The sequence below is a fragment of the Rutidosis leptorrhynchoides genome, chromosome 9 (genome assembly GCF_046630445.1).
Source record: "Rutidosis leptorrhynchoides isolate AG116_Rl617_1_P2 chromosome 9, CSIRO_AGI_Rlap_v1, whole genome shotgun sequence".
NCBI classification, from domain to species: domain Eukaryota; kingdom Viridiplantae; phylum Streptophyta; class Magnoliopsida; order Asterales; family Asteraceae; genus Rutidosis; species Rutidosis leptorrhynchoides.
This window is the reverse complement of record NC_092341.1, coordinates 224,682,134-224,754,222: the sequence shown is the minus strand read 5'-3', so window position 1 is coordinate 224,754,222 and position 72,089 is coordinate 224,682,134. Positions and strand designations below refer to the sequence as shown.

General features: G+C 34.3%; 1 protein-coding gene and 1 pseudogene across 1 annotated transcript; one reads left to right on the top strand and one right to left on the bottom strand.

The window, feature by feature from the left end:
* Positions 1–35,135: 35,135 nt before the first annotated feature.
* On the top strand, positions 35,136–36,860 carry LOC139868553 (uncharacterized). Its single transcript, XM_071856888.1, has 4 exons — positions 35,136–35,419; positions 35,657–35,859; positions 35,926–36,209; positions 36,417–36,860. The coding sequence occupies exons 1-4, from the start codon at positions 35,136–35,138 to the stop codon at positions 36,858–36,860; spliced, it is 1,215 nt and encodes a 404-aa protein (XP_071712989.1).
* A 7,380-nt stretch (positions 36,861–44,240) lies between these two features.
* LOC139868551 (ATP synthase subunit d, mitochondrial-like) lies at positions 44,241–45,884 on the bottom strand (annotated as a pseudogene).
* Positions 45,885–72,089: the final 26,205 nt, after the last annotated feature.

Below are 72,089 nucleotides of genomic sequence, written 5' to 3'. Positions count from 1 at the left end.
TTTATAAAAATTGTACTTTTTACAACTTTTTGTATATTTTTATATTTTGTACCTTTTTAATCGTTGTAGTGTAATATTTGTATTTTTTAGCTCATATTTAATTTTAAAATTAGTTTTTGCTATAATTATTTTTACTCCTAGATTTTTAGGCTTTGCCGTAGAATTCCTTAAGTGCTTTTTCTTTAGACTAAGATTTAGGTGCTTTAGAATTTTGCGACGCCTTTTTAAGTTTTAGTTTCTTTTTAAGTTATTTCCATTTGGGATTTAGTTTTTCCTTGTAAGCTTTAATATTTTTAGACCTTTTACTATGTACCAATTATCATTCCAATTAGTAATTTCAATTTGCGATTATAATTTTAAGTTAGTTGTAGTAATAAGGTTAAATTAGTTAAGTATTTTTAAGTTTTTATAAGTTTCTTTTATTTTTCCGTCACCTTTTATTTTTCAACCATTTTTTCTTTTTCAACCTTTATCGACAAACTCTTTTTCTCTCTTATTTCTCGCTATTCTAGTTTTTAGGACTTAGAATTTTTTCTACTTCTTATCTAAATTTCTTAAAATTACGAAAATTTATTTTGAGTGGTTAAATTAATAGACATCAAAATTTTCTGGTTCGTAGTAATAGTTGGATTTGTACGTGGACCGGGTTATTGGAGCCAAACAGTCCTCAATTATATTGAGACCAAACGAATCCTGCCCCTCTGCTGCATCTTTTGGCTATTCGAAACGTGGGCAAAATCAGAAAAGTCTATTGATTGGATAACTTATTATAATTTTTCTTTCCTTTTAAAAACTAATAGGATATTCAGTGAATGCACCGAGCAAGACGTTCATCACCTTTTGTACGTTCACCACCTGTAACTCGATCAAGACATCGTTTAACAAATATAACCGCCGTTGATTTTTCTTTAGAATCGTCATCCAGTCGACCAAGTACTTCAGTTCAAATTTCCGATAATCCATTTTTTGAACCCAACCTCACAATTGAGAATCCAGAGAATATTCAGGAACGGTTCATAGATCCTGAACCATTAAACTTTCCTCCGGAACCACCAATCATTCAAACAGAGATTGTTGAGGAACGAACTATTAAATCAGAATCATCTAGAGATACCGATTCAACAAATTCAATTATGGAGAATCTGGAACCTTTAAGTATGGAAGACCGAATGAGAGCTAAACGCACTGGCCAAGGTCACGCAATTACCCATCCAGACATTAATGCGCCAGATTATGAAATCAAAGGACAAATTTTACACATGGTGACTAATCAATGCCAATTTAGTGGTGCGCCGAAGGAAGATCCAAATGAACATCTACGTACCTTTAATAGGATCTGCACACTATTTAAAATCCGAGAAATGGAGGATGAACAGATATATCTCATGTTATTTCCCTGGACTTTAAAGGGAGAAGCCAAAGATTGGTTGGAATCGTTACCTGAAGGGGCGATCGATACATGGGATGTTTTAGTTGATAAATTTCTTAAACAATTCTTTCCTGCATCTAAAGCCGTAAGACTTCAAGCAGAAATTGTTACGTTCACACAGAAGCCAAATGAAACTCTATATGAGGCGTGGACAAGATATGGAAAGTTGTTAAGAGGATGTCCGCAACATGGTTTAGACACCTGTCAAATAGTACAAATATTCTACCGAGGATGCGACATCACTACAAGAAAAGACATAGATATAGCAGCTGGTGGTTCTATTATGAAGAAAACCGAAACTGATGCTTACAAAATTATTGATAATACTGCTTCCCACTCACATGAGTGGCACCAAGAAAAAGATATCATTAGATCATCTAAAGCAGCTAGAGCCGATTCTAGCCATGACTTAGATTCCATTTCCGCAAAGATAGATGCTTTCGAGAGACGAATGGAAAAGATGACTAAAGATATTCATGCTATACGAATTAGTTGTGAGCAGTGTGGAGGACCACATTTGACAAAAGATTGTCTCAGTATTGAATTAACAATGGAACAAAGAGAGAATATTTCATACATAAACCAAAGGCCTGGAAATAATTATCAGAATAATTATCAACCGCCAAGACCGATTTACAATCAAAACCAGAATTATAACCGAAATATTCCATACAACAACCAACAAGGTCCTAGCAATCAACAAGTATCCAATAATACTTACAATCAGCAAAGACCGAATTTTCAAAACAAACCACCACAACAAACCGATGATAAAAAGCCGAATTTAGAAGATATGATGACGAAGCTAGTTGAAACTCAAACGCAGTTTTTCACATCTCAAAAACAAACCAATGAACAAAATGCTCAAGCATTTAGAAATCAACAAGCTTCTATTCAAAATCTGGAACAAGAAGTGAGTAACCTAGCAAGGTTAATAGGTGAAAGAAAACCGGGAAGTTTACCAAGCGATACAAATGCTAACCCCCGGAATGAAACAGCTAAAGCTATTACCACAAGAAGTGGTACAACACTTAAACCACCTGAAATACCTGTAACTTCTGATGAAACTATTCCTACTCCACAAGAACCACAACCTAATCAAGATAAGGAAAAAGAACCGGTAGTTGAGAAGGTTAATGAAAATAACACAGTTAAGGATAAACCTTATGTTAAACCATACCAACCACCACTTCCTTACCCGAGTAAAATGAAGAAAGAAAAACTTGAAGCCGAGCAATCCAAATTCTTGGATATGTTTAAACAGATAAATGTAAATCTTCCTTTCATTGATGTGATTTCAGGAATGCCAAGGTATGCTAAATTCTTGAAAGATCTAATCACGAATAGAAAGAAAATGGAAGAACTCTCGGCTGTTACTATGAATGCTAATTGTTCAGCAGTGCTGTTGAATAAGATACCAGAAAAACTATCTGATCCAGGAAGTTTCACAATTCCATGTTTTCTGGGTAGTCTTAGTTCAATAGAAGCATTGGCAGACTTAGGTGCTAGTATAAATCTAATGCCGTATTCACTATACGCTAAACTAGACCTTGGAGAATTAAAACCAACCAGAATAAGCATACAACTAGCCGATAGATCAATAAAATATCCTAGAGGGATAATGGAGAACATGCTAGTTAAAGTTGGTACTTTAGTATTTCCAGTAGATTTTGTTGTTTTGGACATGGAAGAAGATTCTCAAGTTCCTCTCATATTAGGAAGACCATTCTTAAACACGGCTAAAGCAATGATAGACGTGTTCGGTAAGAAACTGACCCTAAGTATAGAGGATGAGAGTGTTACCTTTTCAGTGGATAGAGCAATGCAACAACCACAATCTGCAGATGATACATGTTATTATATTCAAACTATAGATGCACATGCAGAATTATTAGAAGAATTTCCAGAATTACAAGGAACAGGAGAATGTTCTTTAGGAGAAAGTAATGAACCAATTGATGAAGCTGAAATGTTAGCTACACTTATAGCTAATGGATATGAACCAACAACAGAAGAAATTCAAATGCTAAAAGAAGAAGACAGATATCGATATAAATCATCGATAGAAGAACCTCCGAAATTAGAGTTAAAGCCACTTCCAAACCATTTGGAATACGCTTATTTACATGGTGAATCTGAATTACCTGTAATAATATCGTCTTCTCTTACTGAAAATGAGAAATCACAACTCATTTCTGTGTTGAAAGCTCATAAACCAGCCATTGCATGGAAGATTCATGATATTAAAGGAATAAGTCCTTCGTATTGCACACATAAAATCCTTATGGAAGAAGGTCATAAAACGTATGTGCAACGCCAACGAAGACTAAATCCTAATATGCAAGATGTAGTTAAGAAAGAGATTATTAAACTGCTAGATGCAGGTTTGATATATCCAATTTCTGATAGTCCATGGGTAAGCCCAGTTCAATGCGTGCCTAAGAAGGGTGGCATGACTGTCATTACAAATGAGAAAAATGAGCTTATTCCTACTAGGACTGTAACAGGATGGCGTGTATGTATTGATTATAGAAAATTAAATGACGCCACCAGAAAAGATCACTTTCCCTTACCTTTCATAGATCAAATGTTGGAAAGATTAGCCGGAAATAGTTACTATTGTTTTCTAGATGGATTTTCCGGATATTTTCAAATTCCAATAGCACCCGAGGACCAAGAGAAAACCACATTCACGTGCCCTTATGGTACTTTTGCTTACAAACGCATGCCATTTGGACTTTGTAACGCCCCTGCAACCTTTCAAAGGTGTATGATGGCGATTTTTCACGACATGATAGAAGAATGCATGGAAGTATTCATGGATGACTTTTCAGTCTTCGGTGATACATTTAAATCATGTCTAGTTAATCTGGAACGAATGCTAATTAGATGCGAAAAATCAAATCTAGTACTTAATTGGGAAAAATGCCATTTTATGGTTAAAGAAGGCATCGTTCTTGGACATAAAATTTCAAAAGAAGGAATTGAAGTGGATAGAGCTAAAGTAGATGTAATTGCTAAACTTCCACATCCCACAAATGTTAGAGGAGTTAGGAGTTTTCTAGGGCATGCCGGTTTTTACCGACGTTTCATAAAAGATTTTTCTAAAATTGCCACTCCTATGAATAAACTCCTAGAAAAGGATGCGCCATTCATCTTTTCAGATGAATGTATCAAATCTTTTAATATTCTTAAAGAAAAACTCACTAATGCACCGATCATGATAACACCAAATTGGAATCTACCATTTGAACTAATGTGCGATGCAAGTGATTTTGCAATGGGAGCCGTTTTAGGACAAAGGATTGAAAAACGATTTCAACCTATATATTATGCTAGTAAGACATTACAAGGAGCACAAACGAACTATACAACTACTGAAAAAGAACTCCTTGCTATTGTCTTTGCTTTTGACAAATTTCGATCATATCTCGTTCTAGCAAAAACGGTGGTCTATACCGACCATTCTGCTCTTAGATACCTATTTTCAAAACAAGATGCTAAACCAAGATTAATCCGTTGGATCTTACTCTTACAAGAGTTTGATATTGAAATCCGAGATAAAAAAGGAGCAGAAAATCTCGCCGCTGATCATCTTTCTCGTCTTGAAAATCCCGAATTAGAAGTTCTGAATGAATCGGCCATACAAGACAACTTTCCTGATGAATATCTATTGAAGATAGATTATAAAGAAATCCCATGGTTTGCAGACTATGCAAACTACTTAGTTTGTGGATTCCTTGAAAAAGGATTATCGTACCAAAGACGAAAGAAATTCTTCAGTGATATAAAACACTATTTCTGGGAAGATCCACATCTGTTTAAAAGTTGTCCTGATGGAATAATACGCCGATGTGTATTTGGAGATGAAGCTAGTAAAATTTTAAACCATTGTCACACAGGACCAACAGGAGGGCATTATGGGCCTCAACTAACAGCAAGAAAAGTTTATGAAGCTGGATTCTATTGGCCTACAATTTACAAAGACGCACACCTTCTTTGCAAATCCTGTGATGCATGTCAAAGGGCCGGAAAAATAAGTCAACGTGATGAAATGCCACAAAATGTCATCCAAGTATGTGAAGTATTTGACATTTGGGGTATTGACTTTATGGGTCCATTTCCAAAATCTCATAATAATCTATATATACTCGTAGCCATTGATTATGTATCTAAATGGGCGGAAGCACAAGCTCTCCCAACTAACGATGCACGAGTTGTAGTCAACTTTTTAAAACGTCTTTTTGCAAGGTTTGGAACACCGAAAGCTTTAATAAGTGATCGGGGTACTCATTTCTGTAATAATCAACTTGAGAAAGTTCTTAAAAGATATGGAGTAACTCATAAAATCTCCACCGCATATCATCCACAAACAAGTGGACAAGTTGAAAATACCAACCGAGCTTTAAAACGTATTCTAGAGAAAACCGTAGGATCAAATCCGAAGGAATGGTCCATTAAATTGGAGGATGCACTCTGGGCTTTTAGAACAGCCTACAAAACTCCAATTGGAACCACACCTTTTAGACTTGTGTATGGAAAAGCATGTCATCTTCCAGTAGAAATTGAACACAAAGCATTTTGGGCTTTGAAGACATGTAATCTTGATTTACATGAAGCCGGACGTCTACGATTAAGTCAACTAAACGAATTAGAAGAATTAAGACATGAAGCATACGAAAATTCGTTAATCTATAAAGAAAGAACGAAGAAATGGCATGATAAAAGAATCAGAAGTTCAAAAGAATTTAAAGAAGGAGACAGAGTTCTTCTTTTCAATTCACGATTCAAGCTATTTCCTGGAAAATTGAAATCAAGATGGTCTGGACCATTCATAGTCAAAAGAGTTTTCCCATACGGAACGATAGAATTAATAAATTCAAATGGGATTGAATTTAAAGTTAATGGTCACAGAGTTAAACATTACATACATGGTCCGATGGAAGTCGACAACGAAGTTAATCACAATTTCGACACCACAGCTAACTAAGTGTGGGGAGAATCAAGTCTTTAAAGGATAATATGTATTTCTGTTAGAGTTAGATTGTCTGTTTTCGTGTAGTTCTCGAAAATAGAACACGTATGGTCTTTCCCTAGCAGACCCTAAAGAACTAGTCTTCTCCCCCCATTCTGAATTTTTATTTTTTTAGGTTTTTACAAAATGAAGACTGCCTGTGAACTAAACCATGGTCTAATGCTACACGCTTTGATCACTAAACGTAATAATGACATACTACCGAGTGAAATAGTATCAGTAATCAGAGAAAGAATGGACGGAGTTAGAAAAGGATCCAGATGCGAAGATAATAAGTTACAATTTGGTAAAGGAAAATCAAAATCCGCAGCGAAAAGAAGAGCACGACACCTAGAACGATGTCACAAATGCGGAAAATGGTCACATGGAGGTAAATGTTCAAATAATCAAACCTATTCAAATACCGAATTTGTTACTTTATGCAGAGACGGACCGTTCATATGTTTAGAAGAAAAGACAATGAATGCTCGAGGTTACGCCTATGCAGCCATGGAAAACCAATTAAACCGACTATCTTATGAATATAATAGATCATATAACTAAGAAATCTATTTCACAGGTATGTCTGTACAGTTTTTATTTTTATTTTTATTTTTAACCTTTTGATAATAAACGCTAATTTGTTCGCTAAAAAGTATTAAATTGGTATTAAATAAAATTAGGTTTGGCGACCGAAATTATTGATATCCTTCAAAAATTTATTACATCACTGCGAAATTTAACGTTTATTCTTAAGGTATAAATATCTTTAATCAATCAAACCAAAATATTTCAAAAATTCGTCATGAGTTAAATTAGGTCTTGGAACCGAAATTACTTTACCGAAAAGAGGGGCGCATATTTTTGATAATATTTGATTGATTAAAGTGGGATAAAAAGACAAAAAGATTTTTAATTTTATTTTTACCATGTTTTTAATCTTAATATTTAAATCTTAAATTAATATTGTAAACTTTGTAAAAACAATATATTTAAAATTGTAAATATTTGAAAAATTAATATAAGTTTGGTATGAATCTATAAATTTTTAAATTTTGAGTTTGGTGTGAATTTTTAATTTTGAATTTTATATTTAAGTTGTGTGAAATTAAAAACAAAAATTTACTTTATCTCATTAAGTTAAAAATATGATTTTTAAAATTCGTCGTAAGTTGAAGACTAGGTCTTTGAACCGAAATTGCTTTACCCGAGGGAGGGACGAGAACTTTTATTATCATTATTTTTAATCTTATTGATTTAAAGTATGCCAAAAACATTGAAAAAACCCAAAAATCTTAGCTTTTAAAACAATCGCTACAAAAAGACAAATTTTAAAATTTTGTCGAAGGACGGACTAGGACATCGATCCGAAACGACCTCGTCCTAAATAACAAGGGAAACAAAATTTTAAAATTAAATAATTAATTGATTTATAAGTTAAAGATTATATAAAAAAAAAAAAAAAAAAAATACCAAACTCCGCGAGTCGCGGAGTTTGGAGGGTAAATCTCCGCGAGTCGCGGAGAGACCGGATTACAGAAAAAAAAATAAGAGCTGCACACGAACTGATCAGCTCCCACACACAAACACACTGCATAAACACCCGAAAAATACTGCGAAAACCCACGAAAATCACCCCCAAAAATCTCAATTTTTAACCGTTAATCACCAAATTTTTTGCTAAAATCATGTTGAGAAGGATGATATCTAAGAACTACTCAAGAAAAACGGTAAATTTCTACACCTAAACACCATTTAATTCGAATTTTAGTGTTCTTGAGCTATTTTTTTCCCCAATTTGATTTTGATGCTTTTTAGTGTAATTAGACTTAAATTGTTTATGTATTATGCTTGTATAACCTAGATTGATGCTGTTTAACATGATTAGAAGCCTTAAACTTCAAATTTTGAATAATCTAGGGTTTGTGTTCTTGAGCAATTTGGGGCTTTTTGATATAAAAAGGTTATGGCCGATTTTTGTCATGAATTGTTGCTAAATTGAGTAGTGTAACATGTCTAGGTAGTTAAATGATCCAAACTTTGAGCCTAAACATGATTTTGAGAATTAAAGTGGACTTTTTCAAGTCCAAAATTCATGAACTTGATTTTTGAAAGATAATGCCATTTGAGACTTGTTTATTTGCTAGTAATGATTATTTTGACATGTTATTTGAGTTAAATGCTTACGAACTTGGCGAAAATTTTCGTATATGCTTATTTGAAAAAGTATAGATTTGATAAAAATGTGAAAATGAGCTTAAGTTTGATATAAATTGATAATGTCATTGTAATTATTTTGATTGATGATTTTGCTAACACTAATGCATATTTGGATGCACAAAATTTGTGTTTGATATGTTTTGCAGAATGAAAGGGGTGAATCTTCATCCCAAGCCCGCCATGCTCCTGCTGAGAACTTGGAACAACAGGAGGTAGATAACTACTACAAGCAGGATGTACCTCATCCAGTCATGACCTTTTCAGATATGCACTTGGAACAGTTGCACCCGAACCTGAGATTTGACAGACTTTGGATAGATTATCCAAAATATCAACGGGGTTTGCATACTCTTCATTCCAAGGTTGTTGAGGTACCGAGGGTCATAGAATGGGGACCCTTGGAAGCTGTAGAATTGGCCGGGCCAATTAGGGAATTACTGGTACAGAGGTATGGTAATTCTTCTTTTAATGACTGGATATGTTTATTCACCATACGCAGACCTGTATATAAAGTATGGTGTGAAGAGCTGTTATGTAGTATAGAGTTGAATGATCGGGTAGCTAGTTTAACCAATCGTTCTTTTATTAGATTTTTGTTAGGCGGTTCGATGCGCCACATGTCTTTACTAGACATGGCTCAGGCTTTACGTATATATACGCCTGAGGAGTTAGCGTCTGCCGATTGTAGAGGATTGATACTAAACGGTAGAAAGATAGATGAGAATTTTGATACACACGGTGTGTGGAGTCAAATGACAAGCCATCACCGTTTCAAAGGGGGAAACTACTCTTATTTGGATATAGATAGAGCCGAATTAAGAGTGATACATAGGTTTTTAGCTAATTCGATTACACAAAGGGGTAAAAACAAAGAAAAGGTAAATGAACAAGATTTGTTTTACCATATGTGTATTCGAGACCCACACAGCGCTGTAAGTATACCATATTGTGTGGGTTATTATTTATCAGCTATGGTTCGGGGGATGCGTCCACATAGCATAATAGGAGGTGGTATTTTTATTACTTTGATTGGTGAATATCTCGGTGTGGATATAAGTCGGGGGGGATTATTAGTAGAAGAGCCGGAACCCCGCGACACTATAGGTTTAAATGTATACCATGGTGCGAAAGTTTTGAAGCGGCGAAATAACGCCGCAGTACGATACAATGGTAGACATCCACAGGTAGAGAGAAACCAGGAACAAGGTAATGTAGGAGGGGGGAATGAGATGCAAGAAATGCATAGGTTTATAGCTTCTCAGGAATACGAAAATGCTAGACAGAGAGCATTTGAAGATTGGCAAGTTCATCAGAACCAGATCATAGCGCATTGCCAACATATAGGTAGAAACTATATTCCTACACCGAAACCCGTCTTCCCTCCTTGGTCGATAGAGATGCAGCCACCATATCCTACGTATGACCCTGCCGAAGCATTCTATAGCACTTATGGTTATGCGTGGAACCCCTATTGGTACCAATATCATCCTTAGTTTACTTTATATTTTTTTATTATTTTGTAATTTGTAATTATTGATGCATTTAATATTTTTGTTAATATTGTAATCATTTTTATAATTTCTAACTTTTATTCTTAGATTTTAATAATTTTTGAATGTGGGGTAATAAACCAAACTTCAAAAATATGTATATATGTTTGCAGTTTATCTTATGTACAAAACAGGGTAAAACAACGCATTTTCAAAGACTGGCATTAAGTTCAGCAAAAGCAACTAATTTTGACGACAAGATGCAAAATACATGTGAAATAACAACAAGACGGAATGAACAAATGATGTGCACCATTTATCATTCAGCAAACAAACGCCAATATATTTGGAAACTTTGGTAAAAATTTAATCATTTTCACACAAATCACCCTCAATAATTTAAATTGTTACTGATTTCTTGCAAATGAGGGCATTGCAAGATCTTAAGTGTGGGAAGGGGTTAAATTCTTTCGGATTTTAAAACTTTTACTTTATACACTTGGTTACCATTAAAAATACTAGTAAAGCAGTAGTTGTATTAGAATCTAGTGCTCTCTGATAAAAAAGAACAGCCCTAGTCTTATATACTGACTACCCAATTCTAGTAAAATTTTTAAATATTTTCAATTAAATGAATTAAAATCATGTTTATACATATTTATGAACGATAAAACTAGGGTTTAACACCGAAATTATTGTTACCTCAGAAAGGACATAAATTGAGAAACAAACTAAAATGTTAAAATTCATTTAAAATGGAATAGAGGACGATAAAAAGAAAAATAAAAAGCCAAGTGTGGGAAAATTTACCAAGTTATTTTAAACATATGTCACATATATCTGTAACAAATAACTGAAAATACTTTTGCTTTGAACTAAACTAAACTGTTTTACCCGATGAAAGAAAAGAAGAGATGGATCTACACGATGAATCAATTCCATCATTAAAAGGAAGTAAAGTCTTCTGAAAAAGACACGCGCTTCTTGATTTAGGTCATGAAGTTGTCGTCCAGACCAGCTGTAGGTTGACGAAAAATCTAGAAAAGTCATCACTAAAATCAGCAGGAAATCCACGGACCTCAGCATTAAACAGGGTCGCCAAGTGGTCAGATTTATCCTAACCATGAGAAGGATTTATCTCGTATAATGGGGGGGCACCATGCAAATTAGCTGGATAAGACTAATGAATCAGATCCCCAGAAAGGATAATCTCCTTAAAGATTAAAAATCAGCTTTTAAGACTGATATTACTCAATCCTAGAGATTGACCTTAAAGATTGAGAATTCAAACTCATGGAATTCAATGATATCTAAACTCGAGCTTAAACGAGAAAATACTTTGATCAAAAATTACAAACCGATTTGTTTTCTGAAAACCCTATTTTCAATGCGTTCATTACCATTGAACGTAAAATCCTAGGAATTCACCTGAAATTCATTAGGTCACCTGAACTAAATCGGGTGTCAACCGTAAGAACGGTGGTTGCATAGCATGGTCAAAGACAGGACCTTGTGCCAGACCGACAAATTATAAGGGTGAGCTTTACTATTGCTCCTACCAAGGATAGTAATTGCGTCCGACACGTTATAGACCATAATCAAAAGCATGTCACGGGACATTGCCTTAAACAGTTGCTTGTTCAACGCTTTCCTTTACAACCGGACGGTAGTTTGCCGAAAGGTAATATACGGAACAAGTAAACTGGACGTGTTGCTTTCCAAATACAAGGTTAGCAAGTGGGTGACACAAAACCGCAAGTTTTGAGCTAAAATTTTCAAATCTGAAACCCACCAAACCCACAAAAATATTTTGCAAACACCGGTAAAGGGTTATTCCGGAAAACTTATCTAGGGTAAAAACTAGATTTAATTTTCAAAAAAATCAAATGTTTTCATAAAGATCCAATTTCCTTAATGGATCTAAATTTTTATAGTCATGTGGGACTGTAAACCATATCGTTACTACCATTGTTTATACCGCCGTATAGAAATCACTGATGTACAAAGTGTGAAGAATAAAAAAGTGATTCTAGTATTTCAAGACAATATTGCTTGAGGACAAGCAACGCTCAAGTGTGGGAATATTTGATAATGCTAAAAACGAACATATATTTCATAGCATTATTCCTCAAGAAAGACAAGCTTTTAGTTGCAATTGTTCTATTTACAAGTGATATTCGTTTAAATAATAAAAGGTGAAGACAAAAGACAGATTCGACGATTTGAAGACGCAAACGACCAAAAAGCTCAAAAGTACAAAAGACAATCAAAAAGGTTCCAATTATTGATAAGAAACGTCTCGAAATCACAAGAGTACAAGATTCAAAACGCAAAGTACAAGATATTAAATTGTACGCGAGGACGTTCGAAAATCCGGAACCGGGACTAGAGTCAACTCTTAACGCTCGACGCAACGGACTAAAAATTACAAGTTAACTATGTATATAAATATAATATAATATATAATTAATTATATTAATTATATATATATTATATATATATAATAAAAACCATCGGCAGCAAGAAACTCCAAGGGTGTGAGCTGTAAATATCTCTCCGCGACTCGCGGAGTTTTAAGGCCATTTTTCCGCGAGTCGCGGAGCCCCAAAAATCAAGTCTGGCTATAAAGCCAACCGAATTCTGATCAAATAACATCATCTTTTTCTTTCTTCCTCTTCATACGTAAATATATTTATATTTATAATTTATATTTTAATTTTAATTATAATTCTAATAATAAGGGTATGTTAGCGAATGTTGTAAGGGTGTAAGTCGAAATTCTGTCCGTGTAACGCTACGCTATTTTTAATCATTGTAAGTTATGTTCAACCTTTTTATATTAATGTCTCGTAGCTAAGTTATTATTATGCTTGTTTAAAACGAAGTAATCATGATGTTGGGCTAATTACTAAAATTGGGTAATTGGGCTTTGTACCATAATTGGGGTTTGGACAAAAGAACGACACTTGTGGAAACTAGACTATGGGCTATTAATGGGCTTTATATTTGTTTAACTAAATGAAAGTTTGTTAATGTTAATATAAAGATTTACAATTGGGCGTCCCTATAAATTACCATATACACTCGATCGGACACGATGGGCGGGGTATTTATATGTACGAATAATCGTTCATTTAACCAGACACGGGAATGGATTAATAGCCACTAGAATAATTAAAACAGGGGTGAAATTACATTCAAGGGTAATTGGTGTAATTGTTAACAAAGTAGTAAAACCTTGGTTTACACGCAGTCGATAACCTGGTGTATTCATTAAACAAAGTATTAAAACCTTGTTACAAATTCGAATCCCCAATTAGTTGGAATATTTAACTTCGGGTATAATAATAATTTGTCAAGGACACTTGCAATTTATATTTATGACTGATGGACTGTTATGGACAAAAACCAGACGGACATATTGAATAATCCAGGACAAAGGACAATTAACCCAAGGGCATAAAACTAAAATCAACACGTCAAACATCATGATTACGGAAGTTTAAATAAGCATAATTCTTTTATTTCATATTTAATTTCCTTTATTTTATATTTAATTGCACTTCTAATTATCGCACTTTTATTTATTTTATTTTATCGCACTTTTAATTATCGTACTTTTATTTTATCGCAATTTTATTTTATCGCACTTTTATTATTCGCAATTTCATTATCGTTATTTACTTTACGCTTTAATTTAAGTCTTGTATTTATTTTTATATTTTACATTAGGTTTTAACTGCGACTAAAGTCTTAAAATCGACAAACCGGTCATTAAACGGTAAAAACCCCCCTTTATAATAATAATATTACCTATATATATATTTGTACTTTTATAAAAATAAACTAATATAGCGTTGAGCTTTGTTTAAAGATTTCCCTGTGGAACGAACCGGACTTACTAAAAACTACACTACTGTACGATTAGGTACACTGCCTATAAGTGTTGTAGCAAGGTTTAAGTATATCCATTCTATAAATAAATAAATATCTTGTGTAAAATTGTATCGTATTTAATAGTATTTTCTGCTAAAATTTAATAGTATTTTATACCCCTCTGCTTTGACATCAATTATCGAAATCGAATATGCCCCTTTTTATTAAGTCTGGTAATCTAAGAATTAGGGAACAGACACCCTAATTGACGCGAATCCTAAAGATAGATCTATTGGGCCTAACAAACCCCATCCAAAGTACCGGATGCTTTAGTACTTCGAAATTTATATCATGTCCGAAGGAGGATTCCGGAATGATAGGGGATATTCTTATATGTATCTAGTTAATGTCGGTTACCAGGTGTTCACCATATGAATGATTATTTTTGTCTCTATGCATGGGACGTATATTTATGAGAACTGAAAATGAAATTCTTGTGGTCTATTAAAATGATGGAAATAAATGATTATGATAAACTAATGAACTCACCAACCTTTTGGTTGACACTTTAAAGCATGTTTATTCTCAGGTGTTAAAGAAATCTTCCGCTGTGCATTTGCTCATTTTAAAGATATTACTTGGAGTCTTTCATAGCATATTTTGAAGAACGTTGCATTCGAGTCATTGAGTTCATCAAAGATTATTATTAAATCAATTTATAGTTGGATAGTGGATATTATGAAATGGTATGCATGCCTGTCAATTTTCGATGTAAAGAAAGTTTGTCTTTTAAAAACGAATGCAATGTTTGTAAAATGTATCATATAGAGGTCAAATACCTCGCAATGTAATCAACTATTGTGAATCGTTTATAATGTATATGAACGGGTCCTTTCACATGTTTATTCTCAGGTGAATACTAAGAGCTTCCGCTGTTGCATACTAAAATAAGGACAAGATTTGGAGTCCATGTTTGTATGATATTGTGTAAAAACTGCATTCAAGAAACTAATTTCGATGTAACATATTTGTATTGTAAACCATTATGTAATGGTCGTGTGTAAACAGGATATTTTAGATTATCATTATTTGATAATCTACGTAAAGCTTTTTAAACCTTTATTTATGAAATAAAGGTTATGGTTTGTTTTAAAAATGAATGCAGTCTTTGAAAAACGTCTCATATAGAGGTCAAAACCTCGCAACGAAATCAATTAATATGGAACGTTTTTAATCAATAAGAACGGGACATTTCAGAGGAACCGGAAGATGAGGAACCGGAAGAGGAGGAACCGGAAGAAGAGGAACCGGAAGAGGAGGAACCGGAAGAAGAAGAGGTTTCGGAGGAAGAAATATTGATACCTATTGTAAATCGATTAAATAAAAGAAAATCCTCAACCAACGGACCAAAGTTAATAATGGTCAATGGTGTTTCCGCCGAGGAAGCAAAATATTGGGAAGATTACCAATTTTCCGATGAATCGGATCCCGATGAGGATTCCGATGATGTTATAGAAATTACCTCGACCCAATTTAATAAAGCTAAAGAAAATAATAAGGGAAAAGGTATAAAAATAGAGAATCCCGATTCCAACCCCGATGAACTTTATATGTATCGGCAACATCCGTATTTCCTAAAATGTAACAATGACCCAGGAACCTCTAAATCACCAGGTTTTTCTAAACCATTGTGGAAAAACGACGGCTCGTATTAGAGGAACACCATATATTCCTAGAAAATTGGGAAAATGAACCAAGTCCGAAGAAGAAGAAACCAGTGATTCAGATTAGAGGGTTGTAATCATGTTGTGTATTATATGTAATGTAGTGTGCTTGTACTTTTATGTTCTATGTAAAAATTGTTTGTATTGTTTGTTAATTATCTTTTACGAATCTAATCCTTGTCTATTTTACAGTATAAAAACAAAATGGACGTTAAGGGTAGACAACCGAATATTTTAGAAGATCTACCAGAGGATATGATTGAGGAAATCTTGTCTAGAGTCGGTCAGAATTCATCAGCACAATTAATTATGGCAAAATTAACTTGTCAAACATTTGAAAGACTTTCCAGAAATGCCTTAGTTTATAAAAGGCTTTCCTTTGATAGGTGGGGTATATCACATTGGGAAGACCGTAAGTTACGCCGTGTTTTCTTTAAAGCATTAAATGCGGGGAACCCAAATGCAATTTTACACTACGGGTTAAGAACCTATTTTGACTCAACATATCCCAACATAGGATTTCGTGAATTAGAAAGAGCTTCTAACATGCAACATAAAGAAGCATGTTATGCTTACGGGTTAGTGATGCTCGCTTCTTACCAAAGTGAGAAAAAGAACATTGGATTGCAGCTTTTAAATAAAACCTTCCCACAAGTGACGAATTCAGTAGTTGGGGTGAGAAACAAGGTTTTTAGATTATTACGGGGCTGTTGGACATTACGAAACCCTCGTCCTTTTGACCACATTACAACATGCTGCCTAGCCAATGGTCATAACGGTTATTTTCCACAAGACTAAGGATGGGAAGTCATCTTAGCAAAACCAGAATGCATGACTTGTTTCTGGACTTATGAATTACGTGTCTTTATTTCCTTTGCTGAACAACTTGCGTATTAACTAGATTTATCTTCAAAACTGTCCTGTATCAAAGTGTACTATATTTCATGTTATATGTAATATAGCGATGTTGTAAGTTTGAAGAATATTTATATGTGATATATTATTATAATCAGTTTTTCATATGGAATTTTAGTAGTTGAATTGTATATTAGCTACTAAGTATGAACTTAACGGGTAGGTAGTACCCGAATTTAAACTTATAAAACGCTAATATGAAGAAAAAGCTTTTATAAATGAGTTCGTATTATGCTACGAAATACTATTGACTACTCTTAATATTCTGTATGATTAACTCGATTCAGTTGGCTATTTTGAAGGAAATGGCACCGACTACTCGACACACCATGAATATGAGCGAAGAGGAATTTCGTACCTTTCTTGCTGCAAACATAGCCACAGTACAGGCTGCGCTACATACCAACAATAACTCTGAATCTAGCAATGCAGCTAACGGCGCAAGAAATCGTGTAGGATGCTCCTACAAAGAATTCACTACCTGCAAACCTTTGGAATTTGATGGAACCGAAGGACCAATTGGATTGAAATGGTGGACCGAGAAAGTCGAATCGGTGTTTTCCATAAGTAAGTGTACTGAAGAGGACAAAGTTAAGTATGCTACGCATACCTTCACAGGTACTACGTTAACGTGGTGGAACACCTATCTTGAACAGGTAGGACAAAATGCTGCTTACGTACTACCGTGGTCGGAATTCAAGCAATTGATGAACGAGCAGTACCGTCCTAGAAATGAAGTCAATAAGCTCAAGGTAGAGCTTAGAGAGTTACAAACACAAGGGTTCGACATTACCACGTATGAACGACGATTCACAGAGTTGTGCCTATTGTGTCCGGGAGCGTTCGAAGATGAAGAAGGGAAGATCGACGCGTTTGTAAAAGGGTTACCAGTAAGGATTCAAGAAGATGTGAGTTCACACGAGCCCGCTTCCATACAAAAGGCAAGTCGAATGGCTCATAAACTCATAAATCAGATTGAGGGAAGAATTAAAGAGCAGGCGGCCGAAGAAGCCAACACGAAACAACTCAAGAGGAAGTGGGAGGAAAACGGTGACAAGAGTTACCAGTACAACAACAATAACAATTACAACCACAATCGCAACATCTGTCCCAATAACCGCAACAACAATCGCAACAATAACCGCAATCCTAACAATAACTACAACAAATATCCCAACAACAACAAAAACTACAATAACCGTTTCAACAACAATAACAATCCTAACAACAACCTCAATAACAACAACGGCAACAAAAACCAAAAACAGCCATGTCATAGGTGTGAAGAAAATCATCAGGGGTTTTGCACGACATTTTGCAACAGGTGTAAAAGAAATGGTCATAGCGCGACAAAATGTGAGGTCTACAGACCAAAGTTTAACAGAACTAAAGGAACAAATAGTGTCGGAACAAGTAATGCCAGAACGAATAGTGTCGGAGCAAGTAATACCAACGTAGTTTGTTATAAATGTGGAAAACCAGGCCACATTATTAGAAATTGCCCGAATCAGGAGAATACTAATGGGCAGGGCCGTGAAAGAGTTTTCAATATTAATGCAGCAGAAGCACAGGAAGACCCGGAGCTTGTTACGGGTACGTTTCTTATTGACGATAAATCTGCTTATGTTTTATTTGATTCGGGTGCGGATAGAAGCTATATGAGTAAAGAATTTTGTGCTAAATTAAGTTGCCCATTGACGCCTTTGGATAATAAATTTTTACTCGAATTAGCAAATGGTAAATTAATTTCAGCAGATAATAAATGTCGGGATAGAGAAATTAAACTGGGTGATGAAACGTTTAAGATTGATTTAAAACCAGTCGAGTTAGGGAGTTTTGATGTAATAATTGGCATGGACTGATGGAAGAAGGTAAGAGCAGAGGTCGTTTGTTACAAAAATGCGATTTGCATTATGCTTGAAAAAGGAAAACCTTTAATGGTGTACGGAGAAAAGAACAACGCGAAGTTAAATCTTATTAGTAGTTTGAAGGCGCAAAAACTAATAAGAAAAGGTTGTTACGTCATTCTAGCACACATCAAGGAAGTTAAACCTGAAGAAAAGAACATCAGTGATGTTCCCATCGCAAAAGAATTTTCTGATGTATTTCCGAAAGAATTACCAGGATTACCCTCACATCGATCCATTGAATTTCAAATAGACCTTGTACCAGGAGCTGCACCAATAGCTCGTGCTCCATACAGACTCGTACCCAGCGAAATGAAAGAATTACAAAGTAAGTTACTGGAACTTTTAGAGTGTGGTTTCATTTGACCAAGTACATCACCATGGGGAGCTCCTGTTCTGTTTGTTAAAAAGAAAGATGGTACATTCAGGTTGTGTATCGACTACCGAGAGTTGAACAAACTTACCATCAAGAACCGTTACCCATTACCGAGAATCGATGACTTATTTGATCAACTACAAGGCTCGTCGGTTTATTCGAAGATTGATTTACGTTCTGGATATCACCAAATGCGGGTGAAAGAGGATGACATTCCGAAGACTACTTTTAGGACTCGTTACGGTCATTACGAGTTTATGGTTATGCCGTTTGGATTGACTAACACACCAGCTATGTTCATGGACCTCAAGAACCGAGTGTGTGGGCCATATATTGACAAGTTTATCATTGTTTTCATCGATGACATACTTATTTACTCGAAGAATGATCAAGAGCACGAAGAACATTTGAGAAAAGTGCTAGAGTTGCTGAGAAAAGAAAAACTGTACGCTAAATTTTTAAAGTGTGCATTTTGGTTGAAAGAAGTTCAATTCCTCGGTCATATAGTAAACAAAGAAGGTATTTAGGTGGATCCAGCAAAGATTGAAACTGTTGAAAAGTGGGAAACACCGAAAACTCCGAAACACATACGCCAATTTTTAGGGCTAGCTGGTTATTACAGGAGATTCATCCAAGATTTTTTCAAAATAGCAAAACCCTTGACTACATTAATGCATAAAGGGAGGAAATTTGAATGGAAGGATGAACAAGAAAAAGCGCTTCAATTGTTGAAGAAAAAGTTAACTACGGCACCTATATTGTCATTACCTGAAGGGAATGATGATTTTGTGATATATTGTGACGCCTCAAAGCAAAGTCTCGGTTGTGTATTAATGCAACGAATGAAAGTAATTGCTTATGCGTCTAGACAATTGAAGATTCACGAGCAGAATTATACGACGCATGATTTGGAATTAGGCGCGGTTGTTTTTGCATTAAAGACTTGGAGGCACTACTTATATAGGGTCAAAAGTATTATATATACCGACCACAAAAGTCTTCAACACATATTTAATCAGAAATAACTGAACATGAGGCAGCGCAGATGAATTGAATTGTTGAATGATTACGACTTTGAGATTCGTTATCACCCGAGGAAGGCAAATGTGGTAGCCGACGCCTTGAGCAGAAAGGACAGAGAACCCATTCGAGTAAAAGCTATGAATATAATGATTCACACTAACCTTACTACTCAAATAAAGGAGGCGCAACAAGGAGTTTTAAAAGAGGGAAATTTAAAGGATGAAATACCCAAAGGATCGGAGAAGCATCTTAATATTCGGGAAGACGGAACCCGGTATAGGGCTGAAAGGATTTGGGTACCAAAATTTGGAGATATGAGAGAAATGGTACTTAGAGAAGCTCATAAAACCAGATACTCAATACATCCTGGAACGGGGAAGATGTTGTAACATCCCGCCTTTTTCCATTTACTTTTCCGTTATACTAATATAAAGTCCGTTATATGTTTATAACATCTCCCGTTGATACGCGTTTTAAATTATCTCGTTTAGGTAATTCCCGCACCCGAACGAAAGTTGAGGGACTAAACTTGACAAGGGATCAAACCCTTGACTAGGTCAAAGGGTCAAACCCCTTTCACCCATTCATTTCCACCTCCATCTCTCTCTCTTTCTCTCTAGCAAGAACACACACTCAAAACCAAATTCATTCAATCATCATCTAAATTCGATCTAGGAGGCTTACAACAAAATAAACTACATATTTGTGATCCTCTCTTCATCCTCTTCATTTTGGTACCAACTTCATCTCATTTGGGTAACTTTCTAAAATCACTAGATTTTGTGTTCTTGATGTTTTTAACTTATAAAAGTGTTAATTAGTGTCTATGGCTCAAGTCTAACATGAATATATGATTTATATGCTCGATCTCGTTGTTTTAGTGTAACTAGCATGAACTTGAATTTTGGTGTGTTGTTCTTGAATTTTGGATGATCATATGTTGTTAGATGTTAAAAGTTGATGTTTTAATTGTGTTACTAGCATCACTAGCTTCAATTTGATGTGTAGGTTGCCTTAGAAAACTTCATGAACTTGATTATTGATTTTGGTGAATTTGGGTTAGGGTTTGATGAACTTGAAATGGACTTTTGATGCATTGAATGCCATGGATTATTATTGGTAAGTGTTTAGTTGGATTGTATGCTTGATTACCTTCGAAACGGCATATCATTCATGTAAATTGGTTGCCCGAATCATTGAATTGCATTATGAACTTGTATGCGGTTAAGGTTAAGCATTAGATGCGGTTTTGGTAGTTGTAAGTGGAATTTTGATTAATGAAAAGTGCTTAGTTATGTTCCTTGTCAAATTACCTTTCCGATGATATAAGATACATATCTTGATTGTTTGCGGGTCATGAAATGTGTTGGTTTGTGTTTTGGTTCGTGCACTTAGGAAATACAGCAAACAGGGCCTGGAAAACGATCTGGACGCCGTCTAGCTTCTCGGGACGCCGTCCCAACCTTAAAACCGGGACGCCGTCTAGCTTCTCGGGACGCCGTCCCAACCTTAAAACCTGGACGCCGTCTAGCCAATTGGGGCGCCGTCCCATTGTACTAAAACGGGCTGTTTGGGTTGTCTTTTGACGTAAAAATGTTTGCTATGCTACGGACCTCCGATTAACATGAAACTTGGCCAACATGCTCATATATGATTTTATAACTTAGAAAAATTGTCGGATACCCGACCTGACCCCGTTGACTTTGACTTTGACCAAGTTTGACTTTTAATCAAACTTAACCAAATGGTTGTGCAATCGTTCTAACATGCTTTTATACTTGTATCTTGCATGAAACATGACAACTTGATTCACATGCTACATTATTGAGTCGTAACGAGCCATAGGACTAATTGAACATCTTTGACCTATCGTGTTTACCGTTATTGATACAAACCTATTGTTTAGGTCAAGACTAGCATTGTTCTTTGCACACGTTTACTTGTCGAAGTACTTTACTACTCGTGCACTCAAGGTGAGATCATAGTCCCACTTTTACTTTTTTTGAACTTACATTTGGGATGAGAAAACATAAACATTTCTTTACTAAGTGAACACAAGTACAGGAAAAACAAACATTCTACATACGAGTTTAGAACAAAATCCTCAATTCGATTATCATTAGTTACACTTGCCGGGTGTAAGCGAGAACTTATGTTGTATGGATCCATATGGGTTTGAAAAACCCTCATTCAAACGGTTCGCTACCGTTTACGAATGAAATATATTTTTGAGAAACAGTGTATGTTCTAGCACTAAGTGATGGGGTTCAATGGAAGGAAATGTTAAGCATTGATAATTGGGTGCTCGTGAAACAAACTTTTGGAATGTATTACTATTATTTCATTGATGCAAATCTTGTGGTTCACTTGTACTTACTTACTTAAACCTATGATTTCACCAACGTTTTCGTTGACAGATTTCTATGTTTTTCTCAGGTCCTTGAACGATACATGATACATGCTTCCGCTCATTATTTGATACTTGCATTGGATGTCGAGTATATGTGCGTTTCATGGAGCGTCTTTTGACTTTACTTTAAACCGTGTCGCCTAGATTTCATTCGTATTATAACGTTGTAACTTAACTATTGGTTGAACAATTCTTGTAAACTTTGGGAACAATCTTTATTTTGAAATGAAGGCGACATATTTTGGTCAAACTTTGTCTTAAAGACTTATGACCACGTAACGGGACCTAAGTAGACGGCGCCGTCAAACATGATTTGGTCGGGTCGCTACAGATGGTATCAGAGCGTTGGTTGTAGGGATTTAGAGTTCATTGGTGTCAACCTCGAGTCATAGGGTACATTGGTGAGTCTAGACTACAACCGGCATATAGACTTGAAGTAGGAATTACTTGACTACTTGTGCATTTATACTCGAACGCTTCTACTCATATCTACTCTTAGTTCATCTTAATCTCACGTTGTTTAATTTGATTGACACGCCACCTTGACTATATGAAATGATGTCGAATGCACATATGAATCAGGGTAATATAATTTCCGGGATTATATTACGGTGACTCATATGAACGTTCCGACATTATGACATAAAGAATTTAAGGCGAGTCGAGGAAAAACTTCTCTTTATCTTTATTCTATATCACGGTTAGTATTATTGAGAATACTAATCAATGATATTCTTGTGTCTTGAAGGAACAATGGCTCCTCGTCGTGTGCGCCGCAATGAAACTCCCGAACAAGCTCTCGAACGGATGATAGCTACCGCCGTAGATGCGGCCATGGCCGGTCACTCATCCAACAACAATAATAATAACAACCACAACAACAACAACAACAACAACAATGGAGCCGGAAACTCAAACGAGGGATGCTCCTATAAAGCTTTCATGGGGTGCAAACCTCACACTTTTGATGGAACCGGGGGACCGGTCGTGCTCACCCGATGGTTTGAGCAAACGGAAGCCGTCTTTAGCATAAGCGATTGTCGGGACCAAGACAAGGTCAAATACTCCACTCACACTTTCTCCGGAATTGCTCTAACATGGTGGAACACCTATGTTCAATCGGTGGGTACCGATGAAGCTCATGCCCTCTCGTGGGCAGATCTAAAGGAAAAGATGATTGTTGAATATTTTCCGCGCGAAGAAACCCGAAAGCTTGAGGAAGAACTAAGAGCTTTGAAAGCGGTCGGAAACGATCTTAAAGCTTATAATCAACGCTTCGCCGAACTATCCTTGATGTGTCCTAATCTTGTTAACCCCGAATCTCAAAGGATTGAGCTCTACATGCTCGGTCTTCCAAAAAGCATCAAACAAGGGGTGATGTCATCCAAACCCACTACTCATCAAGCCGCTATGAACATGGCTCGCCAACTAATTGAAACGGTTGACGAAATCGTAGTTCCGGCACCTAAGGCCGAGGATAAATCGGGCGGCAACAAAAGAAAGTGGGAACCCTCCCAATCAAGCAACAACAACTTTGCCAAGAAATCTTTCACCTCTGACGGCAAGAAGGGTTATGCCGGGAATCTACCTTTTTGCAACAAATGCAACAAACATCACTTTGGCGAATGTAGTAAGCTAATTTGCCATCGGTGCCAAGGAATTGGTCATAAGGCCAACGATTGTAAAAGTGCCACTCCCGTCACTCGAAAGTGGCCCAATGCACCAAAGACGGGCACTTGTTACGAATGTGGCCAAACGGGTCATTATAGAAATGCATGCCCGAAGAGGAAAGATAACACCAATACGCGCTGCCGAGCTTTCAACATCAACACCGAGGAAGCCCGGGGTGACACTGAACTAGTCACGGGTACGTTTCTTCTCAACAATTCTTATGTCTCTTGCTTATTCGATTCGGGTGCCGATAAATGCTTTGTATCCAAGACTTTGACTCATTATTTTAGCACTCTACCTCTTCCATTAGATACCACTTATACCATTGAAGTGGCTAACGGGAAACTATTAAGTGCCGACACATATTACCGGGGGTGTACGATAAACATTTTGGGTAAGGAATTTGAAATTGATTTGATACCCATGGAACTAGGAAGCTTTGATGTAATAATCGGTATGAATTGGTTAGTCAAAACGAAATCTCACATTCTTTGTGATCTTAACGCAATCCGAATTCCTATCGAGAATGGTGAACCTTTGATCGTCTATGGCGATAAGAGTTGCACCGGACTCAACCTCGTTTCGTGTCTTAAAGTTAGAAAACTGCTCCGTAAGGGTTGTTTTGCGATCCTTGCCCACGTTAAGAAAGTCGAGTCCGATGATAAGCATGTCGATGATGTGCCAATTGTTAGTGACTATTCCGATGTATTTCCCGATGAATTGCCGGGTCTTCCACCTCATCGACCGGTTGAATTCCAAATCGATCTTATTCCGGGAGCCGCACCCGTAGCACGTGCACCATATAGACTCGCTCCATCTGAAATGCAAGAATTGCAAAGTCAAATCCAAGAACTACTTGATCGTGGTTTTATCCAACCTAGCCATTCACCTTGGGGCGCTCCGATTTTGTTTGTTAAAAAGAAAGACGGATCCCTACGAATGTGCATTGATTATCGTGAACTAAATAAATTGACGGTTAAGAACCGATATCCTCTTCCTCGCATCGATGACCTCTTTGATCAACTACAAGGGTCTTGTGTATATTCGAAAATCGATCTCCGCTCGGGTTATCATCAATTAAGGGTTAAGGGGGAAGATGTCTCCAAAACCGCTTTCCGAACTCGTTATGGTAGTTATGAATTCCTTGTCATGCCATTTGGTCTCACTAACGCACCGGCGGTGTTCATGGATCTTATGAACCGCGTGTGCAAACCGTATCTCGATAAATTCGTTATTGTGTTCATCGATGACATATTGATCTATTCTAAAAATGAAGAAGAGCACGAACAACATCTCCGACTTGTGCTTGAACTTTTAAGACAAGAACAACTCTATGCCAAATTCTCCAAGTGTGAATTTTGGTTAAAGGAAGTTCAATTTCTTGGTCATGTTGTAAGTGACCAAGGTATTAAAGTCGATCCAACGAAAATCGAAGCCATTAGCAAATGGGAGACTCCTACTACTCCTACTCACATTCGTCAATTTTTGGGTCTCGCCGGGTACTATCGTAGATTCATCGAAAATTTCTCTTTGGTTGCACGTCCTCTAACCGCATTGACTCACAAGGGAAAGAAATTCATTTGGGCGACCGAACATGAATCCGCATTCCAAATCTTGAAAACGAAGCTAACCACCGCTCCTATCTTGTCACTTCCCGAAGGCAATGATGACTTTGTTGTATATTGCGATGCCTTAAAACATGGTTTTGGGTGTGTATTGATGCAACGAACGAAAGTCATTGCTTATGCTTCTCGACAACTCAAAATTCATGAACGAAACTATACGACACATGATCTCGAACTCGGAGCCGTTGTCTTTGCACTTAAAATGTGGAGACACTATCTTTATGGAACCAAGAGTACTATCTTCACCGATCACAAAAGCCTTCAACACATTTTCGATCAAAAGCAACTAAACATGAGACAACGAAGGTGGATTGAAACCTTAAACGATTACGATTGCGAGCTTCGTTACCATCCCGGGAAGGCAAATGTAGTAGCCGATGCCTTAAGTCGAAAAGAAAGAGCGGTGCCTCTCCGTGTCCGAGCTTTAAACATCACCATTCACACCAACCTTAATAGCCAAATTCGGGTAGCCCAAGATGAGGCTCTCAAGGATGAAAACATCTCTCTCGAACACTTGAACGTCCTCACCTCTCGATTCGAAGTTAAAGAAACCGGACTTCGATATTTCGCTGGAAGAATTTGGGTGCCTAGTTATGGGGATCTACGAAGCCTTATTTTAGATGAAGCCCATAAGTCACGATACTCGATTCACCCCGGTGCCAATAAGATGTACCACGACCTTAAACAACTATATTGGTGGCCGAACATCAAAAGGGACGTAGCTACTTATGTTTCCAAGTGTTTGACATGTTCCAAAGTCAAAGCCGAACACCAAAGACCGTCCGGACTACTTCAACAACCCGAGATCCCGCAATGGAAGTGGGAAAGGATAACGATGGATTTTATCACCAAGCTACCAAAAACGACGGGCGGTTATGATACCATTTGGGTTATTGTTGACCGTCTCACCAAATCCGCACACTTCCTTGCCATGAAAGAAACGGACAAAATGGAGAAACTTGCACAACTTTACATTAAGGAGATCGTAGCCCGACACGGTGTACCTTTATCGATTATCTCCGACCGAGATGGCCGTTTCGTTTCTAGATTTTGGCGTACATTGCAAGAAGCGTTGGGAACGCGTTTAGACATGAGCACCGCATATCATCCTCAAACCGATGGACAAAGCGAACGTACAATTCAAACCTTAGAGGACATGTTACGAGCTTGCGTGGTTGATTTCGGAAAAGCTTAGGACAAGCACTTACCTCTCGCCGAGTTCTCTTACAACAATAGTTATCACGCGAGTATTAAAGCCGCACCTTTTGAAGCGCTATATGGCCGCAAATGTCGTTCACCTCTTTGTTGGGCCGAGGTAGGCGACGTGCAAATCACCGGACCCGAACTCATTCACGAAACCACCGAGAAAATCGTTCAAATCCGAGATAGGCTTAGGACGGCCCGAAGTCGTCAAAAGAGCTATACCGACAAACGACGCAACGATCTTGAATTTCAAGTCGGTGACCGAGTAATGTTAAAAGTCGCACCTTGGAAGGGTGTAATCCGTTTTGGGAAACGCGGGAAGCTAAATCCGCGGTATATTGGTCCTTTCAAAATCTTGGAGCGTATTGGAACCGTTGCTTATCGTTTAGATCTTCCGCCTCAATTGAACTCCGTTCATCCTACCTTCCATGTATCTAACTTGAAAAAGTGTCTTGCCGAACCCGATATCGTCATCCCTCTCGAAGAACTTACTATTGATGACAAACTTCATTTTGTGGAGGAACCGGTTGAAATTGTGGACACCTCCGTCAAGACATTGAAACAAAGCCGAATCCCGATTGTCAAGGTTCGATGGAATGCCAAAAGAGGACCCGAGTTTACTTGGGAAAGACAAGATCAAATGCAAAGGAAGTATCCTCATCTATTCGTGAATTCGGAAACGCAAGATCTCGAGGAAGAAACAACGACTACTACGCCTACTTAAATTTCGGGACGAAATTTCTTTTAAGGAGTAGGTAATGTAACATCCAGCCTTTTTCCATTTACTTTTTCGTTATACTAATATAAAGTCCGTTATATGTTTATAACATCTCCCATTGATACGCGTTTTAAATTATCTCGTTTAGGTAATTCCCGCACCCGAACGAAAGTTGAGGGACTAAACTTGACAAGGGATCAAACCCTTGACTAGGTCAAAGGGTTAAACCCCTTTCACCCATTCATTTCCACCTCCATCTCTCTCTCTTTCTCTCTAGCAAGAACACACACTCAAAACCAAATTCATTCAATCATCATCTAAATTCGATCTAGGAGGCTTACAACAAAATAAACTACATATTTGTGATCCTCTCTTCATCCTCTTCATTTTGGTACCAACTTCATCTCATTTGGGTAACTTTCTAAAATCACTAGATTTTGTGTTCTTGATGTTTTTAACTTATAAAAGTGTTAATTAGTGTCTATGGCTCAAGTCTAACATGAATATATGATTTATATGCTCGATCTCGTTGTTTTAGTGTAACTAGCATGAACTTGAATTTTGGTGTGTTGTTCTTGAATTTTGGATGATCATATGTTGTTAGATGTTAAAAGTTGATGTTGTAATTGTGTTACTAGCATCACTAGCTTCAATTTGATGTGTAGGTTGCCTTAGAAAACTTCATGAACTTGATTATTGATTTTGGTGAATTTGGGTTAGGGTTTGATGAACTTAAAATGGACTTTTGATGCATTGAATGCCATGGATTATTATTGGTAAGTGTTTAGTTGGATTGTATGCTTGATTACCTTCGAAACGGCATATCATTCATGTAAATTGGTTGCCCGAATCATTGAATTGCATTATGAACTTGTATGCGGTTAAGGTTAAGCATTAGATGCGGTTTTGGTAGTTGTAAGTGGAATTTTGATTAATGAAAAGTGCTTAGTTATGTTCCTTGTCAAATTACCTTTCCGATGATATAAGATACATATCTTGATTGTTTGCGGGTCATGAAATGTGTTGGTTTGTGTTTTGGTTCGTGCACTTAGGAAATACAGCAAACAGGGCCTGGAAAACGATCTGGACGCCGTCTAGCTTCTCGGGACGCCGTCCCAACCTTAAAACCGGGACGCCGTCTAGCTTCTCGGGACGCCGTCCCAACCTTAAAACCTGGACGCCGTCTAGCCAATTGGGGCGCCGTCCCATTGTACTAAAACGGGCTGTTTGGGTTGTCTTTTGACGTAAAAATGTTTGCTATGCTACGGACCTCCGATTAACATGAAACTTGGCCAACATGCTCATATATGATTTTATATAACTTAGAAAAATTGTCGGATACCCGACCCGACCCCGTTGACTTTGACTTTGACCAAGTTTGACTTTTAATCAAACTTAACCAAATGGTTGTGCAATCGTTCTAACATGCTTTTATACTTGTATCTTGCATGAAACATGACAACTTGATTCACATGCTACATTATTGAGTCGTAACGAGCCATAGGACTAATTGAACATCTTTGACCTATCGTGTTTACCGTTATTGATACAAACCTATTGTTTAGGTCAAGACTAGCATTGTTCTTTGCACACGTTTACTTGTCGAAGTACTTTACTACTCGTGCACTCAAGGTGAGATCATAGTCCCACTTTTACTTTTTTTGAACTTACATTTGGGATGAGAAAACATAAACATTTCTTTACTAAGTGAACACAAGTACAGGAAAAACAAACATTCTACATACGAGTTTAGAACAAAATCCTCAATTCGATTATCATTAGTTACACTTGCCGGGTGTAAGCGAGAACTTATGTTGTATGGATCCATATGGGTTTGACAAACCCTCATTCAAACGGTTCGCTACCGTTTACGAATGAAATATATTTTCGAGAAACATTGTATGTTCTAGCACTAAGTGATGGGGTTCAATGGAAGGAAATGTTAAGCATTGATAATTGGGTGCTCGTGAAACAAACTTTTGGAATGTATTACTATTATTTCATTGATGCAAATCTTGTGGTTCACTTGTACTTACTTACTTAAACCTATGATTTCACCAACGTTTTCGTTGACAGATTTCTATGTTTTTCTCAGGTCCTTGAACGATACATGATACATGCTTCCGCTCATTATTTGATACTTGCATTGGATGTCGAGTATATGTGCGTTTCATGGAGCGTCTTTTGACTTTACTTTAAACCGTGTCGCCTAGATTTCATTCGTATTATAACGTTGTAACTTAACTATTGGTTGAACAATTCTTGTAAACTTTAGGAACAATCTTTATTTTGAAATGAAGGCGACATATTTTGGTCAAACTTTGTCTTAAAGACTTATGACCACGTAACGGGACCTAAGTAGACGGCGCCGTCAAACATGATTTGGTCGGGTCGCTACAGATGTACAAGGATCTCAAGAAATATTTTTGGTGGACGGGTATGAAAGTCGATGTTGCTAAATACGTAAGAGAATGTTTAACGTGTTCTAAGGTCAAAGCTGAGCATCAGAAACCATCAGGTCTACTTCAACAACCCAAAATCCCGGAATGGAAATGGGAAAACATTACCATGGATTTCATCACTAAATTGCCAAGGACTGCAAGTGGTTTTGATACTATTTGGGTAATAGTTGATCGTCTCACCAAATCAGCACACTTCCTGCCAATAAGAGAAGATGACAAGATGGAGAAGTTAGCACGACTTTATTTGAAGGAAGTCGTCTCCAGACATGGAATACCAATCTCTATTATCTCTGATAGGGATGGCAGATTTATTTCAAGATTCTGGCAGACATTATAGCAAGCATTAGGAACTCGTCTAGACATGAGTACTTCCTATCATCCACAAACTGATGAGCAGAGCAAAAGGATGATACAAACGCTTGAAGACCTGCTACGAGCATGTGGAACGCTTGAAGACCTGCTACGAGCATGTGATATTGATTTCGGAAACAGTTGGGATCGACATCTACCGTTAGCAGAATTTTTCTACAACAACAGCTACCATTCAAGCATTGAGATGGCGCTGTTTGAAGCACTTTATGTTAGAAAGTGCAGGTCTCCGATTTGTTGGAGTGAAGTGGGGGATAGACAGATTACGGGTCCGGAGATAATACAAGAAACTACCGAGAAGATCATCCAAATTCAACAACGGTTGAAAACCGCCCAAAGTCGACAAAAGAGCTACGCCTACATTAAAAGAAAAGATATAGAATTTGAAATTGGAGAGATGGTCATGCTTAAGGTTGCACCTTGGAAAGGCGTTGTTCGATTTGGTAAAAGAGGGAAATTAAATTCAAGGTATATAGGACCATTCAAGATTATTGATCGTGTCGGACCAGTAGCTTACCGACTTGAATTACCACAATAACTCGCGGCTGTACATAACACTTTCCACGTCTCAAATTTGAAGAAATTTTTTGCTAAAGAAGATCTCACTATTCCGTTAGACGAAATCCAAATCAACGAAAAACTTCAATTCGTCGAAGAACCCGTCGAAATAATGGATCGTGAGGTTAAAAGACTTAAGCAAAACAAGATACCAATTGTTAAAGTTTGATGAAATGCTCATAGAGGACCCGAGTTCACCTAGGAATGAGAAGAGCAGATGAAGAAGAAATACCCGCACTTATTTCCAGAAGATACGTCAACACCTCCAACTCCTTAAAATTTCGGGATGAAATTAATTTAACGGGTAGGTACTGTAGTGACCCAAACTTTTCCATGTTTATATATATTAATTGAAATTGTTATTTACATGATTAATTATTTCCAACATGTTAAGCAATCAAACTTGTTAAGACTTGATTAATTGAAATAGGTTTCATATAGACAATTGACCACCCAAGTTGACCGGTGATTCACGAACGTTAAAACTTGTAAAAACTATATGATGACATATATATGATTATATATATATTTAACATGATATTATGATAAGTAAATATCTCATTAGGTATTTTAACAATGAGTTTTATACATAAAATTGAGTTTATTGAATTAAGAAACTCGAAACGATATATATATAACGATTATCGTTATAACAACGTCTTACTAAATGCATATGAATCATATTAAGATATTGATACACTATGTTTAATCATGATAAATGATAAGTAAACATGTCATTAAGTGTATTAACAATGAACTACATATGTAAAAACAAGACTACTAACTTAATGATTTCGAAACGAGACATATATGTAACGATTATCGTTGTAACAACATTTAACTGTATATATATCATACTAAGATATATTAATATATCATAATATCATGATAATGTAATAATTTAAAATATCTTTAGATATAATAAACAATGGGTTAACAACATTTAACAAGATCGTTAACCTAAAGGTTTCAAAACAACATTTACATGTAACGACTAACGATGACTTAACGACTCAGTTAAAATGTTTATACATGTAGTGTTTTAATATGTATTCATACACTTTTGAAAGACTTCAAGACACTTATCAAAATACTTCTACTTAACAAAAATGCTTACAATTACATCCTCGTTCAGTTTCATCAACAATTCTACTCGTATGCACCCGTATTCGTACTCGTACAATACACAGCTTTTAGATGTATGTACTATTGGTATATAAACTCTAATGATCAGCTCTTAGCAGCCCATGTGAGTCACCTAACACATGTGGGAACCATCATTTGGCAACTAGCATGAAATATCTCATAAAATTACAAAAATATTAGTAATCATTCATGACTTATTTACATGTAAACAAAATTACACATCCTTTATATCTAATCCATATACCAACGACCAAAAACACCAACAAACACTTTCATTCTTCAGTTTTCTTCATCTAATTGATCTCTCTCAAGTTCTAAGTGTTCTTCATAAATTCTATAAGTTCTAGTTTCATAAAATCAAGAATACTTTCAAGTTTGCTAGCTTACTTCCAATCTTGTAAAGTGATCATCCAACCTCAAAAAATCTTTATTATTTACAGTAAGATATCTTTCTAATATAAGGTAATACTCATATTCAAACTTTGATTCAATTTCTATAACTATAACAATCTTATTTCAAGTGGAAATCTTACTTGAACTTGTTTTCGTGTCATGATTCTGCTTCAAGAACTTTCAAGCCATCCAAGGATTCTTTGAAGCTAGATCTATTTTTCTCATTTCCAATAGGTTTATCCACAAAACCTAAGGTAGTAATGATGTTCATAACATCATTCGATTCATATATATATATATATATATATATATATATATATATATATATATATATATATATATATATATATATATATATATATATATATATATATATATAACTAACTTATTCGAAGGTTTAAACTTGAAATCACTAGAACATAGTTTAGTTAATTCTAAACTTGTTCGCAAACAAAAGTTAATCCTTCTAACTTGACTTTTAAAATCAACTAAACACATGTTCTATATCTATATGATATGCTAACTTAATGATTTAAAACCTGGAAACACAAAAAACACCGTAAAACCGGACATACGCCGTCGTAGTAACACCGCGGGCTGTTTTGGGTTTGATAATTAAAAACTATGATAAACTTTGATTTAAAAGTTGTTCTTCTGAGAAAATGATTTTTCTTATGAACATGAAACTATATCCAAAAATCATGGTTAAACTCAAAGTGGAAGTATGTTTTACAAAATGGTCATCAAGACGTCGTTCTTTCGACTGAAATGACTACCTCTTACAAAAACGATTTGTAACTTATATTTCTGACTATAAACCTATACTTTTTCTGTTTAGATTCATAAAATAGAGTTCAATATGAAACCATAGCAATTTGAATCACTCAAAACGGATTTAAAACGAAGAAGTTATGGGTAAAACAAGATTGGACATTTTTTTTATTGTTGTACCTACGGGAAATATTGTAACAATACTATACATATCATATCCTAGCTAACTTATATTGTATTATACATGTATTCTAATATATTATGTAATCTTGGGATACCATAGACACGTATGCAAATGTTTTGACATATCATATCGACCCATGTATATATATTATTTGGAACAACCATAGACACTCTATACGCAGTAATGTTTGAGTTAGCTATACAGGGTTGAGGTTGATTCCAAAAATATATATACTTTGAGTTGTGATCTAGCCTGAGACGTGTATACACTGGGTCGTGGATTGATTCAAGATAATATATATCAATTTATCTCTGTACATCTAACTATGAAAAACTAGTTGTAGGTTACTAACGAGGACAGCTGACTTAATAAACTTAAAACATCAAAATGTATTAAAAATGTTGTAAATATATTTTGAACATACTCTGATATATATATGTATATATTTGTTATAGGTTCGTGAATCGACCAGTGGCCAAGTCTTACTCCCGATGAAGTAAAAATCTGTGAAACTGAGTTATAGTCCCACTTTTAAAATCTAATATTTTGGGATGAGAATACATGCAGTTTTATAAATGTTTTACAAAATAGACACAAGTAAATGAAACTACATTATATGGGTGAATGATCAAAGCCAAAAATGCCCCTTTTGCTTGGTAGCCTAAGAATTAGTAAACCGATCTACTAATTGATGCGAATCCTAAAGATAGATCTATTGGGCCTAACGAACCCCATCCAAAGTACCGGATGCTTTAGTACTTCGAATTCATTTTTATCATGTCCGAAGGATTTCCCGGAATGATAGGGGATATTCTTATATGCATCTTGTTAATGTCGGTTACCAGGTGTTCACCATATGAATGATTTTTATCTCTATGTATGGGATGTATATTGAAATATGAAATCTTGTGGTCTATTATTATGATTTGACAATATATAGGTTAAACCTATAAATCACCAACATTTTTGTTGACGTTTTAAGCATGTTTATTCTCAGGTGATTATAAAGAGCTTCCGCCGTTGCATACTAAAATAAGGACAAGATTTGGAGTCCATGCTTGTATGATATTATATAAAAACTGCATTCAAGAAACTTATTTTTGATGTAATATATTCTTATTGTAAACCATTATGTAATGGTCATGCGTAAACGGTATATTTTATATTATCATTATTTGATAATCTACGTAATGCTTTTTAAACCTTTATAGATAAAATAAAGGTTATGGTTGTTTTAAAAATGAATGCAGTCTTTGAAAAACGTCTTATATAGAGGTCAAAACCTCGCAACGAAATCAATTAATATGGAACGTTTATAATCAATATGAACGGGACATTTCACATATATTTTGTTAGCAAAGTATTGCAGCTCAGTGAAATGAATTATCCACCACTTCATCGCATGGTTTATGCCCTTGTGCATACTGCACGACGTTTACGAAGGTATTTTCAAGGTCATCCAATCTTGGTGTTAACAGATCAACCGTTGAAGCAAATACTCCGTCGTCCAGAATCATCTGGCCGTATAGCGAAATGGGCCATCGAGTTGGGGGAATATGAAATCTATTTCGCTCCCCGAAATGCAATTAAAGGACAAATATTGGTAGATTTTCTTCTGGAAACAAATGAAAAAGTGGAGCATGAAAATAAAATGGTACCACAACAGCATGTTTGGGAATTGCACACTGATGGGGCTTCCAGTGAAGAAGGAACAGGTGCGGGACTGGTTCTGACAAGTCCAGATGGAGAAGAGCATACTTATGCATTGAAATTTTGTTTCTATGCGTCCAACAATGAAGCAGAATACGAGGCATTAGTCTCCGACTTACGCATAGCATTGGAAATGGGCATCACAAACCTAAAGGCATATGTTGATTCTCAAATTGTGGCCCAGCAAGTTAATGGAACATTTGATGCAAGAGATACATCAATGAGGCAATATGTAAAGTTGGTAGAAGCAATCTCAAAGAAATTTGATAACCTTGAGGTCGTGCAAATCCCTCGAAATAAGAATAAGAAGGCTGACGTATTAAGCGAGTTAGCTACTTTAACCTTTGATCATTTGCACAAACGAGTGTTGGTTGAAGAACTTAAAGAAAAATCAATACATGAAAAACCAATTATGACGATAGTTGAAGGTGTCAAGGAAACTTGGATGACTCCATATTTAAGGTATTTGTACGACGGAGGGTTACCCATTGACAAGGCGGAAGCCAGAAGGATAAGAGTAACGGCACCAATGTATGAAGTGATTAATGGCGCTCTTTATGGAAAGTCTTACAATGGTCCTCTGTTAAGGTGTTTAACCAATGATGAATCATTAAAGGTAGTCAAGGAGATGCATGAAGGAGTTTGTCCTCAACATTCCGGCTTCCGTACTGTGGCATCACGGATTATGAGGCAAGGGTATTTTTGGCCCACCCTTTATCGAGATGTTGCAGAAATCATAAAAACATGTGAGAAGTGTCAGAGACATGGGATAGTTAAGCGTCTCCCAAAGTATTATTTGATACCAGTGTCATCCGCTTGGCCATTCTGCAAATGGGCGATTGATATTGTGGAACCATTCAACAGAAGCACTGGTAATGCTAAGTTCATGGTGGTAGCAATTGATTTTTTCACAAAGTGGGTTGAGGCGAAGGCTTTAGCAAAGATTACAGGAGAAAATGTCAAAAAGTTTGTTTGGCATGATATTGTGTGCCGGTATGGGGCCCCAAATGAAATAGTCAGTGATAATGGCAAGCAATTTGCAGAAAATCCATTTCGAAGTTGGTGTGAAGAGCTGGGAATAAAGCAAAACTTTACATCTGTTGCTCATCCTCAAGCAAATGGGCAAGTGGAGGTTACCAACAAAGAAATTGTTGTTGGCATTAAGGCACAGTTAGGATTAAGTCAAACTAGTTGGGTGGACGAACTGCCAAATGTGCTATAGGCACACCGGACAACTCCAAAGTGGAGCACGGGGGAAACACCCTTCAGTCTAGTGTATGGTACAGAAGCAGTGATACCTGCCGAAATATGTGTTCCAACACAACGCATAATGGCATTTGATATTGAAGCTAATTCTGATGCATTAAGGGAAAATCTCAACTTATTGGAGGAAAGAAGATTGATGGCCGCCATCCGGCAAGCAGATCACAAGCATAAGATGGCAAAATATTACAACAAGAAAGTGAAGCATACACAATTTGAAGTTGGTGATCTGGTGCTACGAGATAATGAAGCAAGCAGGCAAATTAAATTTAGAAAGTTAGCACCAAAATGGGAAGGACCTTATAAGGTCACCAGTGGCGGAGCCAGAATTTTAGCGGGTTGGTGTCATAAAATAACATCGAAATGTCTTAATTCCCAAAAAGTATTGACAAACTTTGATTGAGTACAAAAAATAAAAATCAAGTTATTTTCTACTAAGAAGACAATCGTTCAATAATTCATCATTCATTTGGTTACGCAAATTTCACAAGCTTAATTGCTGAAAACAAATTTACAAATTTACCTAGCGTCTTGCATCTCTAGATAATGAATTTTAAATAGAATATATATAAATAAGTAAAATTATAGTCAATATTAAATAGAATAGAATGTATAAATAAGTATAATAAACAATTCGTGATACTATGATATAGACTAGGATTATCAAATTAAATTATGCATCATACCTCATACCTATATATTAAAAAAGCCTTAAATTTTAGCAAGTATTCGATAAATACCTTAAACGAAATTTAAACTTCAATGAATTTGTGGTTGTTAGCGCCTCTGCTTCACTTAACATATGACGACCAAGTTCAACAAAGTGATATTATTTTATGAATATGAATAAAACTTCAATATGCTTTCGTAACAGCAAGCCATAAACGATTTGTACGATTCAAATGATAATGGGCCGTATGTAGTAAAAATAATCATTTGGGCTGTTCTTTTGATGTAGTCGTTAAACCAATATAACATCCAAACGTAAAAAGACACTGTATTAGCTCACAACAAAATTTGATGAGGTCAATATTAAGAACTCAAAACTTTCTACCCAAAATATAATATACTACTAGCTCACAAATTCTTTTTGATGGTGTCATATGACCCCAACCAAAGCCATGTGGATCCGCCACTGAAGGTCACAAAAGTAAATCAGAACGGATCATACATGCTTGCTGCGCCTTCCAGCGAGCAATACGAAAGAGCTTAGAATGCAATAAATTTAAAGAAATTTTATGCGTAGTACTATATGCATGGACAGCTTGATCACCTGTCAAATGCATGAGATATAGTCATAAATGTAAAAATTTCTTTTTTAAATATGAATAACAGCAATTATTCTTATGGCAATATTGTTCATAAATTTTATCCGGCCAAGGATTTATTAGCCCAGGTGTCACATCGCTGTGTGTCATCCCTACCTGCAGAAAGAAAGATAACCTTTCGGTGGTAGAAGTACAATCATACTCAAAATGATGGTATCGATAGTGAGACATGTAGAACTCACTAAAGCATCGAAGCGTTAAAGCGAATCTACAAATGTCATGACATAAAACCTATACACGAAATGAATAGCAAAACAAATAACGGACGATGGCGTCCTGCAAACTAGTCGAAGGCAAAGATAATACATAATTTTTCCTCATAAATTTCATGACGGAAAGCATATAACGGACAACGTTATTTCAATATTTCAAGGCATGATGTCTGCAAAGTAAAATATCAATATTATATACCCTATTAAAAGTTATGAAAGGCATATATAATTGAAAGCATGCTATTTCATTCATTTTAGGGGGTATAATTTAATACATCATCAATAGTTACATCCGGATTTTTACAGAGATTTTCAAGATCAGAAAACCTCATATTTTCTATTGAAGCACCGGCTGCATCAGCTTCTGAGATAGCATTTTCATTGATCTTTGATGTAATTACCTCAGGCAGAGGATTTGGAAGTTCTGGTAGTTTTCTCTTCATAAAATTGCAAAAACTTAACCGTTCAGCAGATTTCGCAAGGCGGACAAACTCACGGATCCTGTGAGATAATGCCTGGCAGTTAAAAATACGTTTAATAAGAGTAGGAATCCCAGCAATTATACGTCTTTCATTATCCTCTTTGGCTTTAAGCTGTTCTTTCAGAGCATTATTCTCCTTTACTAATTCTTCAATCCTGCTCAAGTGTTGATTTTCTCTGAAAGATAGTTCTTTCACTTGTTTACTATATTCTGCCCTCTGACTGTTGCAGTTTACATAATGCCTCTTCATTATATCAAAATTCCTTTTTAAGGATGTAGCTACGTGTTCCAGCTTGGTTATTTTCTCTTTTTCAGCTGATAGTTCCTTACTCGTGGTAATTTCATTGCTCTGCAATTCGGATAGGCGTTGCAGGTCATTTAGCCAAGAAGCAATGTTAAGAATGATACTTTGTGCTTTAACCTTCTTAGCATCTGCATCAGATAGGTTGCTGAAAAATTGGGCTAGTGATGGACATACCATGGCGTTCAAGAAATTCATGAAACCCTCGTGAGAGTGTGGTGGTCCTTTTAGAAAGGAAGAAAGTATATTTGTATCAAGATTGGGAAGCATAATTTGTTTTTAAGAAGAACTAGTGCCAGCTTCTTGTTGAGCGGATGGCGAGCATTTTGACCAGTTCTTCTTCTCTTGGCGTTAGGTGGAAGAGTTGCTAGCCTATTATCTTGGTGTGGTGCAGTAGCTGTTGGAGATAAAGGGAAATTATTACTTATAAACGAGTTCCAATAAGACTCACAAGACTTCAAAGGTGGCATAATGTATAAAGAAGGGTTTGGATTATAAAATCCACCAGTACTGGGCCTAAAAGAAAACAAATTCAGGTTTTGGTCTAGTATTCTACATAATTTAGTGTTATCATTCTCATTACCCGAGGCACGACGTTCTCTAGAAGCAATTCGGTTCATACCTATGTCCATTTCTTCTTCTTCTTCTTCTTCTTCCTCCTCCCTTGCAGCATCCTTTTCAGGAAGGGGAGTGTCGTCAATAATTTTCTGTGTGGTGAAATTAAGTTGTGAATAAGACGATGACCGCATGGCGGTAAGCGGACTAATTTCTGCAAAGTTCAAAAAATCACAATGGTTAGTTGGACAAACAAAAAGAAGCATTTTATTCGAATACATGGCAAGAGTAAGCACTTACTTTTTCTCCCAAGAAGAACACAAGCATAGCCTTGCGAGATATCCCAATCTTAGCTTACAGATGTCAATGAAAGCATATGCTCCCCGTATTTTACATCGTTGATTTGTTCAGCTTTAACTTTTTTAAATAAAGTGTTCTCTTTACTATTTAACCTTGGAAATGTAACTGATACGGGATGAATATATTGACGCCAAACTCGAACAGATGAGTATTTATCAGCAATCACATCCTCGTTTATGAAAATAAAAGAATCGTGCCAATCATGACAGGGATGATCAAGTGCATGTCTTAAAAATCCATCAACTTTGCTAAATGTGAACATACCTTTTTCATAGGATGCTATACGCACCAGTGAACAAAATATCCGCACAGATGGCACTATTTTGCTCGCATGACAATACATCTCAAATATGAGAATTTTTCGCATAGCTGCTGGTTCGAATTGACCAACGACAACTCCGTAAAACTGGCAAACTTCTAAGAAGAATGGCGTAAACTGCAATCGCAAACAAAAATTGAAGAACGAATGGCCATAGACAGCAACCTTGCCAGGTGGGGGTGAGCAGGCTCTAGCATTAGTTGCAGGAATTATTGGCTCAGCACCAGCTAATCTTGGAAAATGTCGCAACAATACTGCTAAGTACTTGTCATTTACTCTGCTGTGAATCTTTGTGACATCCTTTGTTGTCGTCATTTAAGGTTTTAATAAAACAGGAAAGGAAGAAGGTATTGATGGTAAAAGATGAAGATTGGTAAGAAAAAAGTTGTAAAAGTGAAATATCGATTAGGGTTGCTTGGTAGTTAAAAAGGAAGGAAGATGTGACAGCTGTGACCGATGGTAATTTTGGGGGTTTTATTTTCAACCATACACGTGTATGGTCAGTATTCATTCGATAAATGTGCCTATTGCTTCCGGGAAACCCAAGAGTCGGCCTATTTCGAAATTCAAATTTCAAGTTTAATAACTTAATCCTTTTTCAAATGCTTAAGTCATTAAACTGGGGGGGGGGACTTAATGGTGTATCCTATCGTATACGCGCATAAAGACATAATGATTGCATGAAATTAGCATCAAGAACACTGAGAATAACAGTTTTGTGAAATTATCCGTCCAGCGTTCTCCGCTGTGCAGGCTGCTTCCGTCATGCATAAGCCCTGAAGGCCGCCTAGCGCTTAAGCCCTGACCGGAGAACGTCACATCCAGCGCATATTTCGGATCACGAATAACAGAACGTATCATCATCTAACACGTGTCCCCTTGGGTCATCATTTTCCACATTCAGACATTCTGACAACTTGTGAGCAGAGATTTCACCTTTCTCTCTCACATAGTACTTTCTCTCACTAGAAGTCATCCGGCTAGTAGCTCAGCGCTCAACGGACAAAAGATTGATTAAGCCACCCCACAAGTTTATATACTTGTGAACCGGGTCTGCAGGGATTATTTTCCGAGGGTAAACATCAATCAGCAACACTCTCCCATTCTTAGCTAGATACTTCTAGTATTGTGCTGATACACTAAGACTTACCTCATAAGGAAATAGGTATCAACAATAAGCATAATAATAACAATCAGCACCAGAAAATGTATCCTAATGATCATCTTGTTTAATCGACGACTTCTTCAAACCTTGATTCTCTGAGAATAACCTGACAACCAAAATAATTCCAATTCAAAAGACCTAATCCCCCCCCCCACCCCCCACCACATAAAATCAACAAAAAAACCCTAAAACAACTTGAAGCTATTGAACGATAAATAATAACAAAAACATATCCAAAAACATGAATAAGATTACCTACGTTATCAGAATTATTATGTAATTCACATACAGACTTAAGATTTCAACATATTGCAATTGAAGAACAGAGCGAACACTACAATAATACCCAAACAATCAGGAAAATAATAGCAATAAACTTACAACCAAAAATAGCAAAAGAAACACTAAAAGAAAATCGGTGATTGTTACCTGTGAAGAACAAAAGACGAGAGCAAATATCGAGCAGAGCTTTTTTCGGTAACAAAAAAGGAAAAGAATATAGAGAAGTTAAGCACATGCTTTGATGAGGGAAGCTAAGATTACATGACATGCAAGACATCCTTCGATGTCCGATGATGCTGACTTTCTGCTCTTCTTCGTACGATGGTGATGGCATGTTGTTAAGTGATGCACGCTTTTCACTCCGTAACAATAATAAAATCTGGAAGGCCCAATTAATCTGTTTAATTTGAAGCCCAATTAATAAAAATTAAAGGAGTAATGGGTCTAGAATTGGTCCAAAATTAAAGGCTGGTCCAAATTTAGCACAATATTAATGATATAATAATTACAATAAAATAAACATGAATGAAAAAACATTAATAAAAAAAATAGTTAAACATCATATTTTTAATAGATAGGGTAATATATATAAATGTCGATAAGGTATGAGATAAGGTAGTAATAGATATACATGTATAGTTTAAGTGATCAGAAAGAGAAAGAAAAAAAAAAAATCAAAACCAAAAACATGAACAGTGTAACTAACCAATCAAAAAAGAGCAAATAGGTTGGTAAATAGATATAGGTTTATTTACCTTATTAACATTTATATTGAATGATAACTAGAATATACTAGTTGTTTAATAAGTATTTTTGATATGGGGATGATTCTCACACACACTTTTTTGATACTCACACACCAATTGAGTATTATTAGAAGTGTAAAAGGTTAAAATAGGTGTGTGAGGATCAAAAAAGTGTGTGAGAGAATCATCCCCCTTTTGATATGATTTAAAGAGGATATTACATAAATTTTTGTGTTTAATATTTAAGAGACTATATCAGCTATGAATGTTCAACACTGAATATCTGAATCATTCAGCATCATCTGTCATTCAGGTGTCAAAAACAAACGTACTAAATGCTGAAAGATTCAATTTTCAGCGAGGTAAACAAACACACCCTTATGGTTGCATTGCTTGGTTTGATGCCATCTAAAAGAATAAGTTGACAAAGCTAGGTGTATTCTTCCTTGCGGGGTTTTTTATTTTTTTTTTTTTTTTTGTAAATCCATGAACATTGTATTTTGATTTTAACTAGTTGTGGAGCCCTCGCTTCGCGTCGGGGACTCCGTTTTGAATGCGAGTTAAAAAAAAAGTCTTGATCTATTTTGTAAAAAAGAATTTTTTTCGACATCTAACATTGAAGGGTTGTTCCTTTTGTGAAAGTTGCTTCTTTTTTTATCTATTTTGTAAAAAAGAATGTTTTTCGACATCTTTTGATAGCACTGAAGGGTTGTTCCTTTTATGAAAGTTGCCACTTTTATCGTTGAGGAAGAAAAGAAAAAAAAAAGTAGTTTTTTTTTGTAAAAAGAATTTTTTTCGTTGAGGAAAAAAAAAAGTTAGTTGTTTTTTTTTTTGTAAAAAAGAATTTTTTTCGACATTTTTGGTAACATTGAAGGGTTCGTTCTTTTACGAAAGTTGCTTCTTTTATAGTTGGAAACAAAAAAAAAATTGAAATAACGAAAATACCCCTAGATACTATTGATTAATAATGCTACAATGTTTTGTGTATCAGACATATAGACAGTTTCTAGTTTAATCTCAATTACTCATTCATTTGGTTTTAAGCCAACTTTCAAAACCCATTTCAATTTCAAAACTCATAAAACAAACACCTTAATGATTATTTCACGATAATCATTTCTACTTTAGCAATCAATGATGTTGACCCCCTCATGTGGTAATCGACATGATATCTCACCTCTACGACATTAATTAACTAATCAATTTCTAAAGTTGATAAATTAACTCATAAATTTAAATGCATTAAAAAATTACTGTAATTAGACCGGACCCAACCCTCGTCTTTTTCCTCCTGTCATATTTTAGTATCAAAAGACACCATAGTAATTGAAATATTTTTAAAGTATTTTACCTTTTTTTTTTTAAATGGAATTAAATTAATATCAAATTTTTAGAAAATATTGAAAAATTGAAAGATACAACAAAGACCAAGCTGAGCTTACATCCTACTAACATAGAGATGCAAAAAAGAAACCGGTTTAAAAAACCGAAAAATAAAGCGAAATCGATTAAAGATAATTGAATATAAAAAAACCGAACTGGTTAAGTTTAAACCGGTCCGGTTTTGTCCGGGTTTTTATATAGAAAAATCCGTGTTTCTGATTTAAATCAATTTTTAATAGACTTTTTTTAAAAAGATTTAAATCAATTTTAGGGGCTGACCGTTTTTTTGAACCATTTTACGCCCATAAAATTGTTAGTATATATACACGTTATCGGATTAGTTTCAAAACACAGAAAACACTCAGTTCTCTCTAATATTTTATCTATAGATTATATTATAATGGTAAAATAAAATGATGACATCATAAATAAGCATTTTTTTATTAAAAAATAAAAAATAATAAAAAGAAAAAAATTTAAGACATATTGCTGATGTCATTATAATATTTAATTAAAAAAACATTAACTATCAAATAAACACTGAATACTTCACACGCCTCTTCTTTTATTTTCAAACTAGTTTATAACCCGCGCATTCGCGGGTATTTTATCAGATTCTAAAAATATATACTTAATAAATTATAAGTTAGAACGATGGCAGGATGGAACTGACAGCAACATATGGCACTATGTATTTTGATTGTCTTCCTTCTTGGACGATTCATAAAGTACACTGAGCTATCCGATCGAGCTCGGCCTTGTGTAAAGTAGTTGTGTACAACAATTAGAGCGCAAATTTAGAGTTCAAAAAGTAAACAGCAATTGTATTCAACATGACAACATATGCAATCATACTCAAATGTTGAGTAGATGTCGTTATCATAATGGAGTCCAAAACTCCGAGATAATTTACTCAAACAAACTAAAAACCGACTATCGTTGTTACTCTTGCTATATTAGTATATGCTAAAACAAAAAGGAATTGATTCAAATGTTTCAACTTAAAAAGCCACCATGAAAATTAGTAGCCCGACTTCGTCATCAAATTTCTTTTTTAACTCTGGATGCTTCTCGAAGTACTCATCCGCAGTCATAATGCTAAGATTTTTCTGTTATCATAGAAAGAAATTTATGATATTATAAAAATGAAAACATTACAAGTCATTATAAGTAGAATTGAAGTGGAGAACAATGATTAAAATTAGATAAGTGGCTCGTTCAGCGAAAGGTTGAAAGGGTACTGAATGGTGAAACACTTGATTAATCAAGCAGGTCATAATGGCTAGACACTTGAAAGTTTGATCACAATGGGTATATATATTTATATTGTCGTTACACATATTAGATACGTATAAAATAAAATTGATTGTTACAAAACAATGTTCACAGGATCATCTAGATAATTTTTATAAATGTAAAATAAATATCACAAAAGCCATTTTGATCCCTTACCCAATCCAACCCGACCCACCTATTTCGACACATCTAGACTTACCTTTAGCTCTTGAACATCAGCATATTCTTTCTCTAGTCATTCCGATTCCTTAAGAGATTTCTGTTCAGCCTCTCTCAGTTCAACCAACTGTCATTTCAATATCAAAAGATAATAAATAAAATGGCCTCTTTAAATCAACGTTTAAAAATCCATCACAAACATTTTAGTACTACGTGTGAAGTATAATTTCATACCAGCGCATCAAAATTGGGTTTATATTCTGGAGTTTTCTTATCAACAAACTTAGGAATTTCAACACCTGTAAAAAGAAGATGATGTCATCACAAATTTCATAGAGGATCATCAAATGCACACATTAGGTACCTGATCAACTTAGAATAAGAAAAGCATTATCTTAAGCGATGAACTCTTGATTATTAAATACCAAGTGCATTACTCTATTATTCACAGATCAGTGCCTAAACAGATAAAGATCTGATCTTTTCGGACATATACTTAAGTTTTCATTTGCTCATTAATGTTTGCAGGATTGCATATAGACTAAAATGACATTGCACATTCCACTATACAACGCTCAATATCCATGTTTCATATTAAATATAAAGTCAAAGGGATCCAACACGAATATGAGATATTGGTCAAGAAAAAGCGCAGTATAGAACTCATTTTGTTATTTATGAGTTAAACTGTTGCCTAAACATGGTCTAGGCAAAGGGAGAATAAACATTAAAGGTAGGAAAAAGAAGACATACTGTCGTAATATTCTTTGTAAGAATCAACTATGCGAGATCCAAGCCATTTCTATAGTACTCCCAATCAATAGGTTCTGGTTCCTGCATTCAGTTTTATGTTTTAAGGTTTTAGCTTTGTTTGTTAAATGATATTGTTAAAAGATATTCCGTATATCAGGATTGTTTCCTTATTTCATGTTTGTTCAGATTTGAAATGGTATCTCTGGAATTAAAAAGCTTAACGTCATCACGTGTAAGCTGTCAATATAATTTTAAACTCTTAATTAATTTAGTTCAATAAGTACTCTCAATTCATGGATCCCCATCAGGTATGACTTCGTTCTTTTTCTCAATTCTCATAATCATATATTCATATCTATATATCTATACATATAACATATATACGTTGTCGAATTAAGCAGATTTGATATAATGTATAATTTGCTTTATTTTTGTTGTGGACTTGTGGTAACTATCATATAAATATACCACCATCATACTATGTGTAAAGTTACTTGAATTTCTTTTATAAAGTTATGTTTGTGGTGCTTAATATTCGATTTTTTTTTTTTTTTTTTTGAGTTAACATCAATTTTGTTGGACGTCATTGATTAAGGATCTTTTATACATAAAAAGAAATCATGGATTTTTAAAAGCATCATTCTTAATTTTGGTTTTAGAGTTTTAAGTATATTTATTAGTTTTTGTTGATCTATACGTGAAGATAACGTGTTCGATGAATTACTTAAGTAATAGATGACCTTGCTGATTGAGTAGGAATGCTTGCCATTTACTACGTACTATTTATTTCATTATTCCAAGTTTTTTGATGGAATGTGTATGAAGATAATGTGATATTGTCTCAACCATAAATTTTTTTAGTAGGAATGCTATATAAATGTTAAGCATGAATGCTCACAACTTGGTACACAATTTTTCTCTCACTTTTAAAATAGGTTTGTTCCACACTATCAGCGTTGCTCAAAATTCTTTTATGTTTGACTAATAGAATACTACTTGGTTTTGAATTTATGTACTGAGTTTAGCTATCTCTTTGGATTCTATGTTAACTTTGTTGGAAGACTTTGAGTGGAAAGCCTGCAAGTTTGCTTCACAAATTCGCTGTGCAGTAAGGTGGTGCGCAACTTGAACTTACAAGTCAGGTAATTATTTTATGAAGATATTCTTTGGTGTGATTTGTTAGTAAATAAATGTGCCAACATTATCTCATGAAATGTTTGTGTTGAATATTCATTATAAGAAACTCTTACACTACTTGATTTGGGTAGTATATACACATCTTTCAAGTTTGGGCAGCTATCAATTTTAGTTGGGATTTAGGATAGTTTAGATTTTTCAATTATCTATTTATTTGCATTTAAAAGTGGTGACTACTTATTCGACATACTCAAGTGGTTTTATGAACATAGTTATAGTTTCTTTCACTTTAATGTATTTTCTTAGTTTATTCTATTTTACCACTTGCATTTTCATTCTATGTATACTTGATTGTCAACGTAATCTAAACTAAATGACTTTAGCATTTACATTCACTTAATACTTAAAATATATTATTAAACTGTTTTTTTAAACGAACCCGTGGTTTCATGGGTCCTTTCACTAGTTATACACTATAATCTTTCTAATTTCATGATTATGAACTCACGGTCACAACACGCATTCGCTTCGAGTTCAATCTCCAATTACAAAGCAAAAGTTACTCAAATAGCGATACTTGGAAAATTAGAAAACTTCCGGAAATCGAGATTTTTGGGATAATTACGAGTTGTGTTTTATGAATGATGGGGCGAAAAAGGCTCGTTGTAAGAATTGTGGGATTTTTATGCAACAACGGCTAGTAGTACGTTGATAACATCATACTACTACTTTTTGTAAGGCGGCGAGTCAAGATTCGTCACAATCTAATATTGGTTCGGATGGTCGGGTTTTCATATATGATCAAGCGCTTTTTATAAGATTTTACAAGGTTCGTCATTCAAAGAGCACTTCCATTCAACCAATTCGACAACGCTCAACTTACTGAAATCATAAAGAATTGACTACAACCACGTTATCAAGTTGTAAGTCGTACTGCTCTTAGAAATGACGCTTTAGAATTATGGTCACGAGCAAAAAATGAAATTAATGACAGTTTTCATAATTAAAAATATGGTGTTTCTATAACTAGTGACGTTTGGACCGCACCACATGGTACGTCAAATTCGTAACTCGCCCTTACGGCACATTGGTTTCATCCCGACTATATATAGTACGAGCAACGAACGGCGAATGAATTATAGATTTTTTCATATACAAAGTAATGAAGTGCCGTTAGGACCTTGTTATGATAATAATACTAAGTGGAATTCAACTTGTATAATGTTTGAAAATATATTACGACAACGTCAATTGTTACACACTTTTATTGAAGGTCTTGTACATCAAAATAAGTCCGTTTCTATTTACGAACATGAGAGGGAGCAACTAGTTATATTAAGCGATTTTTACAAGTTTTTAAAGTTGCAACTACCAAATTATTGGGTGTGTATTACCCAACTAGTTCATTAGTTTTAAACCAACTTTATTTAGTGACGTATAAATTAAACGAATTTGAAAACACCAGAGTCTAATGTTTAAAAAAATGGTTCGAAACATGAGAAATAAATTTATAAAATATTATCATATATTGATATTGCTCCAAACGAACATATATTTAGTCGCAATATCATTCCAAAATGTAATGTTTTTAATTGTAATTTCCTTATTTTTAGTTGTAATTGTTTAAATAAATAAGTGCGAAGACGAAAGACGAAGATCGCTCGAAACTGAAGATTTAAAGATTAAAACGAAGATTTAAAAGGCGAAAACGTCCAAAATGCTCAATCGTACAAGTTACACTCCAAGTGGTTTAAATTATCGAAGAAAAACGTCTAAAGATTGACAAGAATGCAAGTCGCGGAACGCAAATTACACTATATTAAATTGTACGAAAAGACGTTCGAGAAACCGAAACCGAGACATAAACCGGGCGTAAACGTACGAAACATCGGAGCCAAAATTATGAGTCAACTATGCACATAAATATGATATAATATATATATAATTATATAAATTATATATATTATATTTATATTTAAAAAATATGTCGACAAAGAAGCAAACAAAAAATCCTGAGCTGGAAAAGGGGGTCATGCGATCGCATGGCCTGGAAGGCTATTTTCCATGCGATCGCATGGTGTCCTGTAGCAGGCCACATCTCTATAAAAAGCCAGTTTGCTCGAGTTTTATGTACACTTTCTTTTCATTTTCATTTCTGTAAACATAATATATATATTTATAATTTTAATTTTAATTTAAGTTTATTTTAATAATAAGGTTATTGTAACGTTTAATTTACGGGCTTTAAGTCGGAGTTCTGTCCGGGTACCGCTACGCTAATTATATTACTTTTTACCGTTCCAACTCGCTGTAAGTCTCCACGTCCCAACTTTATTTTCGCGTATCGTTATTATCGTTGTTATTACTATCGTTATTTATTATTTATTATTGTTATCGTTTATTATTATTATTACTACCATGTCCATTTTTTATAATTTATATTTTTACGTCGTTATAATGTCCAACTAAATATCCATAGTGGTAACTAAAATGTAGAACCTCTGGACAAATGGATTGAACCATATTATAATATTATGATGTAACTTTGACTATTTTTAATATTAAGTTTAATCACCGACCCATTGTTATATAATTTAATATTTTCACCCCTATCACATAATTTATTAAAATTGATAAACGAAAGTGCATTAAATTGACATAAATTATGCTTCAACACCTCGGTGATCTAGACGGACATATGGACAAATTATTGACAACAATTTAGAAGTGTGATTCGGTGGTTTGGGTAATATTACAGTTTATATAATCGTGTAATTATAAAAAGGGTAGGACCGTTATAATTTTGGTTTTAACGAAAGTAAAAACTGGATTAAATCTTAATTTAAATAGTCGGGGTATAATTTAATTCGCTAAAACGAGATCTAAACGAAAGTGAGATTTAGTTTTAGTTAATTAAATCTATATAAATTGAAAGATAAAATATAAGGATATATATTAAAACATCGTAATCAGACTTAAAAACAATCCATAAATCCAGAGGGGACATATTTTAGTAGCCACTACTTTACCTTATTTTAAATCTCTTCAATTTCACTTATTGCCATATCGTAAACTTTCATTACTTTTTACTATTTTGCTATATTTCCATGAAAAACCTTATTTCTTCTACTTTGTTAAATTAGTTTAAATTGTATTTTTATTGTCGTTAATTTAGTTATTTCGTTTTATTTAAATTTAATTTCCGTTCAATTAAGTAGTAAACCCTAATCCAAAATCCCCCTTTTAAATAGATTAACTTTTAGCAATTAAAAAATCTTGAAAACTCCATCTCCCTGTGGAACGAACCGGATTTACCAAATAAACTATTACTATACGGATAGGACAAAGTTGCCTATATGTGTGAAATCAATCCGAAATCATAAGAACACCATATAATCACAACCAATTCGTGTAATAAATTCAATCTAAATCCGATCAAAATAAAAGGACACGATCGAGCACATTAACTTTTTGGCGCCGCTGCCGGGGAAGTTGGCAGTTAAATAAATAGATAATTTTTCTGATTCGTAGTAATAGTTGGATTTGTACGTGGACTGGGTTATTGGAGCCAAACAGTACTCAATTATATTGAGACCAAACGAATCCTGCCCCTCTGCTGCATCTTTTGGCTATTCAAAACGTGAGCAAAATCAGAAGGAAAATCTGTTTGTTTAAAGGTTTTTATCATTGTTTTTAGTTATTCGATCCTTTCGTGAAAATTCATTTTCAAGAAAGTTCAATGTTCATACACTTAGTGAATAAATCCTTCAAGACTACATATAATTTTGTAATTGTATGACCCGTTCAGGAAATCCTAAACTCGTTGCACTTAATCCAGAACCTGAAAGAAACTTGAACAAAAGATTAAAATAAGAAAAACAAAAAAAAATTAGGTAGTACTAGTAAACCGAAAACACCGAAAAATATCAAAAAACAAGTAGGAAACACTAGTGGTCAACCAGAAATCAAAACTGAACCTGAAACCATCGTCATTAAAGAAGAAATGGCTGAAGTAACACCTGATCCAAATGATCTACCGATGTGGAATACCAGACAAACTGTTCCTGAAAGGACCCGTTCATATACATTATAAACGATTCACAATAGTTGATTACATTGTGACGTATTTGACCTCTATATGATACATTTTACAAACATTGCATTCGTTGTTAAAAGACAAACTTTCTTTACATCGAAAATTGACAGGCATGCATACCATTTCATAATATCCACTATCCAACTATAAATTGATTTAATAATAATCTTTGATGAACTCAATGACTCGAATGCAACGTTCTTCGAAATATGCTATGAAAGACTCTAAGTAATATCTTTAAAATGATCAAATGCACAGCGAAAGATTTCTTTAACACCTGAGAATAAACATGCTTTAAAGTGTCAACCAAAAGGTTGGTGAGTTCATTAGTTTATCATAATCATTTATTTCCATCATTTTAATAGACCACAAGAATTTCATTTCCAGTTCTCATAAATATACGTCCCATGCATAGAGACAAAAATAATCATTCATATGGTGAACACCTGGTAACCGACATTAACTAGATACATATAAGAATATCCCCTATCATTCTGGGATCCTCCTTCGGACATGATATAATTTCGACGTACTAAAGCATCCGGTACTTTGGATGGGGTTTGTTAGGCCCAATAGATCTATCTTTAGGATTCGCGTCAATTAGGGTGTCTGTTTCCTAATTCTTAGATTACCAGACTTTAATAAAAAGGGGCATATTCGATTTCAATAATTCAACCATAGAATGTAGTTTCAATTACTTGTATCTATTTCGTCAAACATTTATAAAAGCGCATGTATTCTCAGTCCCAAAGATATAAAGGGTAAAAAGGCAAATGAAACTCACGCATCTAATTATTGTAAAACAGTTAATAAAACATTTGCATGTATTCTCAGCCCCAAAAATGTAAAGAGTAAAAGGGAGCAAATGAAACTCACCATACTGTATTTCGTAGTAAAAATACATATAACGTCATTGAACAAGTGCAAGGTTGGCCTCGGATTCACGAACCTAAATTAATTATATATATTTATGTGTTGGTCAATATTTGTCTAACAAATTAGGTCAAGTCATAGTGTACCACAATCCTAATGCTCGAGACTAATATACAAAAGTCAACAAAAGTAAATTTGACTCAAAATAATTTCCAAAAATCTATACATGATTAATATATAGTTTAAATATCGTCGTTTTATATTTTTAAATATTTTTAAAAGATTTATTAGAGTAAATAATATAATTTATTTATTAATAAATAAAATTTTATATTATATTTATATAATAAAATATACTTTTATATATATTAAGTAATAAAATTTATTGGGTTCATTTAATATTATAAAGATAATATGATAGGTATTATTAAAGTAAGTTATTACACGTAGCAAAATATGTTTGTATCAAATATTTATTTGATAAAATAATATCTATAATGATAGTAAGTAAAAGTTGTATTATTTTGTAATAATAATTATTATTATAAAAATATCAATATTTATAACTACTAAGATGACATTATGATAAAACGATAATTCTAATTATGATAACTTTAATATTTACGATAATTTTTAATATTATCTTTAAAATAATAATTCTATTTAAAATAATAATAATAATAATAATGATATTTTATAGTAACAATGACATTTCTATTAAAATGATAATTTTTGTTAAAATGATAGTTTTAATACTAACGATAATTTTAATAATAATAGTAATGATAAAAATAATAAGAACGATAATTTTATCTAAATAAATATCTTATAATATTTTAATTTCATCATGATACTCTTACCCATTATTTCCTAATCGTTTCGTTTAATTGCTTTTAATCGTCTTTTATATCGTGTTCGTAATAATGATAATAATAGTAATCAAAATAATTAGGTGTTACAAATATTTGTTTTAATTACACTAATATTAATAATGTTAGTTACTATAACATTATTAACGAAAATACTAATAATTATAATTATCTTAATGATAATATAGTAATAATAATATTAACAATAACAATAACCATTTTTAAATAATGATATATATATTAATAATGATAATGATAATAATAATAATACCAATAATAATAATAATAATAATAATAATAATTAGATAATAATAATAATACTAATTATAACTTTAACGATAATAACGATAGTAATAATAAAAAAAATAACAATTTTTTAATGATAAATCCTTTTATTGATAAAGATAATAATAATAATAATAAGATAAAACTAGAACGATGATAATAACGACGATAATAAAAATCATTTTTAATAATAATACAAAAATTTGATGGACTATAACTTCAAATCCGTTCGTCGAAATCATTCGATATCTAAATGAAAAGTTCTTAATTTTTCCCTAGCTTTCCAACGACATGCATATCTTATACCTTATCTCAGTCGCATAAATAACTAATTCAGGATTCAACATAACCTAACTAAAGGCAATATCAAAAGTACAAACATGCATAATCCTATATACTCGAGCACTAGTCAGGGATACACTATTAGTATGTAAAAGTTAAATTATGAGTACTCACGTATCAATATTGAGATTCAATATTGCAGGAAAGGTACGTAGACGCAACGGAGATGATAAACACTATAATGACCTCACGAGCACACCCATGAACCATACCCAATCACCTCCATAGCTATAACCCATAATTTCCTTAATCCAATCCCACTCGAAAAACAATTTCGAAATCACTCAGACAGCACTCTGACGTAATATTTTATGTATACTAATAATATCTTGAAATAATACGGAGTAAATATATATATGTAAATCGATTGAGAGAGTTTAGAGAAAAATATTTTCAAGTTTCTATGAAATAATGAAACCTATTGAATTCTATTTATAATAGATTTTTGAATTATTAAAGTGAATTATTAAAGTATGAATTATTAAAGTGAATTATTAAAGTATGAATTATTAAAGTGAATTATTAAAGTATGAATTATTAAAGTGAATTATTAAAGTATGAATTATTAAAGTGAATTATTAAAGTATGAATTATTAAAGTGAATTATTAAAGTTAAAGTAAAGTAAAAATAAAGTAAAGGTAAAGTTTAAGTATAGTAAAAGTATAAAACTATGTACGTATAATACGCGTATAAATATATATAATATTAATTTAAATCGTTATATATATTTAATAAAATAAAATATAAATATCGTTATCTTTATCATACTGGTTAAGTAATGAGTTGTCAAAAGTGGTTCTAGATATTTATAAAAGTTATATACATTTTAATAATAAAGTTCTTTTTAAACTGAAAACGTTTTTGTACGTTTGAAACTAAATCAAATAAATATAAAAATTTTATTTTCCAAAACCAAATATATTTTTAAGAATCATTTTGTTTAAAGATTAAAATAATGGAAATCATTATATCATAAAATGTTTTAAAAAAATAGAATCATATATATTCATAATAGGTTTCAAGTTTTTAAATTACAGTTTGTTGGTGAAGCATGGGATAAAGTTCAAAGGTTAAATAAACGTATGAAATCATCTTAATGAAACATGTCGAGTTACTTAACTTGTCGATATCCAACATCTAAATTATTTACACTTCACGTTCTTACTTATAAATCACTTTACCATTTTCCGAATGTTGTCAAAAAGAATAGATTTCTTAAATCACAATGGACCTCATAACATAGACCCGTAATCATATCATAATGTATCTGATAAATCAATCATTTGATATTATCTTCTAATTCCATCGATAAACATATTGAAACAAATGCGTTCATGTAAAGTATTATACGTTTAATACTTTATTAACATTCTCAAGTTATAATATATATATGTACATATTTATTTATATATAACGGTTCGTGAATCGTCAGAATTTGGTCGAGGTTATAATGAATGTATGAACACAATTTAAAATTCTTGAGATTTAGCTTAACAAACTTTTCTTATCGTGTCGGAATAATATAAGATAAAGTTTAAATTTGGTTGGAAATTTCCGGGTTGTCACAGTACCTACCCGTTAAAGAAATTTCGTCCCGAAATTTGAGTGGAAAGGTCGTGAATGATAATAAGTATGTTTTCATGATGCATACAGGCTGAAAATTAGAGTTTTATCATCAGCGAATAATTTGGATAAACAATCCGTTTATATGAAGAGTACGAATGAAGCTAACATAGAAGAGTGAAATGAGTAAGTGTAGATTCATCTTATCATTTGACGTAGATATGATTGATTTCCAGATTTCAAGGGATTTGAAGAAAATCTTTGTAATAAGATTTGATTCTCCGGTAACAAAAGGAATTAGGATCCGCTTTAAATGCGATCGTCCATTTTAATTGTTCTGTCGGAGATTTTCTTATAAATTCACCTCCTTCGTTTTCTTACAACTCACACCTTCTGTTGATGCATTTTATGCTAGTCCCTAGACATCTACCTGAAATGTCCCGTTCTTATTGATTAAAAACGTTCCATATTAATTGATTTCGTTGCGAGGTTTTGCCCTCTATATGAGACGTTTTTTCAAAGACTGCATTCATTTTAAAACAAACCATAACCTTTATTTCATCAATAAAGGTTTAAAAAGCTTTACGTAGATTATCAAAAAATGATAATCTAAAATATCCTGTTTACACACGACCATTACATAATGGTTTACAATACAAATATGTTACAACAAAATAAGTTTCTTGAATGCAGTTTTTACACAATATCATACAAGCATGGACTCCAAATCTCGTCCTTATTTAAGTATGCGACAGCGGAAGCTCTTAATAATCACCTGAGAATAAACATGCTTAAAACGTCAACAAAAATGTTGGTGAGTTATAGGTTTAACCTATATATATCAAATCATAATAATAGACCACAAGATTTCATATTTCAATACACATCCCATACATAGAGATAAAAATCATTCATATGGTGAACACCTGGTAACCGACATTAACAAGATGCATATATAAGAATATCCCCATCATTCCGGGACACCCTTCGGATATGATATAAATTTCGAAGTACTAAAGCATCCGGTACTTTGGATGGGGTTTGTTAGGCCCAATAGATCTATCTTTAGAATTCGCGTCAATTAGGGTGTCTGTTCCCTAATTCTTAAATTACCAGACTTAATAAAAAGGAGCATATTCGATTTCGATAATTCAACCATAGAATGTAGTTTCACGTACTTGTGTCTATTTTGTAAATCATTTATAAAACCTGCATGTATTCTCATCCCAAAAATATTAGATTTTAAAAGTGGGACTATAACTCACTTTCACAGATTTTTACTTCGTCGGGAAGTAAGACTTGGCCACTGGTTGATTCACGAACCTATAACAATATATACATATATATTAAAGTATGTTCAAAATATATTTACAACACTTTTAATATATTTTGATGTTTTAAGTTTATTAAGTCAGCTGTCCTCGTTAGTAACCTACAACTAGTTGTCCACAGTTAGATGTACAGAAATAAATCGATAAATATTATCTTGAATCAATCCACGACCCAGTGTATACATATCTCAGTATTGATCACAACTCAAACTATATATATTTTGGAATCAACCTCAACCCTGTATAGCTAACTCCAACATTCACATATAGAGTGTCTATGGTTGTTCCGAAATATATATAGATGTGTCGACATGATAGGTCGAAACATTGTATACGTGTCTATGGTATCTCAAGATTACATAATATACAATACAAGTTGATTAAGTTTTGGTTGGAATAGATTTGTTACCAATTTTCACGTAGCTAAAATGAGAAAAATTATCCAATGTTGTTTTACCCATAACTTCTTCATTTTAAATCCGTTTTGAGTGAATCAAATTGCTATGGTTTCATATTGAACTCTATTTTATGAATCTAAACAGAAAAAGTATAGGTTTATAGTCGGAAAAATAAGTTACAAGTCGTTTTTGTAAAGGTAGTCATTTCAGTCGAAAGAACGACGTCTAGATGACCATTTTAGAAAACATACTTCCACTTTGAGTTTAACCATAATTTTTGGATATAGTTTCATGTTCATAATAAAAATCATTTTCTCAGAATAGCAACTTTTAAATCAAAGTTTATCATAGTTTTTAATTAACTAACCCAAAACAGCCCGTGGTGTTACTACGACGGCGTAAATCCGGTTTTACGGTGTTTTTCGTGTTTCCAGGTTTTAAATCATTAAGTTAGCATATCATATAGATATAGAACATGTGTTTAGTTGATTTTAAAAGTCAAGTTAGAAGGATTAACTTTTGTTTGCGAACAAGTTTAGAATTAACTAAACTATGTTCTAGTGATTACAAGTTTAAACCTTCGAATAAGATAGCTTTATATGTATGAATCGAATGATGTTATGAACATCATTACTACCTTAAGTTCCTTGGATAAACCTACTGTAAAAGAGAAAAATGGATCTAGCTTCAACGGATCCTTGGATGGCTCGAAGTTCTTGAAGCAGAATCATGGCACGAAAACAAGTTCAAGTAAGATCATCACTTGAAATAAGATTGTTATAGTTATAGAAATTGAACCAAAGTTTGAATATGATTATTACCTTGTATTAGAATGATAACCTACTGTAAGAAACAAAGATTTCTTGAGGTTGGATGATCACCTTACAAGATTGGAAGTGAGCTAGCAAACTTGAAAGTATTCTTGATTTTATGAAACTAGAACTTTTGAAATTTATGAAGAACACTTAGAACTTGAAGATAGAACTTGAGAGAGATCAATTAGATGAAGAAAATTGAAGAATGAAAGTGTTTGTAGGTGTTTTTGGTCGTTGGTGTATGGATTAGATATAAAGGATATGTAATTTTGTTTTCATGTAAATAAGTCATGAATGATTACTCATATTTTTGTAATTTTATGAGATATTTCATGCTAGTTGCCAAATGATGGTTCCCACATGTGTTAGGTGACTCACATGGGCTGCTAAGAGCTGATCATTGGAGTGTATATACCAATAGTACATACATCTAAAAGCTGTGTATTGTACGAATACGAATACGGGTGCATACGAGTAGAATTGTTGATGAAACTGAACGAGGATGTAATTGTAAGCATTTTTGTTAAGTAGAAGTATTTTGATAAGTGTCTTGAAGTCTTTCAAAAGTGTATGAATACATATTAAAACACTACATGTATATACATTTTAACTGAGTCGTTAAGTCATCGTTAGTCGTTACATGTAAATGTTGTTTTGAAACCTTTAGGTTAACGATCTTGTTGAATGTTGTTAACCCATTGTTTATTATAACAAATGAGATGTTAAATTATTATATTATCATGATATTATGATATATAATATATCTTAGTATGATGTATATACAGTTAAATGTCGTTACAACGATAATCGTTACATATATGTCTCGTTTCGAAATCATTAAGTTAGTAGCCTTATTTTTACATATGTATTTCATTGTTAATACACTTAATAATATATTTACTTATCATTTAACATAATTAACCAAGTGTATCAATATCTTAATATGATTCATATGTACCTAGTAAGACGTTGTTATAACGATAATCGTTATATATATCGTTTTCGAGTTTCTTAAATTAATAGTCTCATTTTTATGTATATAACTCATTGTTAAAATACCTAATGAGATACATACTTATAATAAAAATATGTTAACTATATATATAACCATATATATGTCATCGTATAGTTTTTATAAGTTTTAACGTTCGTGAATCACCGGTCAACTTGGGTGGTCAATTGTCTATATGAAACATATTTCAATTAATCAAGTCTTAACAAGTTTGATTGCTTAACATGTTGGAAACATTTAATCATGTAAATATCAATCTTAATTAATTTATATATAAACATGGAAAAGTTCGGGTCACTACAGTACCTACCCGTTAAATAAATTTCGTCCCGAAATTTTAAGCTGTTGAAGGTGTTGACGAATCTTCTGGAAATAGATGCGGGTATTTCTTCTTCATCTGATCTTCACGCTCCCAGGTGAACTCGGGTCCTCTACGAGCATTCCATCGAACCTTAACAATTGGTATCTTGTTTTGCTTAAGTCTTTTAACCTCACGATCCATTATTTCGACGGGTTCTTCGATGAATTGAAGTTTTTCGTTGATTTGGATTTCATCTAACGGAATAGTGAGATCTTCTTTAGCAAAACATTTCTTCAAATTCGAGACGTGGAAAGTGTTATGTACAGCCGCGAGTTGTTGAGGTAACTCAAGTCGGTAAGCTACTGGTCCGACACGATCAATAATCTTGAATGGTCCAATATACCTTGGATTTAATTTCCCTCGTTTACCAAATCGAACAACGCCTTTCCAAGGTGCAACTTTAAGCATGACCATCTCTCCAATTTCAAATTCTATATCTTTTCTTTTAATGTCAGCGTAGCTCTTTTGTCGACTTTGGGCGGTTTTCAACCGTTGTTGAATTTGGATGATTTTCTCGGTAGTTTCTTGTATAATCTCCGGACCCGTAATCTGTCTATCCCCCACTTCACTCCAACAAATTGGAGACCTGCACTTTCTACCATAAAGTGCTTCAAATGGCGCCATCTCAATGCTTGAATGGTAGCTGTTGTTGTAGGAAAATTCTGCAAACGGTAGATGTCGATCCCAACTGTTTCCGAAATCAACAACACATGCTCGTAGCATGTCTTCAAGCGTTTGTATCGTCCTTTCGCTCTGCCCATCAGTTTGTGGATGATAGGCAGTACTCATGTCTAGACGAGTTCCTAATGCTTGCTGTAATGTCTGCCAGAATTTTGAAATAAATCTGCCATCCCTATCAGAGATAATAGAGATTGGTATTCCATGTCTGGAGACGACTTCCTTCAAATACAGTCGTGCTAACTTCTCCATCTTGTCATCTTCTCTTATTGGTAGGAAGTGTGCTGATTTGGTGAGACGATCAACTATTACCCAAATAGTATCAAAACCACTTGCAGTCCTTGGCAATTTAGTGATGAAATCCATTGTAATGTTTTCCCATTTCCATTCTGGGATTTCGGGTTGTTGAAGTAGACCTGATGGTTTCTGATGCTCAGCTTTGACCTTAGAACACGTCAAACATTCTCCTACGTATTTAGCAACATCGGCTTTCATACCCGGCCACCAAAAATGTTTCTTGAGATCCTTGTACATCTTCCCCGTTCCAGGATGTATTGAGTATCTGGTTTTATGAGCTTCTCTAAGTACCATTTCTCTCATATCTCCAAATTTTGGTACCCAAATCCTTTCAGCCCTATACCGGGTTCCGTCTTCCCGAATATTAAGATGCTTCTCCGATCCTTTGGGTATTTCATCCTTTAAATTTCCCTCTTTTAAAACTCCTTGTTGCGCCTCCTTTATTTGAGTAGTAAGGTTATTATGAATCATTATATTCATAGATTTTACTCGAATGGGTTCTCTGTCCTTCCTGCTCAAGGCATCGGCTACCACATTTGCCTTCCCCGGGTGGTAACGAATCTCAAAGTCGTAATCATTCAACAATTCAATCCACCTACGCTGCCTCATATTCAGTTGTTTCTGATTAAATATGTGTTGAAGACTTTTGTGGTCAGTATATATAATACTTTTGACCCCATATAAGTAGTGCCTCCAAGTCTTTAATGCAAAAACAACCGCGCCTAATTCCAAATCATGCGTCGTATAATTTTGTTCGTGAATCTTCAATTGTCTAGACGCATAAGCAATCACCTTCGTTCGTTGCATTAATACACAACCGAGACCTTGCTTTGATGCGTCACAATAAATCACAAAATCATCATTCCCTTCAGGCAATGACAATATTGGTGCCGTAGTTAGCTTTTTCTTCAATAACTGAAACGCTTTCTCTTGTTCATCATTCCATTCAAATTTCTTCCCTTTATGCGTTAATGCAGTCAAGGGTTTTGCTATTCTGGAAAAGTCTTGGATGAACCTTCTGTAGTAACCAGCTAGTCCTAAAAACTGGCGTATGTGTTTCGGAGTTTTCGGGGTTTCCCACTTTTCAACAGTTTCTATCTTTGCCGGATCCACCTTAATACCTTCTTTGTTCACTATGTGACCGAGGAATTGAACTTCTTCCAACCAAAATGCACACTTTGAAAACTTAGCGTACAATTCTTCCTTCCTCAATACTTCTAACACCTTTCTCAAATGTTCACCGTGTTCTTGGTCATTCTTTGAGTAAATAAGTATGTCATCAATGAAAACAATGACAAACTTGTCAAGGTATGGTCCACACACTCGGTTCATAAGGTCCATGAACACATCTGGTGCATTAGTTAAACCAAACGGCATGACCATAAACTCGTAATGACCGTAACGTGTTCTGAAAGCAGTCTTTGGAATATCATCTTCTTTCACCCGCATTTGATGATACCCGGAACGTAAGTCAATCTTTGAATAAACAGACGAGCCTTGTAGTTGATCAAATAAGTCATTGATTCTCGGTAGTGGGTAGCGGTTCTTGATGGTAAGTTTGTTCAACTCTCGGTAGTCGATACACAACCTGAATGTACCATCTTTCTTCTTGACAAACAAAACAGGAGCTCCCCACGGTGATGTGCTTGGTCGAATGAAACCACGCTCTAAAAGTTCTTGTAATTGGCTTTGTAGTTCTTTCATCTCGCTGGGTGCGAGTCTGTAAGGAGCACGAGCTATTGGTGCAGCTCCTGGTACAAGATCTATTTGAAATTCAACGGATCGATGTGGGGGTAATCCCGGTAATTCTTTCGGAAATACATCGGGAAATTCTTTTGCAATGGGAACATCATTGATGCTCTTTTCTTCAGTTTGTACTTTCTCGACGTGTGCTAGAACAGCATAGCAACCTTTTCTTATTAGTTTTTGTGCCTTCAAATTACTAATAAGATGTAGCTTCGTGTTGCCCTTTTCTCCGTACACCATTAAGGGTTTTCCTTTTTCTCGTATAATGCGAATTGCATTTTTGTAACAAACGATCTCTGCTTTCACTTCTTTCAACCAGTCTATACCGATTATCACATCAAAACTCCCTAACTCTACTGGTATCAAATCAATCTTAAATGTTTCGCTAACCAGTTTAATTTCTCGATTCCGACATATATTATCTGCTGAAATTAATTTACCATTTGCTAATTCGAGTAAAAATTTACTATCCAAAGGCGTCAATGGACAACTTAATTTAGCACAAAAATCTCTACTCATATAGCTTCTATCCGCACCCGAATCAAATAAAACGTAAGCAGATTTATTGTCAATAAGAAACGTACCCGTAACAAGCTCCGGGTCTTCCTGTGCCTCTGCCACATTAATATTGAAAACTCTTCCGCGGCCTTGTCCATTCGTGTTCTCCTGGTTCGGGCAATTTCTAATAATGTGGCCCGGTTTTCCACATTTATAACAAACTACATTGGCATAACTTGCTCCGACACTACTTGCTCCGCCATTACTCGTTCCGACACCATTTGTTCCTTTCGTTCTGTTAACCCCTGGTCCGTAGACATCACACTTCGCCGCGCTATGACCATTTCTTTTACACTTGTTGCAAAATTTGGTGCAGAACCCCGAGTGATACTTTTCACACCTTTGGCATAGCTGCTTCTGATTGTTGTTGTTGTTGCGGTTATTATTGTTGTTGGGATGATTGTTGTAGCTGCTGTTGTTGTTGTTGTTGTTGTTGTTGTTGGGCCGTTTGTTGTAGTTGCGATTGATGTTGCGATTGTTGGGATAATTGTTGCGATTATTGTTGTAATTACTGTTGTTGTATTGGTGATTCTTATCACCATTTTCCTCCCACTTTCTTTTGACTTGCTTCACATTGGCCTCTTCAGCAGTCTGTTCTTTAATTCTTTCTTCAATCTGGTTCACTAGTTTGTGAGCCATTCTACATGCCTGTTGTATGGAGGCGGGCTCGTGTGAACTTATATCTTCTTGGATTCTTTCCGGTAATCCTTTCACAAACGCGTCGATCTTCTCTTCCTCATCTTCAAATGCTCCCGGACACAATAGGCACAATTCTGTGAATCGTCTTTCGTACGTGGTAATATCAAATCCTTGGGTTCGTAACCCTCTAAGTTCTGTCTTGAGCTTATTGACCTCGGTTCTGGGACGGTACTTCTCGTTCATTAAGTGCTTGAATGCTGACCACGGTAGTGCGTACGCATCGTCTTGTCCCACTTGCTCTAGATAGGTATTCCACCATGTTAACGCAGAACCTGTGAAGGTATGCGTAGCGTACTTCACTTTGTCCTCTTCAGTACACTTACTTATGGCAAACACCGATTCAACCTTCTCGGTCCACCGTTTCAATCCGATCGGTCCTTCGGTTCCATCAAATTCCAAAGGTTTGCAGGCAGTGAATTCTTTGTAGGTGCATCCTACACGATTTCCTGTACTGCTAGATCCAAGGTTATTGTTGGTATGTAGCGCAGCCTGTACTGCGGCTATGTTTGAAGCAAGAAAAGTACGGAATTCCTCTTCATTCATATTCACGGTGTGTCGATAAGTCGGTGCCATTTCCTTCAAAATAGTCCAATGGAACAAGTTAATCATACAGAATATTAAGAGTAGTTAATAGTATTTCGTAGCATAATATGAACTCATTTATAAAAGCTTTTTCTTCATATTAGCGTTTTATAAGTTTAAATTCGGGTAGTACCTACCCATTAAGTTCATACTTAGTAGCTAATATACAATTCAACTACTACAATTCTATATGAAAAACTGATTATAATAATATTTCGCGTTCAAACTTTTATACAATATTTTACAAACTTACAATACCGCTTATTTTACATAAAGCATGAAATATAGCACACAATAACTTTGATACAAGATAGTTGTGAAGATAATTCTAGCTAGTACACAAGTCGTTCAGCAAAGGCAATAAAGACACGTAATTCATACGTCCAGAAACAAGTCATGCATTCTGGTTTTACTAGGACTACTTCCCATCCTTGGTCTTATGGAACATAACCGTTATGGCCGTTGATAAGACAGCGTGTTGTAACGTCGTCAAAGGGACGAGGGTTACGTAATGTCCAACAGTCCCGTAACAATCTAAAAACCTCATTTCTTACCCCAATTACCGACTCCGTCACTTGTGGAAACGTTTTGTTTAATAGTTGTAGCCCGATGTTCTTGTTCTCACTTTGGTGAGAAGCGAACATTACTAATCCGTAAGCATAACATGCTTCTTTATGTTGCATGTTAGCCGCTTTTTCTAAATCACGAAGTCCAATATTCGGATATATTGAGTCAAAATAATTTCTTAACCCGTTGCGTAAAATAGCATTTGGGTTCCCCGCAATATATGCGTCAAAGTAAACACATCGTAACTTATGGGTTTCCCAATGTGATATCCCCCATCTTTCAAATGAAAGTCTCTTATAAACCAAGACATTCTTGGAACGTTCTTCGAATGTCTTACAAACTGATCTCGCCTTAAATAGTTGTGCCGAAGAATTCTGACCGACTTTAGACAAGATTTCATCAATCATGTCTCCGGGTAGGTCTCTTAAAATATTGGGTTGTCTATCCATTTTGTGTTTTTATACTGTAAAATAGACAAGAGTTAGATTCATAAAAAAAAAATACTTATTAATACAAGCAATTTTTACATATATCATAAAGCATAAGCACACTATATTACATATATTACACCACACGAATACAACTATCTTATTCCGACTTGCTTGTTTCTTCTTCTTCGGTTTTGGTTCGTTTTGCCAAGTTTCTAGGGATATATGATGTTCCCCTAATACGAGCCGTCGTTATCCACATTGGTTTAGAAAAACCTGGTTTTTTAGAGGTTCCCGGGTCATTGTTACAACTTAAGGACTTCGGGGGTTGACGATACATATAAAGTTCATCGGGGTTGGAATTAGATTTCTCTATTTTTATGCCCTTTCCCTTATTATTTTCTTTTGCCTTTTTAAATTCAGTTGGGGTAATTTCTATAACATCATCGGAATTCTCGTCCGAATCCGATTCATCGGAGAATTGGTAATCCTCCCAATATTTTGCTTCCTTGGCGGAAACACCATTGACCATAATTAACCTTGGTCGGTTGGTTGAGTATTTTCTTTTACTTAACCGTTTTATTATTTCCCCCACCGGTTCTACTTCTTCATCCGGTTCCGATTCTTCTTCCGGTTCCGACTCTTCTTCCGGTTCCTCTTCGGGAACTTGTGAATCAGTCCACGAATCATTCCAATTTACATTTGACTCTTCATTATTATTAGGTGAGTCAATGGGACTTGTTCTAGAGGTAGAAATCTATCACATAATATCAAACGCGTTAAGAGATTAATATATCACATAATATTCACATGTTAAAAATATATAGTTTCCAACAAAATTTGTTAAGCAATCATTTTTCAAGTAAACACGGTCGAAGTCCAGACTTACTAATGCATCCTAACAAACTCGATAAGACACACTAATGCAAAATTCTGGTTCTCTAAGACCAACGCTCGGATACCAACTGAAATGTCCCGTTCTTATTGATTAAAAACGTTCCATATTAATTGATTTCGTTGCGAGGTTTTGACCTCTATATGAGACGTTTTTTCAAAGACTGCATTCATTTTAAAACAAACCATAACCTTTATTTCATCAATAAAGGTTTAAAAAGCTTTACGTAGATTATCAAAAAATGATAATCTAAAATATCCTGTTTACACACGACCATTACATAATGGTTTACAATACAAATATGTTACAACAAAATAAGTTTCTTGAATGCAGTTTTTACACAATATCATACAAGCATGGACTCCAAATCTCGTCCTTATTTAAGTATGCGACAGCGGAAGCTCTTAATAATCACCTGAGAATAAACATGCTTAAAACGTCAACAAAAATGTTGGTGAGTTATAGGTTTAACCTATATATATCAAATCATAATAATAGACCACAAGATTTCATATTTCAATACACATCCCATACATAGAGATAAAAATCATTCATATGGTGAACACCTGGTAACCGACATTAACAAGATGCATATATAAGAATATCCCCATCATTCCGGGACACCCTTCGGATATGATATAAATTTCGAAGTACTAAAGCATCCGGTACTTTGGATGGGGTTTGTTAGGCCCAATAGATCTATCTTTAGGATTCGCGTCAATTAGGGTGTCTGTTCCCTAATTCTTAAATTACCAGACTTAATAAAAAGGGGCATATTCGATTTCGATAATTCAACTATAGAATGTAGTTTCACGTACTTGTGTCTATTTTGTAAATCATTTATAAAACCTGCATGTATTCTCATCCCAAAAATATTAGATTTTAAAAGTGGGACTATAACTCACTTTCACAGATTTTTACTTCGTCGGGAAGTAAGACTTGGCCACTGGTTGATTCACGAACCTATAACAATATATACATATATATCAAAGTATGTTCAAAATATATTTACAACACTTTTAATATATTTTGATGTTTTAAGTTTATTAAGTCAGCTGTCCTCGTTAGTAACCTACAACTAGTTGTCCACAGTTAGATGTACAGAAATAAATCGATAAATATTATCTTGAATCAATCCACGACCCAGTGTATACGTATCTCAGTATTGATCACAACTCAAACTATATATATTTTGGAATCAACCTCAACCTTGTATAGCTAACTCCAACATTCACATATAGAGTGTCTATGGTTGTTCCAAAATATATATAGATGTGTCGACATGATAGGTCGAAACATTGTATACGTGTCTATGGTATCTCAAGATTACATAATATACAATACAAGTTGATTAAGTTTTGGTTGGAATAGATTTGTTACCAATTTTCACGTAGCTAAAATGAGAAAAATTATCCAATCTTGTTTTACCCATAACTCCTTCATTTTAAATCCGTTTTGAGTGAATCAAATTGCTATGGTTTCATATTGAACTCTATTTTATGAATCTAAAAAGAAAAAGTATAGGTTTATAGTCGGAAAAATAAGTTACAAGTCGTTTTTGTAAAGGTAGTCATTTCAGTCGAAAGAACGACGTCTAGATGACCATTTTAGAAAACATACTTCCACTTTGAGTTTAACCATAATTTTTGGATATAGTTTCATGTTCATAATAAAAATCATTTTCTCAGAATAGCAACTTTTAAATCAAAGTTTATCATAGTTTTTAATTAACTAACCCAAAACAGCCCGCGGTGTTACTACGACGGCGTAAATCCAGTTTTATGGTGTTTTTCGTGTTTCCAGGTTTTAAATCATTAAGTTAGCATATCATATAGATATAGAACATGTGTTTAGTTGATTTTAAAAGTCAAGTTAGAAGGATTAACTTTTGTTTGCGAACAAGTTTAGAATTAACTAAACTATGTTCTAGTGATTACAAGTTTAAACCTTCGAATAAGATAGCTTTATATGTATGAATCGAATGATGTTATGAACATCATTACTACCTTAAGTTCCTTGGATAAACCTACTGGAAAAGAGAAAAATGGATCTAGCTTCAACGGATCCTTGGATGGCTCGAAGTTCTTGAAGCAGAATCATGACACGAAAACAAGTTCAAGTAAGATCATCACTTGAAATAAGATTGTTATAGTTATAGAAATTGAACCAAAGTTTGAATATGATTATTACCTTGTATTAGAATGATAACCTACTGTAAGAAACAAAGATTTCTTGAGGTTGGATGATCACCTTACAAGATTGGAAGTGAGCTAGCAAACTTGAAAGTATTCTTGATTTTATGAAACTAGAACTTTTGAAATTTATGAAGAACACTTAGAACTTGAAGATAGAACTTGAGAGAGATCAATTAGATGAAGAAAATTGAAGAATGAAAGTGTTTGTAGGTGTTTTTGGTCGTTGGTGTATGGATTAGATATAAAGGATATGTAATTTTGTTTTCATGTAAATAAGTCATGAATGATTACTCATATTTTTGTAATTTTATGAGATATTTCATGCTAGTTGCCAAATGATGGTTCCCACATGTGTTAGGTGACTCACATGGGCTGCTAAGAGCTGATCATTGGAGTGTATATACCAATAGTACATACATCTAAAAGCTGTGTATTGTACGAGTACGAATACGGGTGCATACGAGTAGAATTGTTGATGAAACTGAACGAGGATGTAATTGTAAGCATTTTTGTTAAGTAGAAGTATTTTGATAAGTGTCTTGAAGTCTTTCAAAAGTGTATGAATACATATTAAAACACTACATGTATATACATTTTAACTGAGTCGTTAAGTCATCGTTAGTCGTTACATGTAAATGTTGTTTTGAAACCTTTAGGTTAATGATCTTGTTGAATGTTGTTAACCCATTGTTTATTATAACAAATGAGATGTTAAATTATTATATTATCATGATATTATGATATATAATATATCTTAGTATGATGTATATACAGTTAAATGTCGTTACAACGATAATCGTTACATATATGTCTCGTTTCGAAATCATTAAGTTAGTAGCCTTATTTTTACATATGTATTTCATTGTTAATACACTTAATAATATATTTACTTATCATTTAACATAATTAGCCAAGTGTATCAATATCTTAATATGATTCATATGTACCTAGTAAGACGTTGTTATAACGATAATCGTTATATATATCGTTTTCGAGTTTCTTAAATTAATAGTCTCATTTTTATGTATATAACTCATTGTTAAAATACCTAATGAGATACATACTTATAATAAAAACATGTTAACTATATATATAACCATATATATGTCATCGTATAGTTTTTATAAGTTTTAACGTTCGTGAATCACCGGTCAACTTGGGTGGTCAATTGTCTATATGAAACATATTTCAATTAATCAAGTCTTAACAAGTTTGATTGCTTAACATGTTGGAAACATTTAATCATGTAAATATCAATCTTAATTAATTTATATATAAACATGGAAAAGTTCGGGTCACTACACTACCCATGTCCATTGTAGGTACAACAGTTTACAGGCCACCATGATTGCTCGTTATTATCCTATCCGTGTTTGTATGTGGTTACAGGAACTGCAGGAACGAGATTTAGATGTTTGAATATGTTAGACTTAGTCAGACGTACGAGTGAAGCCTCACTAGTACGGCTGATAAGCTCATACGCACGGTTGATGCTGAGCTAAGTCACAATTACAACCTAAATGAGAAGACATGAGTGAGTGATCACCCGTACGACTGATGAAGCCAACTCGTACGTGTGATGAATGAATCGTATGGGTGAGTCAACAGCAGGGGTATATAAAGTCTTATGTTCTTCATTTTAGGTTAAGCCTCTCATTTGTTACACACACTCAGATCTAGTGAGATCCTCCGATTCTCTCTCTCAGTCCAAATCACCCAGGTGGTGAATAATAGCTCTAGGTGTTGATCTAATCACACTTGATTTAGTTATGGTATGACTAAATTAATCCCAAAAAGCTTAACCTATTTACTAGAGGGTTTGATTCAGTTATTCCGTCATTGTGTAAGTTAAATCTGTTGATTTCTAAGTTCCTAGTCATGTTTCATCACCTTATATTCTTTCCCCCTCAACTCATATTTTAAAGTGTTCATCAATATGCTCCATCCAGTTCTGATTCTCGATATACTTATAACTTTCATATCGGTCATTCTTCTTTTTCATCTACCGCCGGAAGAATCTATTTACTTCTACTATACTCTTGGGTTTATAGTGTTTCTAGTTCTCCCGTGTCTTTATATTGCTATATGCATCGATATATATGGTTTATAATTTTTGATTTGTCGTTGGGCTTTATATGTTCCCTTATATTTCAAAGTCTCTGCTTCTGTCTTCTATAATCATTATCATTCACAGTTAATGCTCTCTTTTATTTGCTGCAATTTATACCCCAATTTCTATTTCGGAGTTTTGTCCTTTCGTTTCTTCTTCTTGCGATTAAGCACCGCTTGTAATGGTCCAGAATTCACAGATATGAATTTCAGAATGAACATTATTAATGTTCTAGGAAGGAAATTGTGATGGCACGATCTTGACTTGTCAAATTACTAGAATACCTTGGAAAAGGCCGAATCATCAAGAAATATTTTCTTGATATTTTAGAGGTTAAATAGAATACAAGAGTCGTATAACATGGCACATGATGATGTTATGATCTGTGAATCATCACGTTCCATTTAGAAACTCAGCATGAATTACTGTAATATAATCACGTTGATCAAGTGTCATTATATTATACTAACTCATGCTTCAGTTTCCAATACTACTTCAAAAATATTCATATTTTAAACTCAAAGGTTTACAGAGTATAGGAACTAAACAGTTTCCTTTTTGATGTAATACAGATAGCGCAAAGAGATAAATGATTTCAAATAAGAAAAATTAAGAAAATATCTTCAGAAATATGGAGGATATTTATAATGAAAGATATGATGATATTTTAGAATTTCTAATATCAGAGGATGATGAAGAATATTGTCCGCAGGGGTTTAGAGTCAGGAGCAAGGTATTCATTAATGACTTCAGTAGGTACTGAATCATTTGGATCCTTTGAAGGCAGGTTCAGTCTTTGTGATTTGTCCACAGCCTCCTTCATACTTTGCTCAATCCGTTTTCCAGTTCCAAAACTTCTCTATTTCTGAGCTTTGTTAATACACTAATCTTTATCATCAAACTTTTTACTGCTAAGGTCGTTTACAGTTTTTGTTGCTTCATCAGCATTTCGAGAACTAGTTCGCGGTTCAGAGTGTTTTTCAAAAACTTCACATTCGAAGTATGTAAGCCTTGGAAATAGACGTTATGTATAACTGTTGGCGTCAACATGCTGTGAGATTTCAAAATACTGATTGCTAATTCCCAATGATTCGTATGGCAATTCTCGTTACAAGAGGCAGATGAGTAAATGATGAGGTTTCGATAAATATAAAGATTCTTCGGAATGCCCAAGATCAGTGAAGTTGTTGGTAAGTTTATTGCTAATGTGGTGGAATATGAAAGGTTCTCCGGTAACAAAAGGGTAATCACATATATCAAAATTATGATAAGGCTACTCCGAATGAAAAAATCGAAGTTGTCTTGCTGGTGCTGTGATATAATTTGCTACTTTGCAAAGGAATTGCAAGGTTATTTTTGCTAATAAATGCCAAAAGATCTGACACAGATATGTGTTGAATTATGACTTTGGTTTCGAGAGCTTTTTAAGTACATAACTGTGGGTAATATGTGGTTGGATCATCATCTTGATTGCTCATTATTTGAAGTGTCTTCAGAAATTTTCGAAGGGTTTGAACACAGATTGTAATCGTTAACATACATTTGATATTCTAACACAGTTTTGAAGTCAAAATATAGCTTGTGAAAGATGTAAGGATCTAAGAGTGATGATTTTGGTCATATTTCAAGTTGAATTTTGAGATTTCAAAATCAGAATATGTAATTAAATTTTGAATGAGTATGGTTGTTTTGATTTCTATAAAAGAATGTATATTGTTGTGAAAGTATGGAGTATAATGGATGATTTGCTGAATCAGATTCGAAGAATGTAACATATTAATTGTGAATTTATATATCTCTCGGGTATTACCTACCCGTTAAAAAAAATTTCACAATTAATATTTTGTACAAAAGAATTTTATTACAGTCTTTATAAAAATATATATATGTATATTTTCTTCAGATGTAACATAGATTTAATGAGTTAATGTTAAATTAAACTCATTTGATTTACGGTTGAAACTAGAATTGAATAATCCCTAAAGGCTTTAAAAAGTACATAACTTTTACGCAGTATTTCTTTAATGACATTGAAATTATGAATCAATACTTCGTTATTTGTTGATGTATGATGTTGGTTTTCGTTAAATTCTTGTGAACTTCGCAAAGTACGAATGATGTTATCTGAAAAGTTTCGGTTACATCAATGATGAAGTGTAAAATGAAATATATACTTGATTTATTAGGAATTGGAATTTGTTGAATTGAGACAGAGATTGTAGTTAACGATGGTTAAGTCGCGGGCGAGGGACGTACATTATTGCATATTTGTAATATGAATTAACCGAGTAGTTAAGATTCACACACAATAGCTTAGCACGGAAAGATTTATTTTTTTTATTTCAAAAAATATATATATAAAATATATATATAATTTCTTCAGAGGGAATGAGTTAATTCTTCATAACTTGTTGATACAATATACACGTTATTGATTCGTAATGATGTCCACAG

What these genes read in the sequence shown, in the direction of transcription:
- LOC139868553 (XM_071856888.1), top strand. Translation starts at nt 35,136, where the DNA reads ATGGTACCACAACAGCATGTTTGGGAATTGCACACTGATGGGGCTTCC. An exon ending in GCAAGAGATACATCAATGAG is followed by an intron (nt 35,420 to 35,656) that starts GCAATATGTAAA and finishes TCCATATTTAAG; the next exon opens with GTATTTGTACGACGGAGGGT. An exon ending in ATGGGGCCCCAAATGAAATA is followed by an intron (nt 36,210 to 36,416) that starts GTCAGTGATAAT and finishes AATGTGCTATAG; the next exon opens with GCACACCGGACAACTCCAAA.